The 60,948-nt window shown below is 43.6% G+C and overlaps 2 protein-coding genes across 2 annotated transcripts in view; both read right to left on the bottom strand.

The window, feature by feature from the left end:
• Positions 1–236: 236 nt before the first annotated feature.
• LOC121872893 (ionotropic receptor 25a-like) lies at positions 237–34,049 on the bottom strand. Its single transcript, XM_042375984.1, is given in 22 exon segments — positions 237–2,730; positions 7,029–7,227; positions 7,428–7,555; positions 9,162–9,296; positions 11,577–11,762; positions 13,264–13,399; positions 13,827–13,941; positions 14,270–14,408; positions 14,937–15,136; positions 15,325–15,415; positions 15,556–15,692; positions 16,391–16,585; positions 16,740–16,854; positions 17,224–17,405; positions 17,784–17,903; positions 18,153–18,190; positions 18,193–18,261; positions 19,741–19,883; positions 20,146–20,335; positions 21,932–22,057; positions 33,108–33,490; positions 33,917–34,049. Coding segments are annotated over 21 exon segments (2,796 nt in total). The 5' UTR covers positions 33,214–33,490; positions 33,917–34,049; the 3' UTR covers positions 237–2,684.
• A 12,102-nt stretch (positions 34,050–46,151) lies between these two features.
• LOC121873048 (ionotropic receptor 93a-like) overlaps positions 46,152–60,948 on the bottom strand; it is a 71,290-nt gene continuing 56,493 nt past the window's right edge. The window contains 4 exon segments of the mRNA XM_042376363.1: positions 46,152–52,489; positions 53,028–53,185; positions 53,420–53,500; positions 55,697–55,875. Coding sequence (XP_042232297.1) covers positions 52,371–52,489; positions 53,028–53,185; positions 53,420–53,500; positions 55,697–55,875 — 537 coding nt within the window. The 3' untranslated portion in view covers positions 46,152–52,370.

The following is a 60,948-nucleotide window of genomic DNA, read 5'->3' as shown; positions in this document are numbered from 1 at the left end:
AGCCGAACGAACAATGACTCAGGTAGCTGCTAAGGAGAAAAGTGAACTAGGCCAAGACAGAGGAGGTTTGCGTGTGAGAAGTGTGGGAAGCACAGTATAATAATTATACTATACTTCCCGACAATTATTGGAGACAGACAGACATTAGCTGTTTGTGACCTCTGCATCGTTTTCCATTATTTGAGTTGTATTAAATATTTATAAGTTCATTAGAGATGGAAGTAGTCAAACAACAATTATCTGGGTATAATATATTTGAAACTTTACGATATATTTTTTATTATATAACCCATATAAATCTGTGTTATATTATCCGACATATAATAATCAACATTCACCGTAAAATATTTATCTACATAACTCTTTTCTATTATATGTATAATTAACTTCTATCGTATGTAATTATCCTAAGTGACACATAAAGATAAAACGTAAAATAAACATCAAGGTATAGATAGGGTCGTTATACAAGACCTTACACTCGTTAGTAATTTAGTACAGGACTGGGATGACGACGCCGGGAGGAGGCCTGTGTGAGGGCGCTGCTGATACTGTTCAAATCCTGCACAGTTACTGCCCCGCCTTGAAATCATGTTGGGCGAGATAGTAACGGCTTTGTGTAGTCTGGTTTTCCGACAGAGGACGCACGCTAGAATTGTCAGTGGTGCCCCCTTGCGGCTATTCTTCCCGCAGTCTTCACACTCCCAGTGGCGGGAGAGGATTGTTGTACTGAGTTGGCGGTCCATTGGTTTCGGTAAAAAACATCCTTATTGTGGAGGTAAGTGTGATTGATATCCGGTGTGATTTAGTACCAGTAAGTATAACCAGTTCACCAACACCACCAGGCTCACAGATACCCAGACCACAGGAGGGGATATAGCCTACCTTTCCTATCTCAACCTGGCAATTTTGGGTAACATGAATCCAAAGTCCAAGTGACTCATAAATCCCACGGTTTACTGGGCAAGCCTATCTTCTGTATACGTCACATAATCAGGGCACACTCATATGTATCTCCTGGTACACCACAAAGTAAAAAAATAGATAATAATAAGAAAAAAAATGTCACAATACAACAAGCTCACTGTTTCCCAGCGTTCGATGTGCTCTGTTTACTCGCGCAATCTACGAAAACTTTTAAGTGGTAGTCGAAGAAGACGACAAAAGGTGGTACATGTTCTCAATGCTGCAGGAGACAGTGTGATGTGGTGTCAATTCATAGCACTGGGAGGAGGGGGGTCAAACAGCACAACGGAGGAGGGTGTGGATGAGATTGTTTCAGTAGAGGAAGGAGAGGGAGGGTATGTGCTCTGCCAAAGCTTAATTACCTGACGCTGGTGATCAGGGGAGTCTGCAGCAGTCAATCACAATGCACCATAATCAATCCAGGTAGGTTTTAGCCAATCATTACACCCCAGCCATTGTAACCAGCCAATCATTATTCATCAGACGTAAGATTGCCAATGGAACACCACACTGTAAACACCATACTGGACAATGAATTTTAACCGTAAATCGAGACATAGCAGCTCTGGGACACCCAACTTGGCGTAACAATGTCCTCTGGAACATATAACTTCTGCAGATAACTTACACACTTCCTTCAGCTGTGATTACATTCGTCAAACTAGAAGAATTCCAAAACAAACTTGACCTACTCCCCTCATATCACCGTGAACTCTCTATACACGTAAATATATAAAGTAATTTTTGTTTGACTTTATTTTAATGTGCAGTATCGTACACATATCTGCAGACACCCTCAAGTGCTTATTACTACACGCTATATAACAAGGGTTCAATATATCAGGGTATATGGGTGATCAGAACATGAGGCTATATGGCGATCAGTACACGAGGCTATATGAGAATCTATACATGGTAGCGGGGTGCTCTTGGCCGTCATTTACACATTAATAACACATACTTGAGGGACAAAGGCTATTTATTTTACATTGTCAGTAAGGCGTTAAGGTTATTCTGCTTTACATTTCACTTTATTCGGACTAAGAACTTATGTGATTTGGGTAACCCTGAGACATACAGTACATACGTTGGGCGGCTCAGGATGCTGTATGTATAAAGCTGTTGTTTCTTACATATTGTATGTATACATTGTGCGTTTATGTATACTGCACAAGAATTATCACTCTGTGTACATATATTATAACTGTAGGGATACACTGTGCATGTATGTGTATATTTTGCATAAAGGTATTTGAATAAACAGATCATTTATTGAGGCGGATTCAAAAAAATCATCGACCACATCGAAAACAACGATGCATATATAATAAAAAAAACAATTGAGTATGAATAGCCTAACAATACGCAGTAACCCTTGATAACAAGCTAAGTAAAACTGGTTGACTGTGCTTCTAAGAGAAATAAATTATTGAAGGTCAGTTGAGACGTACGAGTGGCGGTTACAAGTACTAAAAACCTTGGCATTCAAGACAACCCTCTTTCTCTGCGTGGCAATCCGTAGTACTTGCAACTTAAAAACTGTCACTAATTTTAGCTTTCAATTTAACAGTAGCTAATTTGGTGATTGTTGAGACACCTTCAGCGTAGTTATTCACAACGTTACGATGTAGACACAGCCAACAGTGTCGTGTGGCCCGCACGGAGAGGTTTACAACACGGGGCTCCAGCAAGCATACTTTATTAACATTGCCGCCAGTCTACCAAGGGTTGGCCACGGGCGCGATGTCGAAGCCTTCTCCGGTGCTGTGGGGTAAGAGAGAGTCAAGTTAATGTCAGGTAAGGTACGGCAGTAGTATGGTGATGAAGGTTAAGTGAGAGAGGAGAGGGATACCGGGTAAAGTGGGATTATATGCTTCGTTTGCCTGAACTGTAGCTTGGGTTAGTAGGAGGCAACAAGCTGTGCTGATATGCTTGGTAACGGTATGTGTGGTGCGTAAATTCTAAACAAAGAAACAAAAACATAGGTAAGTTAATTTTATGAATGAATTTTAACTGGTATTTTAGATTGATGTTTAGGTTATTCATGCCGTAAGGACGCTACCATTTCTAAAGTACTAAACACTGTTCTATTAAGCTGGTTATTCATCTATCCAAAATTGCCTCTATATCTACAATTAGATCCTCTTCATGCTCACTTATTGTTATTTAATTGTAAGTGGTTTAAAGGCGGCTATTTTACATGGTTGTTTTTAATGTACAGTTATTACAGTTTGAAAATTAACACATATCAGCAGGTAAACAAATCATAAAGTATTATAAGAAAAATATAATTAAAGAAAATATTAACAACAAGCTTGATGTACAGTCGGCCAAAGAAATATGGACACTGGATCTGTAATAAAAATGTATCCAAACAAACCGCAACAGAAAATAAGATATGTTGCTGCCAGTGCCATCGGTTTGTTGACGTGTGAGAGGGTTAGCTCAGCAGGATTCATACCTCACCTTGTAAGGGAATAGAGTAGATAGCCCTTACGCGAGTTACCGCTAGATTTTGTTGTGTTCCAGTGCGTGTGTTCGTTTGTGTGCGAGGTGTGGTACTGTGGTCAGGGTATCCTCGCTGTCACTGGGGCACTCCGCATTCTCTCTCCAGGAGTGATGGGGTACATAGCGCTCTTATAAGTGAAGGAAAATGACTGTAGTAGTGATGAAAATTCAGCTGCCAAGAAATGAGCCAGGGGGACTATATACTGTAGTATGTCCCGAGGCCTACAAGTATGACGCGATTGGGTAGCGAACAGACTGTGGGAGCCAGCCAGTGTTTCTTCAGATAACCCGCCTCCTGGATGTTCTAATACCGTGCTGAGTTACTTGTTGTTACTTGAACTGTTTTCATAGCTATAAAGTGGTAAAGTTTTCTAGAATGGAAGATATATTATTATATTTTTGTTGTATTTGTGTGGAAAGCGTGAGCGAGTATAAATAGAACTTGTGATGTACTTTTTATATTAATAAACTCTTGACTGGAATCTCCTATTTATTTGGCCCCTTACGAGAGAATGTATCTAAAAACCCTGAGTTATGAGATCAAAACCCTTACACACACAAATCAATTGCTCTTTACTCATAGGCGGAAGAATATTCAAGTCTCCGCCAAAAATAACACCAATGCTTTAATTCACTTATAAATTATGCAAATACTCTGAAGGGCCGACTATACTATACATGCATAGAGAGAGAGAGAGAGAGAGAGTGTGTGTGTACTGTACGGTACACATCAACGGACCAGACCTCAGTTGACTTCACATCCAGAAGGTTGGTATTTATTTTATACGAACCGCGAGGATATGTTCTCTTCACACTGGCAGTTTATTGATACTAGCATATGGGATCACCTGCAGATTAATCACCCTAACGCTATCTGGGGGTTAGGTTAGGTCTAGTTAGGTTATATTAATATAGGTTAGGTTAGGTTAATACTGGTTAGGTTAGGATAGCTGGTTAGGTTAGGATAGCTTAATATAGGTTAGGTTTAAGTTAGGTTAGCGTTAGGGTGGTTACTTTTCAGTTGAAATAAGCAGAGGGATTCGAATTTTGGATAAACTATGAAAATCCATCTCAACTAACAAGGTTATGAGGGAGACTTAATTGTTGTTAAAGTATTCTAGTAATTGGTTGATAAAGTTCATATAGTCAGGTAAGAAGATGAGTGGTTTGAAGATAAGCAGTCACACTATGAACATCAACTCGACAAAGAAAACTACCATAAGGTTTAGTGAGTGACATGTTATCAGCTCTTGTACACATCTCAAAAAGTATCTTGATGGAGGGTGATCGATGAATTTCACAAAGAACACTAAGACTCCTATTGTCTCAGTAGGGTTATCAAAATCCTTCATCCGTTGTGTCATAATTGTCTAAACACCAAATCGTCTAGGTACTTTTTGGGGTGTGTGGTATATCTTGTTCTATGGTTCATTATATCGCTTCAATACAATACACGTCAACAGCACCAATTAGTTTAGGGAATTCACTGTAGGTCATCAGAGTTACAGTGACAAAAGACATATCTGGAAGAATCAGGTGAAGAGGATCGAAATTATTCCTTTTTTTTTTTCAAAGGTTAAAGTGAATCGCAACATGGAACTTATCGGTAGTGATGGCTTTATATATTAGGTTTCATAACTGTCTTGAAACTAATTTTAATTGGACGTTGGGAAGAGAGTTTGTTTCTATAAGTAGGAGATAGTGGTCGAGACTGAGGTCATTATTGAAACTGATTCATAGACCTGAACCCCTTTAACTACAGGGACGTCACTTTTAGTATTTTTTACGATTAACGCCAGATTTTATTCAGCAAGAGGAGATCCTATACACAAGGGGCTAGTAGAATATCTCTCCTAGTAGACTCTCCTACTTGGACTTTCCCTCCTAGTTGACGCTCTCTCCCTAACCTCTCTCCGGCAGTCACCACCTTCGGGAAAACAACCCGACCCTCTGAGGTTTGGTCCGTTTAACACCAATCACAGAAGAACTTGGAGTAAACAGTGCAAAACAGAAGTGCTATCGTGTGCAGTCATATCACTTGAAATTATGTGCTTAAAAACAAAACACACACACACACACACACACACAGAGGAAGGTTTGTGGAAATATTTAAATCACGTGTTTATATGTCCTCTGTGGTAGGACACCTTCCAGCTGTTCTCTATACTTAACCTGTCAACACCTACTGCCTGGGAAGTACCTGTAGTAGTTGTGTTGGTTACTGTCCTCACTACTGTCTCAGCTGTGTGTTATAGATGTTATTTGTGTTTGACTGTATGTTTGTGTATGTATAGACGTGGTTGTATGTATATGTATGAATATTAGTCTGTGTGTGTGTGTGTGTGTGTGTTTTTGTCTCTGTCAGTCTGTTTTTGTGTTTATCTATTGTAAACATTTTTAGATTCTCCAAAAAGGTCACTCATGTTTACTATTCTTGTTTAATCTCTTCAGAAGCTCTTCAATGTTTATGAAAATACAGAAAATGTAAATAATGAGGAATATTACAAACAAGTGCACCGGGACTTATGACGCATGCAGCTCAGTGAAGGGAAGTGGTTGTGCTGTGAACCATAAAAATAATCTTAAACCATCATTATCATCACTCAGGTCCTCAAGAAACGGAGAAGAAATAGTAAGAAATAAAAAATTCTTCAGAAAGACACAATCTGGACTTAAGAGTACATGCAAGTGTCTGGTTTTTAGGCTTGAGACCACCACAGCCTGCCAGGTCCTTACTGAGAGAAGTCAAAAGGTCATCTCGTATATCTCTGCCCTCAGTTTTGGATCACAGGGCTGCTTGGAAGAATGAGAAGAAAAAAAAAAACAAGGAATTTACTCGATGGGTTGATGAAGCTGTGTCTGTCGCCTACACACAGTACACAGAGAGGCTCCGTCACGACGCCTTGTGAGAGAAGTGTTCCTTAGACACCTTACATCACATCATAGTTTCTCAAGGGGTTGTTAATCGATATCTCCTCGTAACTGGCGATTTAAGAACAACTTCATTTATCACTTATTATTCTAAAGCACAAGAAAGACATCCAGAATTATATTAGAGTTGTACTGAGACTCTACTTTGTTACGTTCAGGTAGCACCAGTTACGAGGGAAATTATACATGTAAAGTCTTTGTGAATACGAAGCCCAGTGTGTTACTACAAGGCCAGTGTCCTTTACTTACGTTAAGTTGATCACAAGCTCTGTTCACCTCTCTGTTACTACCTCTGATCACTAGCTCTGATTGCTGCTGTAGTTCCAATCACTAGCTCTGATCTCCCTTCTCTATGGCTAGCTCTAATCACCCCTAACTGATTCTGGCTGAGATTAGCTCTAAGACTAGTTTAGCTCTGGTCAGCTCTGTTGTATGATCAGCCAGGATGTGATACAGAGCTTAATACTCTCGAGGCGCCACTCCCTATTGCACATTCTATGGCAAAAAAAAACAACAGAAATAACATGGTGACATTACAACTACCTCTACACACGCTTCATGAGACATCTGTGTAGGCCTATAAATAAAAAGATCTCGTGTATAAATAAAGAGATATGACGTACTTGTATTGCGTGTTGAAATCGGACTTTTCAGGGTTGAAGTTGGTCTTGTCGACGTCGTTGGTGGGGTATTCCCTGACGGCCAGCACCTTGGCGGAGTCAGTGACGCGGGGGCCTTTACGATGTTTATACCACCAATACTCGAAGGCCAGAGTCACGCACGCCAGCCCGATGCCCACGAAGATCACGATGAACACACCACCTGGCGGCCGCGGGATGAGTTAGTATGTAAACAATATGGTGTTATGGGAGTTTCTAGTCTAACTATATGATGGTGTGACTCCCTGTAACGCACTCTCTCTCTCTCTCCTCCCACCCTTCCCTCTCCTTCTCTCCCTTCCTTTCCTCACTCACTCCTCCCTCCCTTCCCCCCTCTCTCCCTCTCCCCTCTCCCTCACTCACCGATGTTCTCGATGCTAATACCGTCACTCTGGTCGTCGTCTTTCTCACAGACCTTCTTCTCAGGGTTTTGATTCCACCATCTCTCCTTCAGCGTCTCCAACTTCCTCTGGTTCAACAGCTTCAGGATCCTGTAGGGGGAGGAGGTGGTGGGGTGCGGGAGAGCAGAGGAGAGAAGGGAAGAGGAGGAGGTGGTGATGGAGAGAAGGAGAAAGGGGAAGTGGTGGGGAGAAGGGGTGGTGGTAGTGGGGCAAGAATGGAGTAGGAGGAGAAGGAAGTGGGAGAGAAAGGAAGAAGAGGATGTGGGAAAGACGGAGGAAGAAGAAGAAAGGAATACAAGGAAAACAGAAACGTAAGGGAGTTGATAATAAGGGACAAAAGAGGGAGAGGAGGAGGAGGAAGACAAGGAAAACAAAATAAGATAATCAACAAAAACAAAAATAACAACAGGCAATAATAATCAACTTGTCCTCACAAATTAGACACAAAACAAAAAATCAATAATGTTACTAATCTACCACGTACAAACAGTTACATTCTATTTATCATTATTTCATTTTTTCTTTATTTACAGTCGTCTTTAGGTTCCTCGGTGACACAAACACACACGCAGGCAGAGAAACAATGACTTAGTGTTTTATTTACCACTGTACGTGATTAACTGGTACGTGTTGAGTGAAGTACGTACAGATGATCATATATCAAGCACAAGAACAAGACAACAACGTACGTAAAGGACAGAAAAACATACATGTACATTCGCCCTCCAAAAAAGTATCTTGACGATTTTGTGTTGAGACAATATGACACAACGGATGAAGGATTTTGACAACCCATAAGAGACAACAGGAGTCACAGTGCTCATTTTGAAATTCATCGATCACCCTATGTATAGATACTATTTTTGGAGCTAATGTACTGAAGATTAAGACACACATACACACACACCTCTCCTCTAGTTTGTCTTTCTTACACCACCAGGAACCTGCAGTAGCGACCAGACAGTGTACGCTATCAGCTCAGGAGATCATAGGCTTGTATGTTATCAAGAGACTGAAGAAGGAACTGTAGTGAGATGACTTTACGTAGGACTCCTCTCGATTGATACTCCCATCCTACTCTTTCCATGTAGGATGATTTGCCTATATATTGTAACTGGCAGAGGGTGTGTTGGATGGGGTGAAGTCAGTATCATACCTTCAATAAATGCTACCGTCCTCCCAGCTGTTTGGGTACTGAGGATTATAATCTTTCACAAGACTGAAGTTTATACATTTTTATTCAGTTCAGAACAAAGTATGACAACTAGAAAACTATCGACTATCGTCACTACACAGTCAACATACTCACCTGGTACCAAACTACAGGAATAAGGGAGGTAAGCGTGTGTTAACTGGGATTTGTTTACACTGTGATACTTTCAGTGGGATAGAGAGCCGCAGCGTGAAGGACAAAGTACAGGTTGGTGTTCGGGGAGGTGTTGTTGGAGGGTGAAAGATGAGTGAGAAAAATGATGTTGAAATATGAGGGTGATAGATGAGGGTGACAGTTGAGGGTGGCAGATGAGGGTGACAGTTGAGGATGAAACAGGTCGAGTGATAGAGGCGAGAAGTCAATGTGGAGGCGACTAAATATATGGAAGGCTGAGACACTAGGGTGAAGGCTACTGTTACTGTGTGTGTGTGTGTGTGTGTGGGAAGACTGAGGAGTGTCATCCACCTGTACGGACCAACTCACGCATCATTGAACTGGTCCTTGAGAGGAGAACCTTGCTGAACGGCGATGGCGTAAGGCTTCCGAGAGAACTCCTCCCCGACTATTTGCAGGTCACAGTTGGTCAGCACCTGGTAGCGGATATCTGTAGCGTCACCTGAGAGTGGGAGGTGGGAGGGAGACGGGGAGGTCAGTGAGAAGAAGGTGGTTACGGTGTCAGGGAACATGTTGAGGGCGTAAGTCAGGACCTCTGTGGCGCGGACACCATGCTCTGCCCCTTCAGGTAATGAGACAGAGACCAGACAGGCGGTGCTGTGGACATGGCTGTGGGATGCGAGAGTTAACTTACCTGTGTGTGTGTGTGTGTGTGTGTGTAAGGTAAATCGCCACGGGATTATGGACAGACAGAATGCGTCGTGTTGTGTGTATGTTGGAGAAAAGTTCAGGTTAGTTAAGACAACACCTACGATTTGTACTTCATTAAATACTCTGTGACTGTGTTGTCTTCAGAAATTGTTATCATTGATTAAAAACAATTACTCTGTAGATGGATATATTGTACCCAATCAACGCTAACAGTGAGAGTAATCCTTAAGACGATTTTTGGAGAGGAAAAAAATAGTAGTTTCCTTTGAAGAATGTTTCGTGTAATAAGGAAAAAAATTACTTCAAAAATTTCTGGTGCATTCTTGAAAAAAAAAAAATGAATCCATGCTGGATCACCAAACACGAACGCCCAGCAGTCTGACAACAGCCATGCTTAACACATATAAAAAATGTGTTGTATGGCAGCAAAACATCACCAAGTGCAAAAAAAAAAAAAAAATAGATCCACGCCATCAAAAAGTAAATTCATCCAGGGAAAAATATCTTCATTTACCAGGGCCAAAAAAATCTGGACATGCTGGCTTTTCCGTCAGACCAAAAACACCGAAAACACCAAAAAGCACCACTAAAAAAAAAATACACATTCTCAAAAATAACAAAACTTCTTAGAAAAACACATTCCAAAAAAGGTTGAAATGTTAAAAAAATGGAATAAAAGTGTATTATCTATTTACTCACGCCCCTGAGAGCTGGTCTTTGAGGGGCGAGCCCTTGGTGACGGCTATGGCAAAAGGCTTCCTGGAGAACTCGTCCCCGACTGACATCATATCACAAGAGGTGAGGATGGCGTAGCGGATCTGTGTCGCGTCCCCTGTTGGTCACACGCCCACACCAACCCGTTACATGTCGCTCTGAGCTTACTGTTACTACTGGTCAGGAGATGTTACGTGTTACTGAGGTGACGGAGCGTAACAGGGATATGTATTGTGACTCACCATACGTTACATCCGTTACTTAAGCTCGCGTTACATCCCGCTCTGAACTTACTGTTACTTATTAGGAGATGCTACAGTCAGAAGAATTTTTGACTATGTGTTAGACGCGAGTAAACGTTAGTGTGTATATAAGTATCTTGATCTGATTATTTCATTTAATATCACAGGTCAAGTGGCGTTACTGAGTCTAATGTGACTGCTTAGTAACCGTTACTATATTCTGCGTCTCAATAAAAAAAAAAATTTACTTAGATCAGCGTAACAACCTGTGATTTGATGCTTTGTCTAACGATATAGTTTGTGATGTAATGTTTTCATAATGCGCCGCCAGGGGGAGACAGAATATACAAGAAACATCGATTTTATACCATAACTATATAAGAAACGTTGACTTTATACCATAACTATATAAGAAACGTTGACCTTATGGTAGAAACAAGACCTTATGCCATAACTATATAAGAAATGACCTTATGCCATAACTATATAAACGTTGACCTATACAACTATTGTATACCATAACCTGAAACGTTGACCTTATGCCATAACTATATAAGAAACGTTGACCTTATGCCATAACTATATTGACCTGCCATAACATAAAGAAACGTTGACCTTATGCCATAACTATAAAGAAACGTTAGAATATACAAGAACATATAAGAAACGTTGACCTTATGCCATACCATATAAGAAACGTTGACCAGCCATAACCATAAGAAACGTTGGACTTTATACCATAACTATATAAGAAACGTTGACCTTATGCCATGCAACTATATTTATAAATATATGGATGGTTATAGTAAAATGAGGATGCCATCACGGTAAACCAAAATGTTAATCTACAAAATGTTATTTATATATATCATTAATAATTCATCTTTTTTGTACAGTAAGAAGATTATTATTAAATTGCACAGCCAGTTTAACACATCTCTCCCCACATCTTCACCATCACACCTCAACCTTTCTTATTCTCCTCGCCTCTCAACCCTCTACCTCTTCTGCTAATCCTCCTCTCCCCCTCTCATTCTTCCCCTCCTTCCCCCCCCTCCCAGTCCTCTCTCTCCTCCTTATCCCCCACCCCCTTCGCTCTCTCTGTCACAACACACTCAGGTAGGCAAATCCTTCACTGGAGGAGGTAGACTTCTCACTCTCCAGCACGGCTTGAAGGTGATGGGTAGTCCAGCCTCCCTGCATCGACTGCCACATCTTGGTGTATTTGTCACCGGGGTAGTCCAGCTAACTTGGTCTCTCTAAATGTCACATCGAATCGTTTAGTGACATGTCCTTCCAGATCCTGATGGAGGGAATGTATATTGTAGGTGTGGTGGTGACGGGGAGGTGTGGTGGGAGGTGAGGTGTGGTCGGTGAGGTGGTGGTGAGATGGGGAGGTGGGTGATGGGGAGGTGTGGGAGGATGGGGAGGTGGTGGTGATGGGGAGGTGGTGGTGATGGGGAGGTGGTGGGATGGGGGAGGTGGTGGGTGTGGGAGGGGTGGGTGATGGGGAGGTGTGGTGGTGATGGGGAGGTGGTGGTGTGTGATGGGAGGATGGGGGTGGGAGGTGGTGGTGATGGGAGGTGGGTGGGTGAGGTGGGGAGTGGTGGGGGTGATGGGGGTGGGGAGGTGTGGTGGTGATGGAAGGGTGGTGGTGATGGGAGGTGGTGATGGGGGGTGGTGGTGATGGGAGGTGTGGTGGTGATGGGGAGGTGTGGTGATGGTGGTGGTGATGGGAGGTGGTGGGTGTGGGGTGATGGGGAGGTCTGGTGGTGTGGTGATGGGTGTGGTGGTGAGGGGAGGTGTGGTGATGGGGAGGTGTGGTCAGATGGGGGGAGGTGTGGTGGTGATGGGGGAGGTGGATGTGGGGATGGGGGTGTGGTGGTGATGGGGAGGTGTGGTGGGTGGATGGGAGGTGGTGGTGGTGGGGGATGGGGAGGTGGTGGTGATGGGGGAGTGGTGGTGATGGGGGTGGGTGGGTGGGGATGGGGGAGGTGTGTGGTTGAGGTGGGTGGTGGTGGTGATGGGGAGGTGTGGTGGTGGTGATGGGGAGGTGGGGAGGGGGGAGGTGGCGGTGGTGATGGGTGGTGGGGGTGGTGATGGGGAGGGGTGGTGATGGGGAGGTGGGGTGATGGGAGGTGGCGGATGGGGATGGGGAGGTGGTGAGGTGATGGGGAGGTGGTGGTGATGGGGAGGTGTGGTGGTGATGGGTGAGGTGTGGTGGTGGTGATGGGGAAGGTGGTGGTTGAGGTGGTGGGATGGGGGAGGTGGTGGTGGGTGATGGGAGGTGTGGTGGTGATGGGGAGGTGGTGGTGGGGGAGGTGTGGTGGTGATGGGGGTGGTGTGGTCGATGGGGAGGTGATGGGGAGGTGTGGTGGTGGTGGGTGAGGTGTGGTGGTGAGGGGGAGGTGGTGGTGGTAGTGGTGAGGTGGTCGGTGGGATGGGGGGTGATGGGGTGGTGTGGTCGGTGGTGTGGTGTGGTGGTGGATGTGGGAGGTGTGGTGGTGGTGGTGGTGGATGGGAGGTGGGGAGGTGTGGTGGTGGTAGTGGTGAGGTGTGGTGGTGATGGGGAGGTGTGGTGGTGACGGGAAGATGTACTGGAAGGGACACATTAAATAAGAACCTCTTTTTAAATAAATTAATAAAGACGCTCCGTGAAAACCAGCACCCAGCTTATTTCACCTTTAGACCTAACCTAACCTAACCTAAACCACCAAGGTATCGTTAGGGCTTTTAATCATCAGGTGAAACAAACGACAGGTGCTCTCGTGTGAAGTGTCCCCCTTAAACGACTCATCACTCACTCGTAAAACTTCTTCTCTATGTAAGCCATCCTCTCGAAGTAGGTCATGGTGGAGGTGCCGTTCATGGGGGCGTACTGGACCTTGTACTGGTTACTGAGGTCGTCCAGGGACTCAATGGGAGTATCCAAACGCGACACTGAAGGAGGGAATACAAAGGTGTCGTCAGAGTTATTCAGTTAGGTGTTACATGACTCATAATAGTTATAATAATCACACTAGCCATAAGAAAACTCAAACAAATCATTTCTCAAACAATCAATTATTCCTTAACTCAAACGTGATGACTTGTTAACGTGATGACCTGTTAACGTGATGACCTGTTCACGTGATGACCTGTTAACGTGATGCCTTGTTCTTGATTATTTCTAAAGCTCTTGAGGTCCCAGGTCTTCCCATGTTAAATACCCAGTCTTTCACTTTCCTCTATACCTCCTCTCCAGAACACTTAGTTCCTATTTCCCCCTTCCCCCCCCTCCTTTTCTGCCGCTATTTCTACCCAATTTCCCAAGGGACTAGTTTTGTGGATGTCTTAGTATTAGTGACAATAAGGCATCTCAACTAACCTGTCAAGAAGGCAGCCAAGTTAGCCGTGTAGGAGGCGATGATGATGAACCCAAAGAGCCACCAGGTCGCCGCTACTAGCCTTCCGGACAAGTTCTTAGGCGCCTCTCCACCACCCTGAAGAGACGAGAGACGAACACGAGGGGTAAACACAAGGGGCGCTGAGTGATGCTCTCCCTAACACAACATCACAGGAACACAGGAACACAACATTTTTCCTCTTACCACCAACATACAATAACACATATCCACTCATCAACATAGACACAATGACTGGACTTTCCCACCCTCCTCTTCCTACCCATTCTCTTCCTCCTCCTCCTCCTCCATCTTCTTGTTCTTCTTCCTCCTTTTTTGCTAGCTTCCTCCTACTCCACCTTCTGCTATTCATGTCCCCCTCTTCTCTCCCAAACCTCCTTCCTCCTCTCCCTCCTTCAGCACCTACCTGGGGCGTAAGGGAAGTCATACAGAACCATAGACACTCCTTCAGGTTGAACTCTCTCTTCTCGTCGTCATCCTTGTAGCGTTCCTTGTTGTTCTGGTAGCTGTAGGGGCTGAACCGGTCGAAGATATACAGGAGGACGCTGTAGGAGAGAGAATGTGTACAGAATGATGTTTTAGGAGAGAGAATGTGTATAGGAGATGATTTAGGAGAGAGAATGTGGACAGGAAGATGTTCAGGGTGACAGAATGTGGACAGGAAGATGTTCAGGGTGACAGAATGTGGACAGGAAGATGTTCAGGGTGACAGAATGTGGACAGGAAGATATCATTGGTAGTAATGGTGATGGTGGTGTGGTGTTGGTAATGAAAGGCGGTATAGTAGTGATAGTGAGGTGGTATGGTGGTGATGTGGTGTTGGTAGTGACGGTATGGTGGTGGTGGTGGTGGTAATGGTGGTAGTGGGTGTGGTGGTGGTGTAAGGACGTGAGATCCACTTATTCACTATTCGGATAACAATGAGTAATGAATGATTGTATGTAGTGAACTAACTCCGGCTACACACTACATACTGACCGGTTATTCATTGTCCTTTAGTTTATGTATGTGTGTATACATGTATGTACTGTATGTAAGTACTGTATGTATGTGATATCGAAGCCCTAACTCACCTGGTGAAGCCATAAGCGAAGAGGATACACAACCACACCTCAGGCTCCAGCACAGTTAGGAACTTGAAGAGTGAGGTGGGCACTTTGGGCTTCTTCATGAGGATAGTGATGCCTACCAGATCATAGTAAGGCACGGTGAAGTCTACCACGTTCTCCCGTTCAGCCATGACAGATAATGGTGCCAAGGCGATGTCTGCACGCTGTAGGAGAAAAGCTGTTGTGAGTCTCAGGATGTGTGAGTCAGTGATAAATAAACGTATGTGTCACAGAATACTACTACTACTACTAATAATAAATAATAGTAATAACAAATAAATAAACAAATAAACCAGGGTTACGACACACACACACACAAACTAGTTCCCTCGGTGTGTTCAGGGGTACCAACCTTCTCGATGAGTTGCTTGATCATGCCGTTCCACTCATGGTTGTCGTCCATCGTGCCAAACTTGCCATCAGGAGCTTCTGCAATCTCGTATCTGGTGGAACCGGAATGATACAACACAATTATAGGCCTGGGGGGTAATTATAGGCTTAAATAAATGCTTAATCGACCATAAATTTGAAGTGACTTAGAGGCTGAGGTGTAGACGGTCAAGGAAGAGGTTGAAGGACTTACTCGAAGTTGATGATTTCTTTGATTTCGTTGATGAGGTCGATACAGTAGCCGTAGTATTCGTCTTCACCGTCTTCGTTGGTGCGTTTCATGATAAAGGGAGGTTGCTGTACTGTGGTCACCCTGTACACAGTCACCGCCTACAGCAGGAGAAACAGACGTTAGGGTTACTTGATGCATTGGGGTAGGGAGGGAAGGGAGGGAGGGAACCGTGTAATAAGAGAGAAGGAAGGCAGGAAGGAAGGGGGAAGGGAGAGAGAATGCAACAAGAGAAAGGGTAAGGAAGGGAGGGTGGGAGGGAGAGACTAATGCACCAGAAGGGGGGAGGAGGGAAAGTGTGAGGGAAGGAAGGGACGTGCAGCAGGAAAGAACAGGATTGAGGGAGGGGTCCATGCACCAGGAGAGAAGGGAGGGAGGGAGATCCAAACATTATGGACCATGAAATTATATTTATCCAACACATGGATAAATACAAGACAAACATCAAAAGAAGAGAAAGTAAACAGCTAATGAGTGTTATTTTCACAGGGGTATACAGGTCGTCCCTCTCCCTCGGTGGTGGACAGAGAGTTGTACACATTAGCTGCTGAGGACAAGACACGTGTAGTACCACGCCTCACGGTCTGACAGTAAGGTTCAGAGCGACACGACAACACCAGATCAATATAATGTGTCACTATAACCTCAATGATGAAGGTATAATCCCCATTAGTGTTATGAGTATCGGTGTTTCCTTAATGTCTGAAGGTAAGGAGGTCACCCAAGTTAGAGACCAGGTGCGTGAGGTCAGAGAGACTCACCTGGCAGAGGGGAGGGTGAGGATAGAGGGGAAGCTTACCTGGAAATCACTAAGGGTCTGGCCACTCTTGAACATAAGTGTACCGGGCATCCCAGCCGACCATTCCCCCAAGGTCTTGCGCTCCGCTGTTCGTCCTGCGAGAATCTTGAACTTGTCCATAGTAAGAGGGACATCTGGGTACGACATGCCATTACTTCCCCAGCTAATACTCGCCCAGGTGTTGGTCATTGACACCTGCCACCAGGGAGAAGTATAGGTAAGGTTTTTAATACAAGGAATACATTAAACAACCCGATACAGTAAATTATAGTTATTATGCTAGTTTTATTGACGTGGGAAATATAATGCAAAATATATAGCTAACACCGTGACCCTTCAGCTGACTCACCGACTGGAGGGCAGAGCGTAGGTCAAAGTCGTTCCTGACGGGGGGATTGTCCTCGCTGAATTCCTCACACCTCAGGTACTCGAAGTCTGTGTACTTGCCAGCAGCCGCCATCTTCCTGTATGAAGAGATTACACCACTCACTCCCTCTCATTGGTTACCATGGTAGTTGTCCACTCACATGGTATCATAACACACACCACATGGCACCATAACACACACCATACCTTAAAAACTACCAACTAGAAAAATGGTGACAAGTGAATATCGAAAAGAAATCGGCCATCTTACACTCTTAGTAACTGTATGTGTGTTCAGTAGCCAGCTGGTATATGTTTGTCAGTGTTGGATAGCGAATTACTATAGTTATTGACCAGTCTATTATTAACCTATAACACACACTAATATATCCACACAGTGTTGTAGTGAAGAGCCTCGACACAAGCACACGAAAGAGGTGACACAATGAAGACTCATCATTACTCACGCCGCGCCTAAGATGCCTCGCATGAAGTACTCGAAGTAAGCCACAGCGTCGATCTCAGGGGTGCTGGTAAGCCCGTAGTCTCGCTGGAGCATGGCGATTCTTCCGCGACTGTCTGCACTAGTGTGAGGCCGCAGGTAGACTATAGAGGCATTCTCACAACCACATTGGATATCCTGGTTATCCTGTAGTGACGATAACACCTGTCAGTCCTCCACCTGTGTCTATACTAACACCTGTCCAACCTCAAGGCCAAGAGTAAACAATCCTCACAGGTGTAATTATCATAGGTGATGGCCAGATGTAAACAAGACTCACCCTACAGCCGTTAACAAGCACTTAGGGATCGAGAACACTAACTAAACTGAATTCTTAATATCTTTTGACGATTAACTTTATACACGTGAACTGAATACATGATTACCATTATTAGATTACTGCAAATTGTCATGTTTTTAGCGAAGTTCAGAGAGGAGCTAACTCGTATCTTACAGAAGGTGTATCTTATAGAGGCCTCCCGAAGACAGATCGTATGTTGGAGAGGGATTAGAGAAGGGGCATACCTTAGAGAGGGCATACCAGGCGTACTTCCGGCCGAACATGTCGTTGGCTGTGGCGGCATCCAGGATCCGGCTGATGGTGTCCCCGCTGCCGACGGCGAAGTAGTTAACGATGTCTGCGTCCTGGGGAGAGGAAGGGAGAGGTTGGAGGCAGTAGATAAATAGTACAGGTACTCTACTGGGGGCCTTACACACACACACACACACACACACAGACACACACACACACACACACACACACACATACACACGCACATACACACAATAATAAATGGTTTTATTGGTTCTTCAGCCTTTGGACTGCAGAACTTTTCAATAAACCATTCAACACACAACACACACACACACACACAGTACAGAGACACCACCAACCTTGAGTCTCTTGGTCTGTCTCCTCACTTCCTTCTCGTCGCCTCCACCCTCGTCATAATGTGGCGACAAGGGAGGTTCTGTAGCAGTGACTTGTACTTGTGTTCCATCACTGTGTTGGAGCAGGTGGTGGTGGTGGTGGTGGTGGAGAGTAGGATGGTGGGGAGGATGTGAGGAGGGTGGTGATGGTGTTGGTGGGAGGTAGGATAGTGGTGGAGAATGATGGTGAGGATTGGAGGTAGTAGGAGGAGGAGAGAATGCATTTTAAAATCGCACATTAAAATATTTAATAATAATAATAATAATATATAATAATATGTAAAATAATAATAATAATAAAAAAATAAAATAATAATAATAATAATAATAATAATGATAATAATAATAATAATAATAATTGTATATATATATAATATTATAAGGTGGTTCTTGCCTTCCTGGACATTTCCTGTGTGTGTGTGTGTGAGGTGTGTGTGTGTGTGTGTAGAGATATTGACTCAAGATGAAAGGCATTTTGGCCTCACGTTGATGTAAAAAACCAATGTTGATTTCTTTCACAGATTAGATAGACAGGTACTTAGAGGTGAGATAAAGACAGGTGTGTAGAGGGAGGTGATAAAGACATGTGTGGTAGAGGGAGGTGATAAAGAGAGGTGTATAGAGGAAGGTGATAAAGACATGTGTGTAGAGGGAAGGGTGATAAAGACAGGTGTGAGGGGGAAGGGTGATAAAGACAGGTGTGTAGAAGGGTGATAAACAGGTGTGTGGGGGAGGTGATAAAGACAGGTGTGTAGAGGAGGGTGATAAAGACAGGTGTGTAGAGGTGGATAAAGACAGATGTGTGGGGGAAGGGTGATAAAGACAGGTGTGTAGAGAAGGGGGTGATAAAGACTGGTGTGGGGGGTGATAAAGACGGGTGTGTGGGGAGAAAAGACAGATTGTGTGGGGGTGATAAGACAGGTGTGTAGAGGTGATAAAACAGGTGTGTGAGGCAGGTGATAAAGACAGGTGTGTGGGGAAGGGTGATAAAGACAGGTGTGTAGGGGAAAGGGTGATAAAGACTGGTGTGTAGAGGAGGTGATAAAGACAGGTGTGTAGAAGGGATGATAAAAACAGGTGTGTAGAGAAGGGTGATAGAGACAGGTGTGTAGAGGAAAGGGTGATAAAGAGAGGTGTGTAGAGGTGATAAAGAAAAGGTGTGTAGAGGAAAGGGTGATAAAGACAGGTGTGTAGAGAGAAAGGTGATAAAGACAGGTGTGTAGAGAAGGGTGATAAAGACAGGTGTGTAGGGGAAAGGGTGTAACGACAGGTGTGTGAGAGGATGATAAAGACAGGTGTGTAGAGAAGGGTGATAAAGACAGGTGTGGGGAGAGTGATAAAGACAGGTGTGTAGAGGAGAGGGTGATAAAGACAGGTGTGCGAGGAAAGGGTGATAAAGACTGGTGTGTAGAGGAAGGGGTGATAGACAGGTGTGTAGAGGAAAGGGTGATAAAGATAGGTGTGTAGAGGGAAGGGTGATAAAGACATGTGTGTAGAGGGAAGGGTGATAAAGACATGTGTGTAAAGGAAAGGGTACTGACGAAGAACTTACCGAAAGTATCGTCATAGATTATCCCCGCGTTAGTGATGTTTTGAGTACGAACGATGTCCCTGATTGATTGGACGATGATGTCACCTGGAGGCATCAACTGCACCAGGTACTCCTCTTCACTAGGTGTTAGTTTCCGCCACTCCCTAAACAGGTGACAAACGCCATCAGCACCTATACGTGTCTATGGCTGTTGACCTTAACTTGTGTTCCTTATAACATCATTACACTGCAAGACTCAACTTTTATGATATGGGTTCTATGTCTATTTCAAGTCTGTCTGTCTATCTCTCTGTCTATCTGTTTGTCTATCTGCCTGTCTCTCTGTTAACCTGCCTATCTGTTTAGTGTTTACCAACCTGCCTATCTGTCTGTCTACCTATCTGTCTGTCTCCTAGGGATCCTCGCCTTATATCTCCTTCCTGGCCGTATGAGGCGGAGAAGGTGGGGAGGGTAAGGGCTCTGGTGAAACTCTTGATGGTCTCAGAGATCATGCCCGTAGTGGTGGCATCGAGTACTATGTGAGGTGGCTTGCCGGCGTCGATAGCTTCGTCCATTAGATCACACGATTTGTTGACCGTCACCTCGACATCGTTTCCTGTGACCAAGAGATTGAGTTTAAAAGAAGAGGCGTGGAATTAGAAGTCAAAGTATGTACTGTATATCTAACTTAACCTAAGACAACCTAAGTTAACCTCACTCAACCTAACTCAGTCTGACTCACTTAACCCAACACACACAGAGAACACCACTCACGAGACTCAGTACAGGACGACACGCACTCAACCTGTTGTATATTTCACCAATGGTAATGCACTACGAATAGGTTATATTGATACGCTACAGTTATCTAGGTGAGTGCCCGGGCAGTATCGGTCACTTTGGTTAACTCACAAAGGCCAGGTCTTGGTGGAATGACTCTTAGATTCGGTGGCCTTAAGTCCTCTTGAGTATAAGAGATTAGCCATTGATTCTCCATAACTGTAGTGTATGAATATTTATACACAAATTACGAGAGTGTAAACCAACACGGTGTAGTGGTCATAGAGGTAGGTTCTAGGTGAGTGTTAGCCAAGTATTGATCAGCCTTTGACTGCCTCCGCTGGCGATCATGTAACGTCACAGAGAGCTTTCTTGTGTTTGGGAATTTCTTATGGTGTGTCGTGAACTGAGACACGCATTGGGGAATGGTTTTCAATATCACGTTTATCGAATCAAGGGCACCAAAATATCCCGGTGGCCCTGTTTCTGAAGTTACGGGTCAAGGGCAGTAATGATACGGCAGATTTCATTGAAACATTCAAAATCTTGACAGTGATGGAAAACGTGAACCCGGGACATTTTCTTGTGATGTCACGCACCACCAACACGAGGGGACATAACTACAAGATCGCCAAGTTATTATACAGAACGAATATAAGGAAGTTCTTTTTCACAGAGGGTGGTCGACTTAGATAACGGTGAGTGTGTTGGTGAGTGCGTTGGTGAGTGTGTTGTCATGTTCTGTAATACCATTAACTCTAGTGGTTTTCTTTGAGATTCTCTTGACCACGTAACTAGTTTTTGTTTCTGCATTTTTTCTCTCCAAATTTGAAAGAGATTTTACAAGTGAGGACGTAGGCTATTATGATTTAACTTATAACGGGGAAATTTGAGCACAACTTAACGAATACTTAAGCAGTAATATTTTCTAGTTTTCTGGGCTTTCTTGTATACACAGTGAACACATCTGTACAGGCAATTATAAATATTGACGCATAATTTAACAATTCTATACATTACTACTAGGTTACCAATTACTATACCGATAAATTAGCTTGTCTTTGAGATAAAAAAAACACTATCATAAATATAAGCTTTTGTACTGTAGATATTCCCCTAACAGAGCAAAATACATAAACATAGCAGTTAGGCATAAACAATACACCATTCTCTTTCACACACACACACACACACACACACACCATAAAGAACGTATATGGGAAACTATGATAAACGACCCATCCATTCACCCAAAGACACACAACCACATCTAACTAAATAAAAAAATCAACTTGACAACATTTAATCATCTCCAAAATATTTTCAAACAAAATATAACTCTATTAGCTATCACTTAACCTCGTAGAAGAAGTAAAAAGGTAGATAAACATTAGGTTAAATTAGGCCTAGAGATTTTATTGTTGTTACTCACCTTTCGGGATGGCGTAGATGTGCTTGCCGTCCACCATAGCGCCTTCTCCTGTATTTTTCTCCAAGTAAGAGATGGCCGCGTCGAGGCTCTGTTTTACCAGCATGTTGTCCTCGTCATACGTCATAACTGTAACGAGACCAAGGAAACTGTAACGAGAACAAGTCAACTGTAACGAGGCCAAAGCAACTGTAACGAGACCAAAGCAACTGTAACGAGACCAAAGCAACTGTAACGAGACCAAACAACCTCTACCTCTGTAACATATATAATGAATCTATTGTTGGTGACTGTTGGAGAAATATTGTTGGTGATGCAGTGTTGGTGAGGTAGTGTGTGTGTGCGTGTGTGTGTGCATAATACACCATGTTCATGTGCGTATATATTTATCACCCTAGACCACACATGTTCTGGTCGATTACTTTAAATCAATTACTCTTTGGTCAGCGAACTAGTTGTGGTTGTTGGTTGTGACAGTGGAGTGTGGATGTGGTTTGTGGTTGCTGCTGTTGAGTCTTAGTTGCGGGCGTGTGGCTGCTGAATGTGGTTGGGGCTATAGAGTGTGGTTATGGTTGTTGGTCGTGGTTGTTAAAAGTGGTTGCGGAGTATTGTGGAGTATTAATAGTTGTAGAACATAGTTGGTAGAGTGATTGTAGGATATAGGATGATGTAGTGGTTGTTATTGTGATATTTGGGTTGTTAGAAAACTCGTGTGTATGGTTGTACTGGACTGTGGCGATGGAATGAATGGTTGTGAGTGACAGTGAGTGCAGACGTGTGTAAATTCGAGGTGTTCTGAGTACAGGAAACACACAACCTTACAGTGTTAAAAATGATAGAAAGAAGATCAATTGAAACACACACGCACATACACACATACACACACACACACAGAGGTGATGTGTGGCTGGCTAAAGTGTTGAATAATAGAGGAGAGTTTTTGTGGTACTGCCTCACACTACAACACCACCACCACCAACATCATTTGTGCCTCACACCTGTACACATACATACACACAAACACATACATACATACAGTAGCTAAAACAACTATCTGTGTATACTTTGTGGGAAACAATGAGACCATGGACGATAAATTTTGGTATATGAGGGCTGTCACTAGTAGCACGTAAAATTTCGGAGCATATCGACCCCCACCTGCACAGATAGTTGTTTTAGCGACTGTACATTTATCCATTGTGGTATAGGAATAAAGACGAAAGCTAAGGTGCTCCGTTGTTTCCCTTTTCCCGTGTGATTTTATCAAGATTTATCTTATCCACGTTTTCATTGTGGATCTATAAAATATATATATATATATATATATATATATATATATATATATATATATATATATATATATATATATATATATATATATATATATATATATATATATATATATATACACAGGATTGGAGTGACTGAATGGATACTATGTTTTCTTCTATTACAGTCTTAAGGAACATACATTCATACATATATGCCTCGATACACACACACGCACACATGCTTTTAACCCTTACAACAGAACGGTGGCTCCTTGTGTGTGTGTGTATGTGTGACCGAGATAAGATGAACACTTCTTATAAAATTTGACAGATATTTTAGGTGTTAAGTGAGACGAAACAGCTGATCTTCGACTATGTAATTATTGTGGGTGTATTGGTGGAGGAAGAAAGTATAGTAAGTGTATTGAAATCATATTGTGTGTAGTCTTAATATTTAGTCAACCACCACCACACACCACCACCACCACACCACTACTACCACCACACACACCACCACCACACACCACCACCACCACCACACACCACCACCACCACCACACACCACCACCACCACCACCACACCACTACTACCACCACACACCACCACCACACACCACCACCACCACACCACCACCACCACTACCACCACACACCACCACACACACCACCACCACCACCACCACCACCACCACTACCACCACACACCACCACCACCACCACACACCACCACACACCACCACCACACACCACCACCACCACCACCACCACCACCACCACTACTACCACCACACACCACCACCACCACCACACACCACCACACACACCACCACCACCACACACCACCACAACCACTACTACCACCATCACCACCACCACCACCACCACTACCATCACCATTCACCACCACCTCACTACCACCACACACCACCAAACACCACCACTACTACCACCACACACCACCACCACCACTCACTACCACCACACACCACCACCACCACCACACCACCACCACCACTGGCTCACCACACACCACCACCACCACCACCACACATTCCACACCACCACTCACCACCAAGACACCACCAAACACCACCACCACTACCACCACCACAGACCACCACACACCACCACCACCACATCACCACCACACAACCACTACACACCATTATCACCACCACCACCACCACCACTTCCACACCATCACCACACACCACACACCACCACACCACTACCACCACACACCACCAAACACCACCACCACTACCACACCAATAACAACCACCACCACCACCACTACTACCACCACACACCACCACCACACACCACCACCACCACCACTACCACCACACACCACCACCACCACCACACCTACCACGAACAATCCATCACTCCGGTAACACATTATTCAGTTAAAATGTTACGTACCGTATCTTGGTAAGGCTTTGGGAGGACATGTGACCTGCCATACAATATTCATGGGTGGGGCGAAGTAGCTCTGGTCGATACTTACCTCTCTCTCTCTCTCTCTCTCTCTCTCTCTCTCTCTGTACTGCTCATGTATGTATCACCACATATCACGTCTACCTACTCCTACATAGACCCCAGGAGGCATTTGAGGAGGAAAATAGGTCAATGTTTTGTAGCTTTGAATAATTAAACAGTCGACTTCTGTAGTACGTCATTTATGTAGTGTGTATAGTGTTATGGTACAGATGGTGCCTTTTGTAGAGTGCCACAACGCTGTAGTAATAGTGCCACAAGACAATCCTAGAGGGGTGATTGGTGCGATGACATCACTAAAAGAATATCCTCGAGTGGCGATTGGTGCCATACCGTCACTCAATCACTGAAACAATCCTCGAGTGGTGATTGTTTACACCAGCCCACTACCAGAAACAACTGAGGGCGATTGGTGCCATACCGTCACTCAATCACTGAAACAATCCTCGAGTGGTGATTGGTGCCATACCGTCACTCAATCACTGAAACAATCCTCGAGTGGTGATTGGTGCCATACCGCCACTCAATCACTAAAACAATCCTCGAGTGGTGATTGGTGTCATGACATCACTAAAACAAACGAGTTGTGATTGGGTGATTGGTGCCATGACGTCACTAACACAATATCCTCGAGTGGTGATTGGTGCAATGACGTCACTACCACAATATCCTCGAGTGGTGATTGGTGCAATGACGTCACTAACACAATATCCTCGAGTGGTGATTGGTGCCATGACGTCACTAAAACAAACGAGTGGTGATTGGTGCCATGACGTCACTAAAACAAACGAGTGGTGATTGGTGCCATGACGTCACTGACACAATATCCTCGGTGGTGATTGGTGCAATGACGTCACTAACAATATCCTCGAGTGGTGATTGGTGCCATGACGTCCACTAAACAAACGAGTGGTGATTGGTGCCATGACGTCACTAAAACAAACGAGTGGTGATTGGTGCGACGTCACTAAAACAAACGAGTGGTGATTGGTGCCATGACGTCACTAAAACAAACGAGTGGTGATTGGTGCCATGATCACTAACACAATATCCTCGAGCGGTGATTGGTGCAATGACGTCACTAACACAATATTCTCAGTGGTGATTGGTGCCATGACGTCACTAAAACAAACGAGTGGTGATTGGTGCCATGACGTCACTAACACAATATCCTCGAGCGGTGATTGGTGCCATGACGTCACTAACACAATATCCTCGAGTGGTGATTGGTGCCATGATCACTAAAAACAAACAGTGGTGATTGGTGCCATGACGTCACTAAAACAAACGAGTGGTGATTGGTGCCATGACATCACTAAAACAAACGAGTGGTGATTGGTGCCATGACATCACCACAATATCCTCGAGTGGTGATTGGTGCAATGACGTCACTAACAATATCTCAGTGGTGATTGGTGCAATGACGTCACTAACACAATATCCTCAGTGGTGATTGGTGTCATGACGTCACTAAAACAAACGAGTGGTGATTGTGCAATGACGTCACTAAAACAAACAGTGGTGATTGGTGCCATGACGTCACTGACACAATATCCTCAGTGGTGATTGGTGCCATGACGTCACTAAAACAAACGAGTGGTGATTGGTGCATGACGTCACTAAAACAAACGAGTGGTGATTGGTGCCATGACGTCACTAACACAATATCCTCGAGCAGTGATTGGTGCCATGACGTCACTAACACAATATTCTCGAGTGGTGATTGGTGCCATGACGTCACTAAAACAAACGAGTGGTGATTGGTGCCATGAGGTCACTAACACAATATCCTCGAGCGGTGATTGGTGCCATGACGTCACTAACACAATATCCTCAGTGGTGATTGGTGCCATGACGTCACTAAAACAAACGATTGGTGATTGGTGCCATGACGTCACTATCACAATATCCTCAGTGGTGATTGGTGCCATACCGTCACTAAAACAAACAGTGGTGATTGGTGCCATTACGTCACTAAAACAAACGAGTGGTGATTGGTGCCATGACGTCACTAACACAATATCCTCGAGCGGTGATTGGTGCAATGACGTCACTAACACAATATTCTCAGTGGTGATTGGTGCCATGACGTCACTAAAACAAACGAGTGGTGATTGGTGCCATGACGTCACTAACACAATATCCTCGAGCGGTGATTGGTGCCATGACGTCACTAACACAATATCCTCGAGTGGTGATTGGTGCCATGACGTCACTAAAACAAACGAGTGGTGATTGGTGCCATGACGTCACTAAAACAAACGAGTGGTGATTGGTGCCATGACATCACTAAAACAAACGAGTGGTGATTGGTGCCATGACGTCACTAACACAATATCCTCGAGTGGTGATTGGTTTAATGACGTCACTAACACAATATCCTCAGTGGTGATTGGTGCCAATGACGTCACTAACACAATATCCTCGAGTGGTGATTGGTGTCATGACGTCACTAAAACAAACGAGTGGTGATTGGTGCAATGACGTCACTAAAACAAACGAGTGGTGATTGGTGCCATGACGTCACTGACACAATATCCTCAGTGGTGATTGGTGCCATGACGTCACTAAAACAAACGAGTGGTGATTGGTGCCATGACGTCACAAACAAACGAGTGGTGATTGGTGCCATGACGTCACTAACACAATATCCTCGAGCAGTGATTGGTGCCATGACGTCACTAACACAATATTCTCGAGTGGTGATTGGTGCCATGACGTCACTAAAACAAACGAGTGGTGATTGTGCCATTACGTCACTAAAACAAACGAGTGGTGATTGGTGCCATGACGTCACTAACACAATATCCTCGAGTGGGGATTGGTGACATACCGTCACTAAAACAAACGAGTGGTGATTGGTGCCATTACGTCACTAAAACAAACGAGTGGTGATTGGTGCCATGAGGTCACCAACACAATATCCTCGAGCGGTGATTGGTGCCATGACGTCACTAACACAATATCCTCGAGTGGTGATTGGTGCCATGACGTCACTAAAACAAACGATTGGTGATTGGTGCCATGACGTCACTATCACAATATCCTCGAGTGATTAGTGCCATACCGTCACTAAAACAAACGAGTGATTGGTGCCATTACGTCCACTAAAACAAACGAGTGGTGATTGGTGCCATGACGTCACTAACACAATATCCTCGAGTGGTGATTGTGCCATTACGTCACTAACACAATATCCTCAGTGAGGATTGGTGCCATACCGTCACTAAAACAAACGAGTGGTGATTGGTGCCATTCGTCACTAAAACAAACGAGTGGTGATTGGTGCCATGACGTCACTAACACAATATCCTCGAGTGGTGATTGGTGCATGACGTCACTAAAAACAAAGGAGTGGTGATTGGGCATGACGTCACTAAAACAAACGAATGGTGATTGGTGCCATGACGTCACTAACACAATATCCTCGAGTGGTGATTGGTGCATGACGTCACTAAAACAAACGAATGGTGATTGGTGCCAAGACGTCACTAAAACAAACGAGTGGTGATTGGTGCCATGACGTCACTTAAATAAACGAGTGGTGATTGTGCCATGACGTCACTAACACAATATCCTCGAGTGGTGATTTGCCATGACGTCACTAACACAATATCCTCGAGTGGTGATTGGTACCATGACGTCCTTAACCAAACAACGAGTGGTGGTGCCATGACGTCACTAACACAATATCCTCGAGTGGTGATTGAGCCATGACGTCACTAACACAATATCCTCGAGCGGTGATAGTGCCATGACGTCACTAACACAATATCCTCGAGTGGTGATTGGTGCCATGATACTAACACAATATCCTCGAGCGGTGATTGCGCCATGACGTCACTAAAACAAACAGTGGTGATTGGTGCCATGACGTCACTAAAACAAACGTATGGTGATTGGTGCCATGACGTCACTAAAACAAACGAGTGGTGATTGCGGCATGACGTCCCCAAAACAAACGTATGGTGATTGTGCCATGACGTCACTAAAACAGACAAGTGGTGATTGGTGCCATGACGTCACTAAAACAAACGAGTGGTGATTGGTGCCATGACGTCACTAAAACAAACGGTGGTAATTGGTGCTATGACGTCACTCAAAACAAACAAGTGGTGATTGGTGCCATGACGTCACTAACACAATATCCTCGAGTGGTGATTGGTGCAATGACGTCACTACCACAATATCCTCGAGTGGTGATTGGTGCAATGACGTCACTAACACAATATCCTCGAGTGGTGATTGGTGCCATGACGTCACTAAAACAAACGAGTGGTGATTGGTGCCATGACGTCACTAAAACAAACGAGTGGTGATTAGTGCCATGACGTCACTAACACAATATCCTCGAGTGGTGATTGGTGCCATGACGTCACTAAAACAAACGAGTGGTGATTGGTGGCATGACGTCACTAACACAATATCCTCGAGTGGTGATTGGTGCCATGACGTCACTAACACAATATCCTCGAGTGGTGATTGGTGCCATGACGTCACTAACACAATATCCTCGAGTGGTGATTGGTGCCATGACGTCACTAAAACAAACGAGTGGTGATTGGTGCCATGACGTCACTAACACAATATCCTCGAGTGGTGATTGGTTGATGGGATCTTTATAGCCTGACTAACACACAGATGAGTTCTACCTGTGTACCTCAAGTGTATTGACAGGAACACGACCAGTAGAACGAGAACAAAATTTAAAGACGTAGGGAGTGTTTGCTGACGGTAGTGGTGATCAGGAGTGTCAGCAGTTGATTAATTGTGTCAGGTATCGATTAGTAGTGTCAGGAGTTGATTAATAGTGTCAGGAGTTGATTAATAGTGTCAGGAGTTGATTACTAGTGTCAGGAGTTGATTAATAGTGTCAGGAGTTGATTAATAGTGTCAGAAGTTGATTTATGGTGTCAGGAGTTGATTACTAGTGTCAGGAGTTGATTACTAGTGTCAGGAGTTGATTAATAGTGTCAGAAGTTGATTTATGGTGTCAGGAGTTGATTACTAGTGTCAGGAGTTGATTACTAGTGTCAGGAGTTGATTAATAGTGTCAGAAGTTGATTTATGGTGTCAGGAGTTGATTAATAGTGTCATAAGCTGGTGAACAGGAATGTCAGGAATTCTTCAAGGGTTTTAGATGGCTACGTGAATACCTCCAGTACTACACACACACACACACACGAATGGTGACGCAACTGAGCAATCAAACAATCATTTCGCAACTGTATGTCAGACGCTTCCCAGGCTTGACACAACCAGTCTCCCTGCTTACCTACCAGCCCCCGTTTCCCACTGACTTAGTACAAGAATTTGAAGTAGCAAAACGTCTGGACAAACTGAAGTTAAAGCGCTCCACCACCCACATTGACTTACCAATGAAACTCTACAAAGAGTTCTCCCCGGAACTAGCTAAACCCTTCTGTTCCATCATCAATCCTTCCCTCAGCCAAGCAGGATGCCCAGCTGACTGGAAGACCTCAAATGTGTCACCAGTGCCCAAGTCAACCAGCCCACTATCCTTAAATGAGCTACGACCCATTGCCATCACCCCAATACCCAGTTTAATCTGTGAAAGTTTCGTGTTTGACTGGGCTTGTGCTAATATTGCAGGCGCCGTAGATCCTCAGCAATTTGGCAATATGAAAATTTCCTTCACCACTCAGTCTTGTCATCTTTCTCAACTACATATACCGCCATCTGGAAAAACGAAAAACGTCTGTAGCTGTCGCCGTCATTGACTTCACCAAGGCATTTGACCTAGTCGACCACAATGTAATCATCAACAAAGCTATCGACCTCGGGTTTAGAAAGTCTTATACAATGGCTTACAGACTTCCTCAGTAACCGACGCCAAGCTGTACGCTTCCGGGGGGTGTCTCCACTTTTCAGTCACTCACCTGTGGCGTCCCCAAAGGCACCAAGATGGGACCGCTCTGCTTTCTTATGCTTATCAATGATGCCCTAAGGGAAACCTCTGCTCGCTGGAAATATGTCGACGACTCCACCATCAAGACCATGGTTATGCTTTTACTTTTTACTTTTATCCTCTTCGCCACTGATCGGCTTGTTAGCTGCTTGGGCGATCGGTCACGTCTCTGATTACTTTTCCTTTTCATTTATCTTCTTCACCAAAAGATCGGCTCGCTAGCCGCCCGGGCGATCGGTCACGTCTCTGTCACGCACTGTTGGTAAATACTGGGCATGCACCGGCTCCTGAATGTACCTGAACCCGCTCCAGTGTTGGTCAAGTCTTCTCTTGAAAGAGCTCACACTCGGTGCCGTCACAACACTCTCTGGTAGATTGTTCCAAGAGTTTACAACCCTCACTCCGAAAAAGTTTGCCCTCACGGTTTTCCGGACTTGCGGCTTCTTCAATCTTGAGCTGTGACCCCTTGTGGGGCGAGCGTCCGCCAGCTCCAAGTAAGGACACTCAACTGAGTAGTGCCCCCTGAGATGCTTATAAACCTCAACTAGGTCCCCCCTTGCCCGTCTGTAGTATAAGCTAGGCAAGTTCAGGCGCTCCAATCTCGCAGGGTAGCTGAGATGCCGAAGTGCAGGCAACCAGCTTGGTGGCCCTCCTTTGAACATTTTCAACCAACTGACAGTCCCTAGCATATCTCGGGGACCAGATGGGGTGACAGTACTCCAGATGGGGAAGCACTTCACTCCTGAAGACCGTCACGAGGGACGGACCGTCTAGATATCTGAACGACCTTCTTATAAGGCCCAATAATTTATTTGCCTGATTTACCTTCTTCTCACAATGGCCCGAGAACTTCAGCTCATTGTCAACATACACACCTAGGTCCTTCTCACACACAGTCTCAACTAGTACATTTTCTTCATCCCGTTGGGACATATGGTACGCCTCCTTACCGTTGGTACGCCCCAGGTGCATCCTCTTACACTTCGTGACATTGAATCTCAGCAGCCATTCCTTCGACCATTCCTGGCCCACAGAGGTCCTTCTGCAGCTCTTCACAGTCCGCTTGGTTCTTAATTTCCCGAAATAACTTGGCGTCATCGGCAAACATTTGTATGGAGGAGTGTACAACGTCAGGCATATCATTTATGACAAACAACAACAGCGGGGCTGCATACCCTGCGGTACCCCACTTGTACAGGTACAGATGACGATTTCCTGTTAATCCACACACATTGCTTGCGGTCATGTAGAAAGTCTTCTATCCACGCTAGCGACACGAATTCCGTGCCCTTCAGTTTGATTTCAGCCTTTCGTGGGGTACACTGTCAAAGCTTTGTCCCAACCCCTCCATTACTTTTGGCCTCCAACACACTCAGGTTGTAGACTCCACTAAGCTCCTCGGCGTCACTATAGATAACAAACTAAATTGGAAACACGTCAGTGAAGTTGTCAAATCATCCAGTTTTCGTCTCCACCTCCTTCCCGATTCGAATCCTCGGTGTTCCTGCGCCCGAGATTCCTCAGTGTTTACTCAACATTCATACTTAACTTCACCTATGGCTCCCCTACCTGGTCTTCCTCCTAAATGCCACACAACGTAAACACCTAGAAAAAGTGCAAGAGGGCATGCAAGATTATTCTCTCCACTTCCTACTCCACATATCAAGAAGCTCCTTTGCATATAGGCTCTCCCAGCATACCACGACCTCGTCTGCAAAATTAGGTGAAGGCACGCTACTCCATACAGCTCCTACTTTCACGAGATCCCTCGTCCGCGTATTGCTGTTCGACACCACAACCGCATCCAGCCCATACGAGCACATACTGATCGCTACAAGAACAGCCCAGTCCCAACTATTGTAAAATTATCAACAACTCGCAATCAACCAGTGTATTCACTCTCAGTCAATCTTACCTTTTTTGCTGTCACTATGTCGTCCCTGTAGTATGACCTTCTCCCCGCCTTGTTATTATAGAACATATTTGTATCACTTATGGTAACTTGTATTCACTAAAATATTTCAGCCTTCCGGCTGCCATGTTCTTTCAATAAAACGTTAATAATTATTATTACATAACCTTCAGTGGTGTGGCTGATCTTACATACTGTACTACTGCACCTGTTATTGTAAGTTTAGATCATTATATCATATTAGTGGCTTTGTGGTGTGTTGAGTGAATCAATCAATGTGAACTCCTGGTGCCGCTATAAATACAATGTGATAAAATTGATACACACATAAGGATGAGAATGACTCGTACTAATGTGAGGAGTCAAAACCCTCTAACGTTCACCACCAGCCTGGTAGAACCTGTGGTATGGCGGCTCATATTACGACCATCCAGCAGCAGGTGTGTTTATCTGTGAGGTTCAGGGGACATGTGTGTGTTGTTAGGGGACAATAAGGTCGAGGGAAGGTCAGTGAAAAGTTGAGCTGAAGTCATCATGGGCAGTGGTGGTGTTGGTTTGGTTGATACCATATGTTTATTTTCTGTTGGGCGTGTATGACTGTCACCAGCGTCGTGGACAGACAGAGGAGGGTGAAGAGCCACGCCCTTCCGATCACTTGTGTTTGCGACGCCATCGTCAGTAGTGGAGGTTCTCAATTAGAGGCAGGAGCAGCGGTGTCTAGAGTGTCCACCAGTCATCTAAGACCAGTGTGTCCCGCTTCTTGTGTCCTGCGCGTCCCTCCTTCACACGTCCCACCTCGGGTCCTTTCACGACTTAGTCTTGTGCCTCCACTTCTCAGTACGCTCCTCTGACGTCTTAACACCCGTCAGTACACCGAGGTCTTCGTCAGGATGGTGTTCTCTTTCTTGCATTGGATGTTGGTGACGTCTTCAGGTGTCCTCCGCCTCCGTCTACAGGAAAGATAAATACTGAGTGTTTTGGGGTGTGAGGAGGTGAGGAGTGGGCACTGAGGGGCGGTAATCCTCAGGCCGAGAGCCACTGTCTGCCCAACCTGACTAAATTAAAAAAATCGGTCAGCAACCCACTAAAAACAACGAGAAGAAGTGGGTGACACGGTGACCTGACCCTGGTGTCTGATCAAAAGGTCTACACCAGGAAACTCTCAAGATAAACTATAAGCTAAAGTACTATTGATTATATCAGACCCTGTTATCGATTTCCGTTTGTTCATTTTTTTTCATAATTTGATCTGAGGTGTTGATGGTGAGGCCCAGCAAGGTGGTGGAACGCCTCCCACACACTACACCATTATCTACATTATGAAGCTGATCATCTGAAGGTACAGGTATAATTATAATTGTCAAATAAATCCTTACCCGCTAGGAACACAGACAGTACGCTCCTTAGTCTTGTCTTTCTTGATGATCACTGCGGCAGGTACTTGGCGCGGGGCCAGTCAGCGGTCGGCTCCATCAGCACATGTGCGGGAGATGATCCTGGGGACCAATTACATCACAGGCACACTCCTGCTCCGCCCATCTGTAACCGTCAGCCAACCACACGTCGCCCCGACACCTCTGGAATTTGGTGTAAAATGTCGTTTCTATTCATCATTCTGCATTCAGCCGTTTGTTTGGATTTATATAATAATGATAAATGAGTTTCACTATATAAGTGACACCCATTCACCTGACACTTAGCTGAGGGAGCGTTATGTTAATCTTAATCCAATACAAAACACTTGTCATACACTGCATTGTAATCCCCGCGGTATACACACTGCAGCAGCAATTACCGATGCACTTTAAATGTCAGTAAGGCCTCTCACTACAGCAGACGGTCTGGTTGGCCTCGAGTATCCCATCTGTTCTTAGTAAGACTTTCCGGCGAATAAAAACATAGTTAATGGTCATATCCTGTTGGTGTGTGTGTACGTCATTACCATCTGTTATCTTAACCATCAGCATCTGGATTTAGGTAATCTGGTACCTATTAGTACTGGGGTCTATTAGTACTGGGGCCTATTAGTACTGGGATCTATTAGTACTGGGTCTATTAGTACTGGGGTCTATTAGTGCTGGGTCTATTAGTACTGGACTGGGTCTATTAGTACTGGGGTCTATTAGTACTGGGGCCTGTGGTACTGGGATCTGTAGTACTGGGGCCTATTAGTACTGGGGTCTGTAGTACTGGGATCTTTAGTACTGGGGTCTGTGGTACTGGGGTCTATTAGTGCTGGGGTCTATTAGTACTGGGGTCTGTGGTACTGGGGTCTATTAGTACTGGGGTCTGTTAGTGCTGGGGTCTGTGGTACTGGGGTCTACTAGTACTGGGGTCTAGTACTGGGGTCTAGTAGTACTGGGGTCTGTGTGTGGGGCCTGTGTACTGGGGTCTAGTAGTACTGGGGTCTATTGCTGGGGTCTATTGGTGCTGGGGTCTGTGGTACTGGGATCTTGGTACTGGGTCTATTAGTACTGGGATCTATTAGTACTGGGGTCTATTAGTACTGAGGGTCTATTAGTACTGGGGCCTATTAGTACTGGGATCTATTAGTACTGGGGCCTATTAGTACTAGGGTCTATTAGTACTGGGGTCTATTAGTACTGGGTCTATTAGTACTGGGGTCTATTAGTACTGGGGCCTATTAGTACTGGGATCTATTAGTACTGGGGTCTATTAGTACTGGGGTCTATTAGTACTGGGGCCTATTAGTACTGGGGTCTATTAATACTGGGGTCTATTAGCACTGGGGTCTATTAGTACTGGGGCCTATTAGTACTGGGGTCTATTAATACTGGGGTCAGATAAATGAACACTAAGATCTTGGCAACAGTGAGGAGGACGTATGTAAGTCTGTCGTGTTGATGCTGAAGACGCACCAACACACTGTACCAGAGACACAAAGTTATGGTGAGTTTCTTTGTTTATCAGTTATAGAAGTGGAGGAAAGGAGGAATGTTGTTGTTGTTGTTGTTGTTGTTGTTATTGTTGTTGTTAGTGTTCTTGGTGGTGTTGATGCTACTGTTGTTACGAGTTGGGGATTTAGAATATAGTTAAAAGTCTACCCAGATCCCAACATGCAACAACAATAAAAAAAACAAAGACAATCGGACTATAAAATGGTAGACAAAGGATGCGAGTTTTTGTTGTGTATAATAAAGTACCATAAATTCCTTAACAAAATATTCAGCTTTCTACAATTTACCCTTAACCATACTTAACCTAAACATACGCAACATTGGCTTAACAGTATATACATATTTATACAACAAACTAAAGCACGTGGAGGTGGGAGGCAATATAGGGTTTACAATACTTAAGTGAGGAGATGAGATGGCTGACGAGTAAGGCTGAGTATTGAAGACGGTGGTAGGTAGTCACTGTGCCGTAGGTTTCCAGGATAGGTGATCCTAGTATGGTCACTTCCCAGAGTGAACTGAACTTTCCTCGATCTGGAGCTGATGAGGAAGACTTGGAGGAGGTGAAGCAACAGCCAGGATATGGAGAAGGGAAACCCCGGAGTGGTAACTAAGACTAGGCATACTCGGGTTTCGTCCCTAGATGGCGTTGCTCGTGGTGCTGGGTAGGTAGATCAGGACAATTGATGGAGTGGTTCGTAACACTGTCGTGTTTACTGTATAGTTAACAGTGTTACAATATAGCCAACAACGTCACAATATAGCCAACAACGTCACAATATAGCCAAGTTATAATATAGCCAATACGTTACAATATAACCAATGTGTTATAATATAGCGAACACGTTACAATATAGCCAACTGTGTTATAATATTACCAACACGTTACAATATAGCCAAGTTATAATATAGCCAACACATTACAATATAGCCAACTGTGTTATAATATAGCCAATACGTTACAATATAGCCAAATGTGTTATAATATAGCCAATACGTTACAATATAGCCAAATGTGTTATAATATAGCCAATACGTTACAATATAGCCAACTGTGTTATAATACAGCCATCAGCGTTACAATATATAGCCAACACGTTATAATATAGTCAAGTTATAATATAGCTAATACGTTACAATATAGCCAATACTTTACAATATAGCCAACAGTGTTATAATATAGCCAACAGCACTACAATATAGCTATTAGCATTACAATACATAGCCAACAGTGTTACAAGAGGCGTAACCAACATTAGAGGGCGTGACCACATAACACACATACCCGTCGGCTCGTCTGTTGACCTTTTGGAGTAACAGACGTTCAACAGATCCTCTCCCCCGTTGTCTGGAGTGTTAAACGGCATTCATTCAACGCTACGGAATATGGGAATCAAAGCTGAAATAGAATACAAGGCGTTGAATGTGTAAATACGTTGTAAATAGTTGTAAATGGTCAGCGTTGAGTTAATGATAATAGAAATCAACGCTGAAAAACAATACTAGGCGTTGTAAATAGCGTTGAACTAATAAAATCACACACTGTCAACGCCGTGGGAGTGGACACAGTTATCGCATCACACTCAACGTTGCTCTTTTGTTTTACACGTCGTTTCATGAGCTTTAGATGGCGGCCATGTTTGTTGTCCTCAATAATTCAGTGACCTTCCCTCATGCCTGGTGGTCAACCTTCTTGCCTGGGAGAACCTAACCTAACCTAACCTAACCTAACCTAATATACCGTAACCTAATTTAACCTAATATAAGACCAAACGCCATAATTATAGCCAAGACAACATAATTATAGCCAAGATAACATAATAGCCAAGACACCATAATTATAGCCAAGACACCATAATTATAGCCAAGACAACATAATTATAGCCAAGATAACATAATTATAGCCAAGATAACATAATTATAGCCAAGACAACATAATAATAGCCAAGATAACATAATTATAGCCAAGGCAACATAATTATAGCCAAGACAACATAATTATAGCCAAGACAACATAATTATAGCCAAGACAGAAAAATGAATAAAATAATGTAAAGATTCTCCTTAAAAGAAAACAGAAGAGGAGGAAAAATAAATCACGAATGAAAGACATAGAGAGAAATGAAGAAATTGAAATAATGGTGTTAAGAAAGAAGGAAAGAGTTCAATAATAAAGAATGAAACAAAAGACAAACGAAAGAAGAAGAATGTAATAGATAGAAGAAAGAGGAGGAGGAGGTAGTGAAAGAAATCAATGATAAATGAAGGAGAAGAAGAAGAAGAAGAGAGATATAAAGTAATAAATGATGTGATTAAGATATAGTGAAGAAGAGAAGAGAAGAGAAGAGAAGACTGATAAACAAACGTGGAAGAAACAAGATAACAAACAAGAATCAAGTAAAATGTAAACAACTAATAGAGACAGAGAGACTTAAAACAAGAGAGCTGTAAGTTCCGGATACCTAACCAGTTAAAATCAATAAGGTACCATGAAATATGCACACGCACATACACACACACACACACACACACACACACATGACTGCTAACATTATGTCAAGGAGAATAGCGATACTGTGTGTGTGTGTGTCGCAGGTAACACTCACACTCACCTGCATATACAAGAAACTAATTAACATCTCTTTATTTAATTCATAACACCGGATTAATTTAACTTAAAAAAAACAACTTTGAAATTAAAAAAAAATTATATTATATCAATCCTTATATCGTCTAATTACATCTTATATATTATCTAATTGCCTTATACGCGTGTTTACAATATTTAGTTCTTAATTACTAGACTAAAGAAAATTGATATAAGTTTCCTGTATAGTTTCAAAGTTGAGAATATAAATCGAAAATAAATTCCTTGATTTTTTTATATTTTTCTTGAAGATATAAAGTTCAGATTTCTTAACAAAGTTCACACCCGCCGACCCAACCCACCCACCCACCCGCCCACTGACTCTCTCCTGTGTTCTAGCCCACCCATATGTGTAATAACCCACCCCCCCCCACACACACACACACACACACACACACACACTAGTTTGCATGTCACTTTTTTCTTAAGACATGTGACGTGTAAGTGAACGGCTTGACTTAACATGTACTGGCATCTGTCTTGGTGTTTTTATATCATTCGTCAGTATGTGTGTGTTTAAACTTCGTCCATATCACATATATATATTTTTATTATAAGAAATTTTCATATCACGATGCTATAAAAAACAAAAGAGCAAAAGGAAACTATGGACATTACGCTGAAGTTAAAGAAAAGAGTCAGTCAGTCGTCAGTCAAGTCAACTAGCGTCACTGTGAGGAGGTGGCGAGAGGAGGGGGAGGAGGACTACTAAGCCTACTGACCTATTTCTCGCTCTGATGATGGCTAATCTATACCCGGAAGTAAAAATAATGCCTAGTTTGTAGTCTTATATTTAGTTAGCTTTAAATAGCATACCTGGTTCATGTGTTGCTGTTGTGAAATGTGAACTAAACGGTTATCGGAAAAGTATTGACTCTTAGAAGAAAAATAATAATCTTTAAGTATAATATTTATTCATTTTATCTATTATAATCTCACAAGTTGTAAATAATAACAAAATTGAAGCTGTTATATTAGTATTTTAAAGTGTGAACTGTAAGTGAGGAAGAGGCGATAAATGTTGCATGTACAGTATATAATGTGTTTAGGGACTACGAAACTAATATGTTTATACCACCGTTCACTGTAATTTTCTGGACTCTGACAAAATGTTACTGTATCTCGTTAATATTTCAAAATTTATTCACATTTATTTAAAACAATTATTGTATTCAGAATCTGTAATATGTATTTCTTTTATAATATTGAAACTAATTTAACACCAACATGGTAACAAATTGTCTGTACAGTTTGTTGAGATAAGTGATATAATTTTTGAGACATTATATACTCTTGTTAGTAAATGAACTCGACATTTTAGGAAATTATTAACTCCCCTTCACAGATAAACGCCAAGTTCCAGGAACGATAAGTTTTCAGAAGCCGTCAGACTCGAGCTGGAACGCTGTAGTCGGGTAGCAGGGAGAGTCATGTTGCATTATACTCCCGGAACTGTACGCTTTTCTCGTTAATAGGGAGTGACGTCATCACCCTGTTCTCGGTAACACTACGAGAGAACGTTGTGGTGGTAATGACGATGGTAGTAGTTGTGGTAGTGGTGGCAATGACGATGGTAGTAGTTGTGGTAGTGGTGGTAGTAACGATAATGTTAAAATCTTCAATCTTTTAAAACACACTCCAGGAATAGCTCACACACAGTACAATTAAGTGGATTGAATAATCATATGTACTAAACAATCCCACCCAATGAGATGCCGAATTGAACTTTCTCTTACGACCAATCACAGAGCGCCAAGTATTGTTATTAGCCAATGAGAGCAGAGATCAGGTGGTAGAGCATCCCGCGCCCGCTCAGTAGTAAGTCCCGTGAGTTTTTTTTTCGTCTTATTTGCCCTGAGAAATAAATATAAATATAAAATAAGTGTTTTCAAAATCTGTGGAGATATATAAGATTAAAATGACAGCTGTGAGAGTTGAGTTTGGTGTTAAATAAAGGAGTTTGTAATATATAACAGACCGGGTGTGGTGAGCCAAGGTGGTTCTCTCTGGCGGCGAGATAATAAACTTAACATTTTCTTGATCTTTCAATTTCTAAAACTAATATATTTTTTTAACTAGGTCATATTAAAGGATGCCTATGATTAGTCGAGTTATGCCAGGTGGGGTTGGGTGGGTGGGGGATGAAATTGCGTGTCACTAGTCGTTCTTAACTTTTTCTCCTTCATTTTAAAATAACTATATATGCGTGATCTAAGAGAGGGTAATATTTTGCTAAGGACACATGCCATCGTTAAGTGTACAGTAGGTGTGTGTAAGGTTTAATTTTCTTAGTTTCTTCATTTGAATTTCTGCCTTTTAACATCACGTTTGAGAGCTATGGTCATTCGAGTGTCCTTGTGGGGGTAAAATGTCAAGCCCGTCTGTTTGTGAAGAGGTGTTTTGACTATGATGGTAATTTAAGTAGTGTGTGGTGTCATTTTCCTTGCTGTCATGTCATAATAATAATGATAAAACGTTATTCTTTATCCCACGAGAGACAGACGGTATCCCTCGTCCCTCTAACACAGGCAGCTTCTACTACACACAAGGGGTCACGTTCCTAGAAACATCTCAAGACTGATTATTTTTTTATTTCGTCGAAGTTTTTTTCATTAAGTTGATATCACACGTCATAAATATTACATAGTTTGTAGGTTCTTCGAATGTATTGACTTTTATTCCATTAGCCTAGAGAAACGAGAAGAAAGGAGCGATTCTGAAATTGAACTAGAAAGAGTAGTGGAAAATTGGAGAGAAATTTTAAAAGACTTTATTGTTCTCACGAATAATAAGTGTCTTTCTGTTTATTTTCAGTGCCTGAATGTATGTGTTTTATTCAGCTCTTTCTCTGAGTTGTGATTGGCGTGATGGATGAAGATATCAAGATGTCTTCGCAAAAAACGATGATGGTTTAATCACAAGTTTTACATGTTTCAAGAATTTTTTTTATGGACTGATTTTTAGACTTGTTCCAATAATGCTGTCAGGTGTCTAGGAGGAGTGATATAGTGAATGTTTACTTAGTGTGTGATGGTGAGGATGTTATTGTTATTATATGTAATTATTTATTTTTATCACACGCATCCTCAATCCTCTATCACACCACCACCACACCTCCACACACCCTACCACACCACCACCCTACCTACTCCACCACCACACCTCCCCACCATCCTACCCACACCACCACACCCTCCCACCACCACACTCCCACACCACATCCTACCCCACACCACACCCTACCCCACACCACCACCACACCTCCCACCACCACCCTCCCACACCCCACACCACACCACCACACCACCACCACCTCCCACCCACACCACCCACACCCCACCCCACACACCACACCTCCCACCACCACACACCACACCCCACCCACACCCCACACCCCACCACCCCCACACCACACCCACACCCCACCCCCACACCCCACCACACACACACCTCCCCACCCACATCCTACCCCCACACCACCCACCACCCCTACCCCCACCACCACATCTCCCACCACCACCCACACCACCTCCCTACCCCACACCTCCCACACCTCACCACATCCCACCCACACCACCACACCCCACCCCTCCCCACCACCCCCACCTCCCCCACCACACCACCACACCCCACCCCACACCACCACCACACCACCCACACACTCCACCACACCACCCACACCCCACACCACACACCACCACCACCCTACCCACCACACCACCACACCACACCCCCACCCACACACCACACCCACCCACACCACCACACCCTACCATACCACCACCTCCCACACCCACACCCCTACCCACCACACACCACACCCCACACCCACCTCCCACACCACCCCACCCACACCCACCACACACCACACACCCCACTACCCACCCCACCACACACCACCTACCCACACCACCACACCCCTACCCACACCACCCTACCCACACCCACACCCCACCCCACCACCACCCCTACCCTCCCACCACCACACCCCCACCCCACCCACCACACACCACCACCACCACACCACCACCACACCACCCACACCCACATACCCACACCCCACACCACCTACCCACACCACCACCACACCTCCCACACCACCCCTACCACACCAGCCCCACACCACTACCCACACCACCACCACACCTCCCACACCACATCCTACCCACACCACCACACCCTACCCACACCACTACCACACCCTCCCCACAACCTAACCTACAATGACTGCCTGAGATGATACTAGCCTTTTGATCAAACGTAGATAATTCAAGCAGTGACAATGACTTATATCAAATGAAGGTCACACAGTTACCTAACGACATCACTGAAATACTTACAAAAATATGACGGATAAAGATCAAACGAAATTATAGTTTATAATAAAAAAGTTCATGATAGATTTGACCTTAAGTTTATCTGACAGGTTCAAACATTTATAATAACACCTAGAAGTTCAAACACACATCAGAGGAAACAAATTTGACGGTTTTCTCTTTGATTCCGTGTTGTGTAAAAAAGATTGACTTATTTTTTAACGTAATTCCGTGTTGTGAAGAAAAGGTTGACTCATTTACAAACATAATTCCGTGTTGTGCGTTAGTAACTTGACGACAACACTCATCCTCATCTAAGTGGCCCTAATTCCTCTACTCGTCGTGGTGGAGTGTAACCCGGAATTAATATCCATTCTATGATAATTTCTCCAACTCTCACCTTAGTAACCCGGAAATAAACAAACAACTCCTTCGTCCTGTTGAGAAATGAGAAATATAATAACTTAACCTAACTTTACACTTGAGAAGACAAAAGAGTTCATGTTCAGTGCTTCCTACATGGTTATCTTATGTGCCAAAGTCTAGATAATCAAGGTTGCTGTATCTGCATTTCACTCCAGCGGGTTCCTGAGTAGGATTCAGTATTAAACTAAGATAGAGTTCAGTCTTGATTGAATTCCACAAAAAGACTTGGAATAGATTTGACTGATTTTGAGAATTTTTGAGACCATTTCGAGCAGAGAGACGCACTTGAGTTATCTCAGAAGTATGTCAGCGAGTCAGTTCATCCAGTTACTAATTATTAATGGTCTACTTAACATTTGAAACTGACTTTTGGAGTTATTTTATTCAATCTTGTTTAAAGTTCATGGACGTCCTTCAGATCAGCTTCTCTGTCTCTCTTCCTTCTCTCTCTCTCTCTCTACACACACATACTTTAGACACCGTTCTCCCTCCTCCTTCCCTCAGGCCCCCTCCTCTTCTCAAATCTGCCTCCCTTCCCCCCTTCCCAAGTATCCTTCCCATCCCATTTTCACCCCATTCCACAGTCAACCCCATTTCCCCTCTCCTCTTCCCATCCCTCCTTCCTCTACAGCAGGGGTCACCAAACTTTTTTCACAGTGGGCCGGATAACTGAAAGAATGACGAGCGCGGGCCGCATAATCATTCTGTTCAATACTTGCAAGTCAGAACGAAAGCTCTGGTAACGTCAGAGCGTAGGCGGAGCTACCACGAGCCGGGGAAGGACTTGGATCCGGCCCGCGGGCCGTAGTTTGGTGACCCCTGCTCTACAGTGACAGACGCAGCTGGGGGAGGAGACAGAGAGCATAGACGAAGCATTACCTATTCCTCCTCCGTCAGTAGGTCGGTCCCCCTCAGATACCTTCCTGACCCATATTCTATTAAACTGTGTCAGGTGTTGGTTATTCATTCACGTCTAGCGGACTGTAGCCAAGAGGTAATTGATGAATGAATGATTGCGTGAGTTCTGGTTGAGAAGGTGTGGATTTCTATCAGTTTGTTGGTGGTCGTAGTGTTGGTAGTGTGTGTGATGGTAGAAGTAGTGGTGTTGTAGTATTGGTAGTAGTAGTACTAGTAGTAGTGGATGACGCAGTGTAAAAAATGTATAGAATGGCCATTGGTTTCTCTCCTTCCTCCCTCTTCCTTCACCTCCCTTTCCTCCACCTCCCCTTCCTCTCCCTTCCCCTTCTCCCTCTTCCTTCACCTCCCTTTCCTCCACCTCCCCTTCCTCTCCCTTCCCCTTCTCCCTCTTCCTCCGCGTCCCCCTCCTTCCCTTCCCTTCCTCCTCTGCTCCTTCCTGGTGACATTATGCATCTCAGGCTGGAATGTAGGTTTGGTCTCATCCACACCTGCCCTAACCTTCACTCGGTGGAATTCGAGTTGAGTAATTCACAAGCGTGTTAGTGTGGCGAAGATGACGTCAATGAAAAGCATAGATGTTGCCTTATCTCTCTATCTCCTTATATTATTCTCTTACTTCTTATCTCCTTTATTACCTTTTGTTTATGTCTCTTCTTTCTTATTATTTATGATTTTGTTTCGTTTATTTTATTTATTTAGGGATTTTTTTCTAATGTCGTTTTTCTTTTGTTTTTGTTTACATTAGTCTCTCGTTCAGGTCCAATGAGAGAGTGAAGAAATCAACATAGAGAGTATTGATTGGTTGTTTTGAAGGCACCTCCCCTCAACTATCTCGTCTTATTAATGAGCATAACGAGACCTGAGCACCTGGTTAATATTCATCATGGGGTAGGTGACCAATTATGTTGTTTATTACCACGTACTATAAATATATATATACACATATGCACGCGAGGTAACACACCCCACCCTATCACTTCACCCCCACACGCACACATACCTACCTTCTACGACACACACATACACGGTTCCCTCACCCGCTGTGGCTACATCTGAATCTTACCTGACGGAGAGTGACCTTATCAAGACAGGTGTGAACTTACCTCAACCTTAATAATTTACCCTCGATAAAAGTTATATTGTTCGTCTTTCCTGTACCTTCCCCCATGAGTGTGTGGTGCGTCTGTTTGTATGAGTGTTTGTGTGTTGCTATTGGGGAAGGGAGGGGAGGGAGGGAGGGAGGGGAGAGAGGGGAGGGAGGGGAGGGAGGGGAGGGGACGTAACATTACCCCAGTGGAGATAAGGTACTGCATATACCTTACAGCCTCTTGAGAAACACTAACCTAACCTAACCTAACCTAGTAGTCTACACAGCAAGGACGGCTCTACACAGACATCCAGACTATTCGACCGTGAACTCATAAAACATATAAGCAACTGTATATCTGTAATTAGACTTATTTATCACTCAGTAAAACACAAGGCAGGTGTAAGAAGTCACTTGAAAAACACTATATTCTCACCATGGTCGTCTCTTACACACGTTAGGAAGATAAATAATAAATCAAAATGTATTCTATTAATCTCTGTTTACTTTACTCACCTCAAGGACTTTTAATTTTAACTTTCTGGGCAACAATGAATCTATACACAACTCCACTGACTTAGCTATGAGTTAGGTGGCCGGAACTAACTCTCCATCACACGACTAACATAATCTTCTATACTACACTCCACAAACAATTAGTACTCACGATAGATGCTTAGGTCACAGGTGCCAGCTTTCAGTCTGGGGAGAATCACTGAAGAGATCACAGACTCTAATAAAAGTTCGGGTCTTCTGTTCTGGGTGTTACGTCCGTCGCTCCTTAAGTAACAACTGTAAGCAGGCTCACGGCACCAGTACCCTGATTGGTTGAGGAAGTCGCTGTTTGGTGAACTAGCAAACGACTGTCTCTGGTTGTTATAAACGTGTCAATAGTTGTTTATGGCAAGGAGGGGGGAGGCAGCCAGACTTAAGAGGTGGAATTTGTACCTTACCTGTATGGCAACCATGTACAGGTATATTGGACGTAAGTAATAGACAAACACAGGGGGTGACTGTAGCTACCAAGTGTAGACGGTCACCTTAAGGCTTTCACCTACACCTCTTGTGTTTTGTCGAATCTAGTTTTATGACTCGACAGACTTACTACTCACTCATGAGGTCTGATTGAGAGGCTGGTTAGTAAGCCCTTATACCACCTGGGGGGCAGCTGGTGAGAGTCTGCCTTGGTGTTTGGTTCATACGATTATCACCATATAATTTCTTTTTGTGAGGGATCATGTCTATATCAGGTTCATGATACAAGACTTCCTAAAAAGGAATTAAAAATAAAACTCCTTATTTTGGTGTGGGTAAACAGGTATATTTATTGTCTACTTTGTTTATATATACAAAAAAGTGCTCATGGGAGGATATATATTTACATTGATGATAACACTAACTCGGCCATCTACTTTGAACACTTACTGCGTGTTGTCTGGTGTTGAACAGACCACCAGCGACAAGTAATGGAAACAAATAACATAAAATATAAACATAAATAACAAATAAAACATAAATAACATAGTGACTTTAAAATATGATGAAGTTCTGAGCGTCATGAGCAGCTGATGCATGGTGATGACCCACACACCAAAACACAGCCTCTGTATCGTTTAGTGTAGGATAGTGATAGATTTCGTTCGTCCCACAAAATGTCAAAATCGCTCATCAAATTCTCCTAATAGTGACTGACTTAAGACAAGAATGTGTTTAAGGACAATAGTTAACTTAGACTGCGGCAATTTTCCTTACAATACCATAATGTGACCTTGTGGACTATTGCCTTAATAATACACAAAATCTTTGGTGGTACGGGGAAGTCTAGTTCTGACAGATTAACTAAACTAAGAATATATATCTCCTAATCGAACTAAATAAAATCTATCATATTTTAAGGGGGTTATATGTAAGATTATGACATGTAGGAAATTACAAAATTGAGCAGTTTATGGCATTGATTCAAAATAAATATTTTGTACTTTTCCAAATTTATGTAAATATATTCACTGAGTTTGAGAATAAACAAAAAAAATATTTACCTGATCATTTCACAACACACAATATATACTCATGATTTTAAATTGAGGTACATAAATTTCCGGGTACAGTATTTATTTATCAACTGTATTTTGTACTCCAGATCTTTGTAATATCAAACATCAGCATACATAAAAAAACAACATCTCGAACGCTTATCAAAACACCCGTTGGTAATTGAACACAAATAATCACTACATGTGAATATTAACACCACAATATTATCCCTATATCGCAGGTTTTGACGCAAATAAAAAAATATATTGTAATAATGTTAATATACTGTAGAACGATACGTTAATGTTCCCATATATAGTTCACTACTCCTCTACACAAACTCCTAAGGTAATATTTATATATCAATTACAATGGTATATTTCATTCGTATCATACATACAGCCAAAGGAATTATAATATATAAATAAATATAAGAATATATATCAAAACAAATACATCGTCATACGTTTTACTGTAGTTTGTGCTGAAGGCGAAAGAGAACTGAAGTTACTACAAAAAAACAGGAAACTCAGCTGACGGTAGACGTGAGGTTACAGTATTACAAACTGACTGTATCCTGTAACTAAAGTATTAAATAACCCATTAAAACTATGATTGGTATAAACACCCTAAAAGTTTATTATATAACATTTATCTACCTACCTTTTTATTATATATACCTGTATATCATTCATCTAGTATTGAGCTATATCAGTATTGTGTACATTGTCCTTTATATAGCGTTATATTTAACATTTACGCTCTATTTAGGTACTAATGACTATAATATTATAGTCTACCATGGTATAGGCAAAAAGTGAAGCCATCTGCGGTATATTCGACATCAATCTCAATGAGACTCCTACAAAAATAATAATATTGTAGTGTATAAGACTTCTGGTTCCTAATGTGATTTAAGTAAAAAAAATACTATACATTTAACACACTATAAGCCTTAAATAATATACTTTAGCTTTACTTATCATAGTTTCTATCAGGATTACATAAAATTACACTTAACACTTTATTATTTTTCTTTGGAGATATTGTTTAGTTTGTTTCGTAATTGATGCTGACTGTGATTATAATTGTTTTTTTATAATTTAGCTTAATAATAAATTTAGTTTATTAAATCATTTTAAATTATGAAAAAATAGTTATCCTAAGAACCTTTGAGAATTTAGCTACAGATACACAAGTATCCCAAAAGTCAACCAATATGGCACTAGGCTATATTATTAGTCCAAGGTGGATATATTAGCTTCATATTCCATCGTTTTTAGTGATCGAGGGATATATTATATAATCCAATAAGCCTTATGAAGCTTGGAGTATACTTTAGACTTGGGGAGATAAATTTCAGTATATTTCAAGTAATATTACAGTGGGAATCTGAAATGGTGTGAGAGTACCGAAAAACAATTCAGAATACAAAACTTTTAGACTTATGGCAGATTTCAGGAACTATTCAAGGTTGTAAATTGCGTAGTTGATTTCAGTATATCAGAGAAATATTAAACTTCAGGAAGGATATATTAGGCCCGAGAAAATGTATTAAAATTTCAGATAGGATCTATAAGACTTCAGATAGGGTTTATTAGACTTCAGAGGGAATATATTCGACTTGAGGAACATAGGTAAGAACAATTTTGACTTTTAAAGCGAAAATTACCTACTGAATAAAGAAGAATGAAGAGGAAAGAAGAGAGCAATAAAGATAGAGAAGGAACGAGACACAAAGAGAGAGAGAGAGAGACAGGAGACAAAATTAAAACAGAAAAAATGAAAATACAAGAAAATAAGTAACGCTAAATACACCGCCCAAAAAGTACAGGTTAGCTGATAAATTATTAATAAAGATAATAAAGAAGAGCATTAATCACACGAGTAAAGATGACTTAGAAATATTAAAACAACGGAGTGAATTGGTTTACGCTGTCGTTCGTTATCTATTTACGGGTTATTCCAGGGTTAGTATAGTATAATACCAATATATATTTTTTGTAGATGTGATTATTCATATTATTTGCCAGGATTGAATTTCATTATTATTATTGTTATTATTATTATTGGTATTATTATTATTATTGTTATTATTATTATTATATTTATTATTATTGGTATTATTAATATCGTTATTATTATTATTATTATTATTATTATTATCCACGTAACTAAATAACTAAGCTGATTTTTTCCTATACAGAAGCAGATAATTACACAAATAATAATATTAATAACAACAACAACAAGCAGTGCATGACAAGACTATCACTAACCACAACTACAACCATCGACTTTACTGTACGTCTTACTTAGGCATTGATATAATAAAATATTTTCTCCTAATACAACTAACCTTAGAGTGTATTGCTGTAGAATAACATTACATTGGTTAGTGTCTAGCCCCTACCAACAGAGAAGAGAGGACTGGTATAAAGATTTGGATTGGATTACCTCGACTGTGATTGGAGGTTAGGGAAATTATTGATTATGTACGAATTTGGCCCAATCATTAAGGGAATTATTGTTTATGTGCGAATTTTGGTTCTAATCACTGTCCAATCTCATTATTTTGCGATTTCACCATTTACTAAGCCACATTATCCTCAAACCAGAGACCAGACGAGTCGAGCTGATGTGAGATGGATAAATGAGCTATCTTGGTGTTAAATTTACATGTAATTCGCATTTTTTCTTGTGTTTTTGATGTGGCTCGAGGATTTGGAGGGTAGGTAGAGGTGAGGGAAAGTGGGAGAGGTTGAGAAATATACCTGGCTGCTGAGTGAGAAGAAATAAGGAGACAGATTTAGAGAGAGAGTGAGAGAGAGACCATATTTAGAGACCCTTGGTGATTATATGATGAAACAAAATCACCAGGTGGACACAGTCTATTTATTGTTTACACTGACGTAATTATTGATCGTATTTATGACCCAGGTGTAAAAATTTATCTGGTATATAATAATGTTTTGTTTACGTTTTCATTATCATAGTGATGTTATGGCGCAGTGATGTGAGACGATTTATAAAGGCGTTTTACCTCGAAGAATAAAACCAGTTGTAGAGGAGAGATATCTTGAGGAATAAATCCCAATTGGTTTATAACATGTAAACCTAAATAAACCTGGTTTTAACATCTGACTAGTGTGGATGATAAGCTGAGGAGGGTAATACGGGATTTTGGTTTATGTTATTCTTGGTGTTGATGTTATGTTCTTCGTGGTAAATATTTACTTGTATTCATAGTTATTATTTATGTAATGGATTCCAAATAAACTTAGTCAGTCAATGTGGTGTGAAGGTTAGGTTAGGTAACACAGGTTGATTGCTCACATACACACTTAGTTGAGATTATAGGGAAAGATTCTCCATAAAACTCCACATTTTTAGTCCCAATATTTAAGTATATTATTTTTTTTACAAATTTAATCCTTAACACAGAGTTTCCTATAATACATTAAACAGTGACGTGTAAAACTGTGGGAGCAGAGTGTCATGTTGTTGATGACTCCTACTGCTGAAGTACCCAGTGGCTGTATCCTGGCCGACAAGGTACAGTTAGTTACCTTATTAGTGTTTGTTGTTGACTCCTGATGACTGATGGGCCATTGTAGGTCAGGTAATATTGTGGTCTGTCTCGCTCACAGGTATATGGTGAGTTTCTATTGGCTAAGACACACAGAAGGAGTTGGTGGGTGGTCACTCCTGCTGGTGGTCATGATGAAGGGGTGATGAGCCCTCCCGACCTTCACCTTATTTCCTTCATTAGTTCATCTTTGGTATTTCTACTATGACTGAGGCGACAGATAGCGTCTCAGTACTGGGTGAGAGCTGGACACCTCCACGCCAGGTGCACAGCGTTAGGGGTACAGGTGAGGGAACCTAGGTGAGGGAGGAGAGGTAGGGAGGGTGTGTGTGTGTGTGTGTGCGACTCTACGGTGGTGATGGCGGCCTCCTGCCACCTAGCACAATTGTCAGTGACTGTGCGTCCCTCTGTCTGTGGGGAGAACAAGTTAGGTTAGGTTAGGTTAGGTTAGCGTGAGTCCAGGCAGTACAGGCGGTGATAACTAAAGCTATTCACAACGTGCTTCTGTTTTCTGAGGTATGATCACAATTGTTATTAATGGCTAACAGGTGTCGCTACAATGGTTAAGAATGTTCTGTGAATATCATTATAATGCAAAAGTTAATGTTACCTTATTTAGTAAACACCATCGTCTTTAACTCTCTCTATAGACTAAAACCTTCACTATGAATTAAATTAAATATGAGTCACTACAGTTCATATACATGCACAGTCACCTGAGCAAGCAATTGATTTTTTTCTCACTTGTCCCCAGGGCTGAGAGCCACTCAAGGGCAGCCATGCGTGTAAAGGTCAAACATCGGTAGTGTAAAGTCACCGCCAGAACCAGATCGATTACGGTCGTGTGGTCAGAGATTGTTCAGACACAGCCAGGAAGTCACAGATCATGCTGGGAGGGACAGTAGTGAAGGTCCTCGTGGGTACCATGCAGTCAGTGGTAGTTCCTGGACGTGTAGTATGGTCAGGTCACACACACTGAGCTGTGGCGCTGTATCTTCGTCTCAAAATCAACTTTTAACCAATAAAAATCAAATATAAATGTTGATTGAACACTGACAGCTTGCTGGACTTACTGTTTTTAGAGTTATTTAATAAGTATATTTAACTTCCTGGGTGAAGATATTTCCCAGATTGTCGAATTCAGTTTTAATAATTCGTTTACATGATACAGACAGACTAACAGCAACACCAACGCGGCTTTGATAAATATTGCAAACTTGTGAGCCAACGACAGGCAGCTCGCCCACCACCGGTTCACAACACATCACTTCCAGATTTGTGTCACGTAACATCGATCAACAGCGACAAATAGCTGAACAAAACACTTAAAGCCAATTAAAAAGTAGTGTCGACAAAGTTACTCGGTGCGACAGCCAGACAGCGACCAGCCTCCATCATGGTCACTCAAGAAGACACTCATGGTAGCGTGGTGGAAGGCAGTCACCTGAGAGAGACTTCTAGTTAACCTGACCTCATAAGTTATATATCACAGCTACTTTTATGGCTTATAATCTAGACACAAAGAGAGTGAGCAGCTTATTCTTAGTACATTACAAGCTAACAGCAGGAGGAGGTGCATGGTGGGGGAGGCTCAATCGTCCTCTTGTACGGGTGAAGGCGGCGGGGTACTGGGGGGCATGACGATGGGTGATATGGTGGGTGAAGGATGGGAGAGCACCTGTAGTGGGGTGAGGGTGGAAGCGGAGGTGTTTATGTGCCACACCTCGGGATTGTTAGGGAGTGAGAGGCGGTGATGGTGTGGGTGCCTGGAAGTAGGGCGGTTGGGTAGTGCTATGGGTGCCAAGGCGGGTAGACCCAAAGAAGGGCGGGAGCGGCGCGGGCGTTCAACAGGCTGGGGCGTAAAGGACACCATATTCTGCAGAAACTCCAGGTCTCTAAGCCATGAACGGCTTGACCAGTGTCCCTGTGCTTGACCGCGAACCTGGATTGCTTTTGTCCCGCCACCCTCTCAAGATCCACTCCCCGAAGATAATGACGGCGGCCAGCACGAACCCTGCACCAGATACACAGTTAGTTATAAGGGCCACAACTACATTCACAGACACCACTCATGCTAACCTCACACCCAAGTACAGACGCTCACAAAAAACTATCTGCATTTGGGGTGATCGATATATTTCACAATGAACACTACGACTCCTGTTGTCTAGGTAAAGTTGTCAAAATCTTTCGTCCGTTGTATCATATTGTTTAATGCAATTTTGTAAGGATAGTTAATGTTTATTATCAATATACCACTGTGACGTACGTGTGTGTGTGTGTGTGTGTGTGTGTGTGTGTGTGTGTGTGTGTGTGTGTGTGTGTGTGTGTGTGTGTGTGCGTGTGTTGGTGTGTGTTGTGTGTGTTGGTGTGTGTGTGTGTGTGTGTGTGGGTGTGTGTGTGTCTCATACGCCACAACACAACAGTAATCACCAAGAACTCTTCCGTCTCATTCATGGAAAAATATTCATATCTGTCTTACATCTATTTCTTCTACACACACACACACACATGACTGATCAAGTGACAAAGAGAGGAACTGGACGACTCACCGAGGAAGAGGAGGAAGAAGGAGCCTTGCATATCAGATAGGGAGACGGTCCTGGTCGCGTCTCCTCCGCCATAGGCCGTGGAGGAGCATTTGTTCTTCCTGGGCCAATAGTCCTGCTTCCACTTCTGAATCAACCCACCGAGCTGCATCTTCTTAAGCCTTGAGGTTGAGAGGTTGGGGAGAGGTTGAGAGGTAGAGGTTGAGTGAAAGGGAGTAATCGAGATGGACTACCAAGTATGGACTAACAAAAAGTTGTCAAATTGAGTTATTAGATCAGATAATGAAAGAATGATAATTAAGAAGACATGGACGATGATTCTACGAATGTAATCATCGTCTACGTCGAGTATGATAAATGACGTAAGAGACAAAAAAACGTAAACAAACACTTACTCTACGTTAAACTTGTCGACGTAAGGGCTGTCTTGGGGTACTGCCAGCGCTACGTTCTCGTGGTAGAATTCTTCCCGACCTGTGGAAGATCACATCAGGGTCACCACACTGTTATGCTCTCACGACACCTCACACTCACCTCCACCAAGGTCACCACACTGTTATGCTCTCACGACACCTCACACTCACCTCCACCAGGGTCACCACACTGTTATGCTCTCACGACACCTCACACTCACCTCCACCAGGGTCACCACACTGTTATGCTCTCACGACACCTCACACTGACCTCCACCAGGGTCACCACACTGTTATGCTCTCACGACACCTCACACTGACCTCCACCAGGGTCACCACACTGTTATGCTCTCACGACACCTCACACTGACCTCCACCAGGGTCACCACACTGTTATGCCTCACGACACCTCACACTCACCTCCACCAGGGTCACCACACTGTTATGCCTCATTTATTGAATTTCACACTGACCTCCACCAGGGTCACCACACTGTTATGCTCTCACGACACCTCACACTCACCTCCACCAGGGTCACCACACTGTTATGCTCTCACGACACCTCATACTGACTCCACCAGGGTCACCAATACCACCCTTTATGCTCCCCACGACACACTCACACTCACCTCCACCAGGGTCACCTACACTGTTATGCTCTCACGACACCTGACACCTCACCCACCAGGTCACCAAACCGTTATGCTCTCACGACACCTCACACCGACCTCCACCAGGGTCACCACACTGTTATGCTCTCACGACACCTCACACTCACCTCCACCAGGGTCACCACACTGTTATGCCCCTCACGACACTTCTGCACTCACCTCCACCTCAGGGTCACCACACTGTTATGCTCCTTGACACCCCACACTGACCTCCACCTGTGGTCACCACACTGTTATGCTCTCACGACACCCTCACACTCTCACCTCCACCAGGGTCAATGTAATAGGCCCCTGTCTCATCAACAGAACGTATTATATAAATGGGTCAATACATCTGATATTATATTCAGATTCACCACCCCGTAACTTTCCACTGTCTATGAGTAAGACATGAGATGGACACGTGAGCAGGCAACTCACCCAAGAGGGCGAGACCCATAGCTCAGCATTTCTGTAAGCACGCACTGCGATGCCCTTAAGCTTCAGTAGCTCACCTCAACTCATATCGTAAGGACGTGACCTAACGTTTATTATACATAAACGCCGTCCCCTTCTCATTCACTCCTAGACAGTGGGACTTACGGTTGATCAACACTCAGGAATTATATATACAACCTTTTATAATAAAACAAAGGAACTACCGTTTGGGTTTCGTTACTTAAAACCCAAATATAAATATATGTGAACGGACTGGTTAATTGGACAAGCAGCCGATTCAGTCACCACACTGTTATGCTCTCCACGACACTTCACACTCACCTCCTGGGGTCACCACACTGTTATGCTCTCACGACACCTCACACTGACCTCCACCAGGGTCACCACACTGTTATGCTCTCACGACACCTCACACTGACCTCCACCAGGGTCACCACACTGTTATGCTCTCACGACACCTCACACTGACCTCCACCAGGGTCACCACACTGTTATGCTCTCACGACACCTCACACTCACCTCTACTGGATTACACCGAGACAAGAATCACCATACTGTGACTCCAAAATAACAGTAAATCCGGGTTTCACGATAATTATAGGGTTTCAAGCTGTATCTAGATGTTATTTATTGTTTAAGCTTGACTATAGGATTAAATTAGACAGATATACGACTAAGCTTTCTGGGTGGTGACGTTAATCTTAAGCTTATAGGTATTATACTCTAAGCTTAGGATCATCAAGCCCTACCACCTACCTTCCCCCACCACACCTCACCCACCTCTTTCTAACTCAACAAACCGTCTCTCTATATATCTCTCTCTCTCTTCTAACACCTGCATCTGCCCCCTTCCTCTCTCTCTCTTCTAACACTCCTGCATCTGCCCCCTTCTCTCTCTCTTCTAACACCAGATCTGCCCCCCTTCCTCTCTTCTAACACCTGCATCTGCCCCCCATTCCTCTTTCTAACACTCCATCTGCCCCCCCCTTCTCTCTCTTCTAACACCTGCATCTGCCCCCATTCTCTCTCTCTCTCTCTCTTCTAACACCTGCATCTCCTTCCTCTCTCTCTCTCTCTTCTAACATTCTGCAGACTGCCCCCTTTTTCCTCTCTCTCTTCTAACACTCTGCATCTGCCTCTGACTCACTCTAGAGAGAAATCACAGGTGTTGGTAGCCCGGAACTCATCTCTCATCGTAAACAAGAGGTTGGTCTTCCACTCAAGGAAGGCGTGGTCGGTACTACGGACACGATCGTATAAGTCTGGTCGCTTCTTGCCGTCGTGTTTCTCGGCGTATTTCCCGATCTCACCGAACTTCTGCGCCGCCTCCTACAGGAAGATGATGGGTGGTGAGGGATATAGAGAGAGAGAGAGAGAGAGAGAGAGAGAGAGAGAGAGAGAGAGAGAGAGAGAGAGAGAGGGACTATACCATGATTATGATATTCACGATAAACGTCCATACTAAACAATATCAACGGGATATAGAGGTATAGATAGACAGACAATATATATAGAAGAAAGTATATATATATATATATATATATATATATATATATATATATATATATATATATATATATATATATATAATAGACACATGTAAATATATAAACAGGGAAGACAAGTTGATTTAGAGTCTGCCAAGTATACAAATGGCAGACCTACATCACCTACCACGGCAGACCTACACCACCTACCACGGCAGACCTACATCACCTACCACGGCAGACCTACACCACCTACCATGGCAGACCTACACCACCTACCACGGCAGACCTACATCACCTACCACGGCAGACCTACACCACCACGGCAGACCCACACCACCTACCACGGCAGACCCACACCACCCACCACGGCAGACCCACACCACCACCACGCAGGCAGACCCACACCACCCACCACGGCAGACCCACACCACCTACCACGGGCAGACCCAGTACACCACCCACCACGGCAGACCCACATCACCCAACATTGGCAGACTCCACACCACCCAAACACGGCAGACCCACATCACCCACACGGCAGACCCACACCACCTACCACGGCAGACCTACACACCTACCACTTGCAGACCCACACCACCAACCACGGCAGACCCACACCACCTACCACGGCAGACCTACACCACCCACCACGGCAGACCTACACCACCTACCACGGCAGACCTACACCACCTACCACGGCAGACCTACACCACCTACCACGGCAGACCTACATCACCTACCACGGCAGACCTACACCACCTACCACGGCAGACCTACACCACCTACCACGGCAGACCTACCAATCTACCATGGCAGACCTACACCAACTACCATGGCAGACAACGCGATGCCAAAAGGTCACGTAAGACTCAAACTTCCCCTTGATCACCATGAGAGCGCCGACCTTTTCTAATTCTCTGAATAAATGATGCTGCCATTTCACTGTTCTCTTGCGTGCCATCTGCCAGCCTGACCTTCCATCTGCCAGACAACCGGATGAAACACTCACACATATACATAACACACACACATACACACCCACACACACACCCACACACACACACAGACAGAGAGACAATGTTTACCTAATTCTCCCACGTATGTTCAGAATACCATTTTGCTGTTTCAACCTAAAATTTATCCACATCATTGTATTTAATAGCTCACAAAATAATCTTATTAATGTAACCATAATTTGCATTGTTATTTTATTTATTTATTTTTTATGATATATATTGTTATTATAGATGTAGATAATTATTAAGTAAAGGGGTTTTTATTTTATTTATTTATTTTTTGGAGGAGAGGGCGGGACTAATGAGGGTTGTCATGGTAACGAGATGACGCTGGAGGGGGCGGGGCTAGTGGGGGTTGTCATGGTAACGAGAGGACGCTGGAGGGGGCGGGGCTAGTGGGGGTTGTCATGGTAACGAGAGGACGCTGCAGAGACGTGACCTTATGTTTGTAGATTAGTGTGTCTTGTCTGTCTGTCTGTCACGCACGGTCTATATCTATCGGTCTGTCTGTCTGTCACGCACGGTCTATATCTATCGGTCTGTCTGTCTGTCTGTCTCTTTCTCTCTCTCATAAATTACAACTGAAATTTAGAAGAGAAATGAATAATAATGAATACACACACTTAATGACTTTTACGACATTACCTAAACTACTTTCTACAACACTGAGGTAAACTTTCACTTCCTACGATGAAATACAGTAGACCAGAGTAGAGTAGATAGTAGAGTAAAGTAGAATAAAGTAAAGTAGTAGAATAAAGTAAAGTAAAATAGTAGAATAAAGTAGAGAATAAAGTAAAGTAGAAGAATAAAGTGAAGCAGTAAAGTAGAATAGAAGAAGTTAAAGTAAAGTAGTAGAATAAAGTGAAGCAGTAAAGTAGAATAGAGTAGAAAAAGGTAGAGTAAAGTAGAGATTAAAGTAAAGTAGTGTAGTGAAGGAAAAATAGAATAGGGTAAAAAGTAGAGTAGAGCAGAATAACATAAAGTAAAGAAAAGTAAAGTAACGTAAAGTAAAGTAGAGCAAAGTTATGTAGATTATATGATGATAACTCGTGTTGTTACTCCGTTATGCACACTTAACAACCTTCGGACGACCTGTTAAGTGCCTCCTCCCCCCCCTCCGCTTGTCATTATCTGTTAGGGTGAGTTATGTTAGGTTAGGTTGGGTGAGGTTAGGTCTGGTTAGGTTGGGTTAGGTCTGGTTAGGTTGGGTTAGGTTAGGTAGGTTATGTTAGGTTAGGTAGGTTATGTTAGGTTAGGTTAGGTTAGGTTGGTCTGGTTAGGTTGTGGTTAGGTCTGGTTAGGTTAGGTTAGGGTAGGTTATGTTAGGTTAGGTTAGGTTAGGTTAGGTCTGGTTAGGTTGGGTTGGGTTAGGTCTGGTTAGGTTAGGTTAGGGTAGGTTATGTTAGGTTAGGTTAGGTTAGGTTAGGTCTGTTAGGTTGGGTTGGAGTTAGGTCTGGTTAGGTTAGGTTAGGTTAGGGTGAGTTATGTTAGGTTAGGGTAGGTTATGTTAGGGTAGGTTAGGTTAGGTTAGGTCTGGTTAGGTTGGGTTGGAGTTAGGTCTGGTTAGGTTAGGTTAGGGTAGGTTATGTTAGGTTAGGTTAGGTTAGGTTAGGTCTGGTTAGGTTGGGTTGGGTTAGGTCTGGTTAGGTTAGGTTAGGTAGGTTATGTTAGGTTAGGTTGGGTTAGGTTAGGTCTGGTTAGGTTGGGTTGGGTTAGGTCTGGTTAGGTTAGGTTAGGGTAGGTTATGTTAGGTTAGGTTGGGTTGGGTTAGGTCTGGTTAGGTTGGGTGGCCCTCCTTGTCATTACGTGTAGTATTTGTCACTTAGGTTTTGGGATTTTAAACTTGTCATCGGTGGAGTCTTCACACACACACACACACACACATACACACACACACACACACACATACACACACACACACACACACACACACACACACACACACACACACACACACACACTACAATAAAGCCTCACGTGATTTATTATGGATATAACAAAGTCATATTATTTACAAATTGCCACCATCTTCTTAATTAATAAAGGTATTGGATTACGTAAGTGTGTATGTGACACCTACCTCGACACCTGACACATATCGACACCTGCCACCTATCGACACCTGCACTATCGACACCTCCATCGACACCACATATCACACCTGCCACCTATCGACACCTTCCTATCGACACCTGCCACCTATCGACACGAGTATAACCACCACACACAGACTACCTAACAACACTGGTCCTTGAGCCACATTTGATCTATAACTCCAGGTGAGATATTACTCCAACAGGTACAGGTAGAGTAAGGTAGGAAGTCTGGTCTCTTTACATCTCTATTGCGCTTCTATGTGAGAGATGAGAGACAGATGGTGAAGGAGAGAGTGAGAGACAGATGGTGAAGGAGAGGTGAGAGACAGATGGTGAGGGAGAGAGATGTCAGACAGGTGGTGAGAGAGAGTAGAGACAGATGGTGAGGGAGAGTGAGAGACAGATGGTGAAGGAGAGTGAGAGACAGATGGTGAGGGAGAGAGAGAGAGACAGATGGTGAGGGAGAGAGTGAGACAGATGGTGAAGGGAGAGAGTGAGAGACAGATGGTGAAGGAGAGTGAGAGACAGGTGGTGAAGGAGAGTGAGAGACAGATGGTGAGGGAGAGAGTGAGAGACAGGTGGTGAAGGGAGAGTGAGAGACAGATGGTGAGGGAGAAAGTAGAGACAGATGGTCAAGGAGAGAGTAGAGACAGGTGGTGAGGGAGAGAAATGTCAGACAGGTGGTGACAGGTGGTGAGAGGAGGGATAGAGACAAGTGGTGAGGGAGAGATGTCAGACAGGTGGTGACAGGTGGTGAGGGAGGGATAGGAGACAGGTGGTGAGGGGAGAGATGTCAGACAGGTGGTGATAGGTGAGGGGAGGGATAGAGACAAGTGGTGAGGGAGAGATGTCAGACAGGTGGTGACAGGTGGTGAGGGGAGGATAGAGACAGGTGGTGAGGGGAGAGATGTCAGACAGGTGGTGACAGGTGGTGAGGGGAGGGATAGAGACAGGTGGTGAGGGGAGAGATGTCAGATGGTGGTGACAGGTGGTGAGGGCGAGGGATAGAGACAAGTGGTGGGGGAGATGTCAGACAGGTGGTGACAGGTGGTGAGGGGAGGGATAGAGACAGGTGGTGAGAGGGAGATGTCAGACAGGTGGTGACAGGTGGTGAGGGAGGGATAGAGACAAGTGGTGAGGGGAAGATGTCAGACAGGTGGTGACAGGTGGTGAGGGGAGGGATAGAGACAGGTGGTGAGGGAGAGATGACAGACAGGTGGTGACAGGTGGTGAGGGGAGGATAGAGACATGTGGTGAGGGAGATGTCAGACAGGTGGTGACAGGTGGTGAGGGGAGGATAGAGACAAGTGGTGAGGGAGAGATGTCAGACAGGTGGTGACAGGTGGTGAGGGGAGGGATAGAGACAAGTGGTGAGGGGAGAGATGTCAGACAGGTGGTGACAGGTGGTGAGGAGGGATAGAGACAAGGTAGGGAGACAGACAGGTGGTGAGGGAGATGTCAGACAGTGGTGGTGAGGGGAGAGATGTCAGACAGGTGGTGAGGGGGAGAGATGTCAGACAGGTGGTGAGGGGAGAGATGTCAGACAGGTGGTGACAGGTGGTGAGGAGGATAGAGACAGGTGGTGAGGGAGATGTCAGACAGGTGGTGACAGGTGGCGAGGGGTGGGGGGGAATGCTGCAAGAAGAATGTAGTTTTGTCAAGTATGTAAATAAAAATAAATCAAAGTTTCATGAAGGGGTGAGGGAGAGGGAGGTGGGGAGGGAGGTGGGGAGAGGAGGTGAGGGAGGGAGGTGGGGGGAGAGGAGGTGGGGGAGAGGAGGTGGGGAGAGGGTGAGG

This window comes from Homarus americanus, unplaced genomic scaffold, assembly GCF_018991925.1.
Source record: "Homarus americanus isolate GMGI-L3 unplaced genomic scaffold, GMGI_Hamer_2.0 scaffold11022, whole genome shotgun sequence".
Lineage (NCBI taxonomy): Eukaryota > Metazoa > Arthropoda > Malacostraca > Decapoda > Nephropidae > Homarus > Homarus americanus.
This window is presented reverse-complemented; position numbering and strand designations above follow the sequence as displayed.